This window comes from Vigna angularis, chromosome 1, assembly GCF_016808095.1.
Source record: "Vigna angularis cultivar LongXiaoDou No.4 chromosome 1, ASM1680809v1, whole genome shotgun sequence".
Classification (NCBI taxonomy): domain Eukaryota; kingdom Viridiplantae; phylum Streptophyta; class Magnoliopsida; order Fabales; family Fabaceae; genus Vigna; species Vigna angularis.
The window spans coordinates 58,252,571-58,324,501 of NC_068970.1; the positions used below are offsets into that span (position 1 = coordinate 58,252,571).

Sequence of the window (71,931 nt, forward strand, 5' to 3'; positions counted from 1 at the left end):
ACGTCAGCAATTTGGACCTCCAAACCAACCTGAAGTTAGTATTCTTGATTACCAGTCTCAACAGCACAAGCTTATGCCAATGCTTGCTTCTACATATGCTTTTCATTTTGCAACAACAACTTTGGTGGAGAAATACTCTCAAATGAAAAAAACTCATGATGAAGAATTAGTTGCAGATGTCCATGCTCTATCAGCTGGTCTAAAGGCTTATATAACATCCTATACTGCAAAGTCACTCAGCATCTGTAGGGAAGCCTGTGGAGGTCATGGTTATGCTGCTGTAAACCGGTTTGGTATTTTGAGGAACGATCATGATATTTTTCAGACATTTGAAGGAGACAACACGGTTCTACTACAACAGGTTTTTGGCCAAAACTATATTGCTTTTAATGTTTAATACCCTCTTACCTTTATAATCAGGTCTATTGGTATGTTTAATCAGATAACCAATATAAAATAGGAAAAAATGGCCTTAGAATTCATTGATTTAAATCTGGGACTGCGTTTGTTGCTTCCCATATAGAAAGATACTTGCACTCTTATGCACTTCGGTGCTGTAGGGAATTGTGAACAAAGCTGCATTGAAGTTTTGCTTAAATACCAGATAATTAATAGCCAGCCTACACAGGGGCGAAGTCAGGAATTATTTTAGGGTAATCAACTTAAAATATCATAGCTTTCATGATATATGAAAAAAAGTTATATATTTTCTAGTGTTCACACGAAATATATAATAATATTGAGTATATGAAATAGTAACTAACAAGTGTGTGTAGTACGTAAGTGCAACAACCACTTGCAAATGGAAAAGAAATAGAAGAAAGTAGAAGTCTTTCAATGTCAATAAGAAGAACCCATATTAATTTTTATACATGTATAGTAATTGAATTTCAAAACGTAGGGGTGGTCGTGGTTCTCTTGGGCCATCCCACTTGCTCCGCCCGAGTCTACATTTATAACTAGCCTGTTGGTATTTTCATTAGATATCCAAGATAATATAGGAAAGAAGGACCTTAGAACTCAGTCATTTAAATCAGTGTTGGTGTTTGCTGCCCTCCCTTATAACAAATATATTTACTGTCTTCTACTATAGGAGTTAGATTTAGCAAATTGAGAGTGCAGTTTCATCTGCAGTTTTCTTTTGATCAGATCATGTAACACTTTTGCAACAGAACTGAATTCGGTTATAATACAGTGAATTTTCAGTACTGTTCTAATTAATTTTTTGTTATCTATCAAATTAGTTGAGAAGTACCCAAAGCATTTGAACCACCCTAAAAAATTAGCTATTAAAGGTAAGGGAGGAGAACTGGATACTTAAATACTACGATGAGCATCCCATCCTACTCAATGTGAGACTCAAGCAACCTAAAATATCCAATCTCCTATCAATGAACAAAGCATCTTTGAAGTTTGGCTAAAATAAAAGACCAATAATGGGAAGTTGCTGCTGGTTGGGAATTATTTGCAACTGGCTTGCCCTTACTTTGCTTCGAATACCACTTTAACCTTGTTCTGTCATCTGCATTCTTCTGATGCTAACTGTTGGTAAAAAATTTCCGGGTCTTGCTTTTGTTAGTCTCCAAATGAAAATGCCAAAGTAATCTAATAAAACAATCTATTGAATTATTTGATTGCTGGTGGAAATATATTTTTGCATCATCACTTTCATTAAATCTGTTCTAAAAGCTAAGATAGATAAAAATGTACCTTACCTGTGTATTAGATATTGGGGAAATCTCATGCTTCCTGAGATCTTGATTGACAGTTTGATCCTTAACTATCAGCGATAGATTTGTCGTGGGCAGCAAACTAGAATGGTTCATTGTAGATATCCGACCTTCGTAACAGTTGCTAATTGCAAAGGATTCTAAGGTATTGGCTCTAGATAGGATCAATAGCATATCCCAAGTATAGTGCATAACTTTCGAGCCTCAAGTACGCAAAGCCCGAGAAGGCTACAATTGATGGATGGCATCCTGGGGAGGGTACAAGTTCATACTTAAAACCACGAAGCTTAACCTTTATTTGATGGCTACTCTAGCTTTACATATTTAAGGCCATGCACTATGCATTTTGTTTGGTTTTGCTGTTCTTGTATTGGACCCAGGTTAACTAATAAGTTTTGGATTTTTCCTTTACAAATAAAGGTTGCAGCTGATCTTTTGAAACAATACAAGGGAAAGTTCAAAGGAGGAACTTTTGCAGTGACATGGAACTACTTGAGAGAATCCATGAATACATATCTGTCACAGCCAAATCCGGTAACTGCTAGGTGGGAAGGCGAAGATCATTTACGGGATCCTAATTTTCAATTGGATGCCTTCAGAGTGAGTTTTACCTTCATTCCTTGACTAATGATTAAATATTGTTTATGATGACACAAATAATTAAACAACTTATATTGATTTTCACCGTGCAGTATCGAACGTCTAGATTACTTCAGAGTGTTGCTGTGCGACTCCGAAAGCATTCTAAATCCCTTGGGGACTTTGGTGCATGGAATAGATGCTTAAATCACCTTTTGACACTTGCAGAGTCGCATATTGAATCAGTCATCCTTGCTAAATTCATTGAATCCGTGCAGAGGTGCTTTCCTAGTTCTTTGCACTTGTGTATTATCTCCTTTATATACTTATTTTTTACGTTTCATTCAATTTTAACTCGACCTGTATATGCTCCAGCTGTCCCGATCCAAGCTCGCAAGCTGCTCTGAAGCTCGTCTGTGATCTTTATGCTCTGGATCGAATATGGAATGACATTGGAACCTACCGAAATGTTGACTATGTGGCTCCTAACAAAGCTAAGGTATAGAAAAATTCTCCTTGAAATAAAACTGGTGTAATATTTTCGATAAAGAAATTAATGCTCAAGTCAAAACAAAAATTATTGATCTGTTTCTAGTTTTCCTAGCAGCTCAGAAACCCTTAATATGAATTGGGTAATAGCCACTACGGGGGACCGTTCTAAAAAGCCAAGAATAACTAGTAAAAACCTACATGACACAGTACTAGTACTGCGAGGGACAAATATGAATGATTTTCATGAAAATTTGGATAACCTTGGTTAGACACCTTGAATGACATTTTTATCCAATGGACAATGTCGCTCATTGTTTAACTACGTATGCACTTCTTTTTTAACATTTATTTCTTACCCATGAGAAATTTCAAGATTAAGGAAAATAAGATGAGATATGAAGATTTCATATTGATACACTGGTTATCCCTCTCAACAAAACATAAATCAATAATGAGCGTGAGTTGGCTTTGTTGAAAGTATTGTTTATTGCAATCACTTTTAAACCTTGAGAAGATAACAGTAGTGCATATGTATGAGGATGGGAATGCAAGGACCTTGCCTTTTGTTTACGCTGTAATCTTATTATTGGATATTGAAGTTTTTTCATTTCACAGGCAATCCACAAACTCACGGAGTATCTTAGTTTCCAAGTGAGGAATGTTGCAAGGGAACTTGTTGATGCATTTGATCTTCCGGATCATGTTACACGGGCTCCTATTGCTATGCGGTCAGGAGCTTACTCGCAGTACACACAACATGTGGGATTTTAATAACAAAGGGCTCAAAGAAGATTCGTGTTTTTTGGGGAATTGACCCGATAATTCTTTTGGTCCAGGGTTAAAATTGTGGCACCTGACCAAGATCGCCACACTATGGAGCCATAAATGAAGTTTCAGTTGAAGATTAGATTATCCACGGAAAATAAAGAATCGTCTGTATATAGATATTTAAAAAGATATTGATCGTGTGGCAAAATTCTATGATACATTTTAAAAAATGTTAATTTATAATAATAAAGCAGACGTCGAGACCAAATGAGAATATAATCGATTACGCTTTTCTGCTGTGTCATGCCAATGGATGCAGTTTCAGTGATCCACAAGCATATAGAAAAAAAAAATAAAGATGGAGATCTGTGTCGTGAACACATCCCCAGCTAAGTACCATATGATTCTCCCAAGAAAACAAGACTTTGCTACCCATCAGTTACAGAAACTTACTCTCCGTTTTTCATCTCAAACTTCTTTTTTCAACAGGCTCATGATCATGTGTTTATGTTTTTGGGCGTTTTTCATATATAATAAATTAATGTCAAGCAAGCACAGTAGAAAATTTTGTTCATATACTTGAAAATTAAGCTTTTTCAGTCCTGATAGTTCTGCAATTATGATATGCGTTTCGAGCTGCTTCACTTTTTTGCCTGATATCTTCATACATTTTCAATGATGCCTCAGAAAATTTCGTAAGTCGATCAAGAACCTTGGTTAACCTTGCATGAATACAGCTCAAATTTGCAGACTCATCTTCATTATCTTCATTAGTTTTGCTCTCCTCGGTTTCTGCAGTTCTTGCATTTCCAGAATTCTGTTTCTTGAAAAGTTGGTCATTCTGCTGCTCGGTCCGCAGGTGAAGATCAGACAAAAAGTCTATGATTGCCTGACTTAGTTCCTCAGAAGGTAAAGCCTTGATCCCAGCAGACCAGTCCCGACAAAGAACAAATATAGGTGGTGCCAGAAGTCTGCGAGGGGAGAACGGTCTTCTGCTCTTGGAACGCTCCCTTGGTAGCAGTATACAGTTTTGCAGCCATGCATTGAGTGCTTCCACATATGAAGTGAGGCTGTTAATCCAGTTTGCAAAACTCAGACCAAAGAACTCAACTTCTTCTAGAAGCCGGGTCATTATCTCCCTGCGCACTTCTCCTCGCAACAAGGTTTCTGTTGAGTTTCTTGAATGATATGCTAAGGAGATGGTGATGTACTGTGCATGATGACATTCCAGCATGGCCTTCCACATTCTGATCAATCTGCATAACCCGTAGTTTCTCAGGTCATTAGTGGTTATAGGTTCATAGCTTTAACACTCAGCTGGCAAGGAATAGTTGTTTATCAATAGCAAACAGTTAACTTCAACAATGATAACAAATGTAAAATCCAGAACCTCTCACTTACCCTTCTGTAAATTCCAAAAGTTGTGGGAGCAATTCTTCATCCCTCATTCTCTCAATTCGTTTAGATATTGAATCAACAGAATATATAGCCACTCTTAACCGCGAATGCAGATCCTTCACAACAGACCGGGTCTTGTCAATCACATGAGAGCCTTGATCTTTTGCAAATTGATGCCTAAGCTGGTGACATTTTCGATCATACTCCTTCATGATGGATTCACTAGCCTACAGACAGCCAATAAGTGGTCAAATGTATCAGGGATTGAAAACACAAATTTTCGAGGTGCAGTACTAAAGGCATATTTTGGCTAGTATTTTCGACTTCCAAAGTCTTTCTTAAAGGCATATTTTGGTTAGTATTTTCGATTTCCAAAGTCTTTCTTTCCCTTAAGTATCAGTGATTTATGTGTCAAACGGTTTAAGTAATTTACTGGCATCACTTGTTTGATTATTGTTGACAAATTGCATGAACCCAACAAATTGCATGAACCCATTCGAGAGTTTGAGTTGAAGTAGTGAGGTACTATTGACAATAGAGAATGCAGTAAATTTTTTCAACCATAGTTTAACAACGCTTTTTTGTTTTCATTTTCTACACCAGATTCCCAAAGGATAATGAATGAAAAGAAAATCTTGACACAACTTGTCTAGTATCAAGAGTTCCCTACAACACCATATAAGATATATACAAAATTAGCCCTGAAATCAGAATAAGCACAACAAATTAACATGATGTTGGTTATGCATTTTCGAAGACGATAAGTAGGATAGGCATGGAATCATAATTTTTCATGTCTTACACCCTTTCATTTTATAACCAGCATCTCAAGATAACCACATGTTATGATTTCAATGTGGAAACTTCTATAGGCATAAATGTTCAAGGAACTCAGATGTAATCGACTCACTCACTGGATATTTTGAAGATATTAGATACCAATTGCTTAATATGTAAATTAGCATACTCATACATCAGCCAGCGTCAGTTTTATCCATTTATGTCACACTTTAATTTTCATACTTTAATTGTTTTCACCATAGTCTCTTTACTCTTCATTTCTATGCTACTTGTAATACCTTTACTTCATCATAGAGCTTTCGCTCCCATGCATATAGTCTGTCAAGGGTGGATGAATGGCTTCCAGCAATCATGCAGACTTCTTCAACAAAGTCACTTCCACTATCATCAACATCTTCCTTTGTTTTTGCAGCCAAAGCATTCTTAGATGAGGATGACCGAGAAGATGCTGTCCTTTTCCAACTTATAATTTTTTGGGCAGGTTCTGCAGAAGAAAAAGAAAAAAAAAGAGATAAATTATTCAATCCTAAGAATTCATCTTTCAATAATCAAACTTTGACATACAACAGAAACAGTGACCTCGTAGTTAAAGAGTAAAATCTAGCCAAGAAAAAATTTGAGAAATACTGAACTTACAGATAGATTGCATTGCATTGCATCAAATAGAAAACAATGCCGCATGCCTCTTTATTTCCAAATTCATTACACGGTAAAATCTTATGTCAACATGGCTTACCTTTACAACACTGCTTGCTAACCATTATTAATTTGTTGACAAAATTTATACCTCATGAATTCAAAGGGATTACTGCAGGTTGTTTCATACAAAAATTACCTTAATCCAAGATGTAAGAACTAAGAAACCATATTCATCAACCAATTTAAAACATTCAGAAAGTTGAGAATATAACAGTTTGTGACATGTCCAGAATAGTTTCATTTCATTTGTTACGGGAAATGGAGAATTTAACAAGAGCTAATCAAGCATGTAGAAATCTTCAAGAGAGCAACAAACTTAATTCAAAGAATGATTAACAAAACCTAAATCATGAAGGATGTGATATTTAAGACTAGATTAGTTACTAATCAGTGTCTAATTACAGAATCAAAGCAACTTACCCTGGAAAACAGGTGAAGCCTTTCCCCCGCAACAAACAGGCTGGAAAGCTGACAGCATATCCATGGTAGAGGATTTCACTATCAGAAGAGACAGCAGAAGATTAGTAATAATAAAAAGACTAATCAGTTTGCAGTACTAGATAAAAAGTTCACATAATACCAAGGAATTACCTTTTGCTTCAGAATACCCCACCATGATTTTGTTTGCTTCTAATAACCTCAAGACCTCCCTACCAGATTCAGAAGCTCGAATGAACCGATGCTCTATATCCTTTATGCTGGAGAGAAAATCTTTAGCTCTGTGGGTGATGAACTCTGAAGGATCCTCTCTTTCCGCGGACACATTTTTTCCAGCCATGTTCTTCTCCTTCTTTGAACTGGATCTTCCACCAGCACCCTTGTCTGCAACAGTTCGGCTTACTTCACCTGCCTCACTCGGCAACTCTATCTCTCTCACTTCTCCATGAACCTTTTGTTTGCCCCCTTCCACTCCTCTTGAAACAATTGAATGATCAAGGTAGGGAGCATAAGAATTTCCACCCTCATTTCCCATTGCATCACTGCTGAACTTTCCAAACTTCTCATCAAGGTTACGTTGCATCATGCAATGCCCATCTGAACCGACATGCAACCACTGATCTCTATTTTCTTCATCCCTACACTCTCTGGAGTCACTGCAATGCACTGCAAACCTGAAGCTCTCACTATCCTCCCCAGGATCAAAGAAATCCCAAGACGCACCTGACTCAGGAGGAGGTGGTGGAGGTGGAGGCATTGGAACCACAGTGGATTCATCATCCAAATAATTGATGTTTCCACATGCATTGACTGTAACAGTAACAGCAGCATTACCCCCCGACCTCATGTAACTAAGAGTGGTGGCCACAGGCGGCGAAAGAGGACTCTCATTGTGCAAAGGTGACTCCGAAACTTCAACCTCAGCAACATGTGAAGGTGATGGAGAAGGGTAACTAGTTTGAGAAGGGGTTTTGTCAGATACAGACAGAGATGACTCTGCCACTACCTCAGCCTCAGCATACCTGCGGAGAGAAATGCCAACATTTCGAAGAGATTGAATGTACGAAACATGTGCAGCTGCTAAAGCATATCTTGAATCGATAGCCACCTTGATGAACCGCTTTCTTTCCCTGCACAAACTCAAAGCTTCATTCTTTTCTGCTTTTGAGTTCGTAGCACCCATTTCCCCCTTTAATCGGATTAAATTACATCGATTCACTGAACATTCAAAGAAAAGACTCTATTTTTACAACCCTCACCACAATCCATTACTATTTCTTCATAGCTTCACATTCACAATCTCACACCACATTCGAAAGGGTCCACTTTAATAAAAAATAAATAAACAAAACAAACCCAATGAGGATGAAAAGTAAGATATCATAACCCTTCACCTTGACAGCTGGAAAAGCAAGACCTCCTTGGTCAAAATGTGATCTTTATTATATTTCAGACAGTGATGAACAGAGAAGCAGGGAGCACCCAGGTTGGTTGCATGGTGATGCAGTAAGTGTAGAAAATGAGAGGTCTTAGGGTAGTGGGAAAGGGACAAGACCCTTTGTTAGAGGCAGATAAGGAAAAGAAAGAGAAATGGTGGTGGTAAAGTTATTGAGTTGGTTTCTCAGAGACACAAAGAAGGAAAGGGAAAGCAATGAGGGTAGGTAAAAGTCATCAAAACAAAGGGCATCAAGGGAAACTGAAGCGTATCAGTGTGGTTGTAGTTTATGAGTATGTATGTAATAAGATTGTAGCAGGGATTCTGCAGGGAAGGCCCGGGCAATGAACAAGGAGCATTGTGCAGTGCAAAGATGGAAAAAAGGTGGAAAAGGAGAAACAAACAAAAATGGTGAACCACTGCCAGTAATTCTGCAGCAGTTATTACTCACATCAAGTGGTCACAAGAGCTACTCTGAAACTTCAAATAAATAAATAAATAAATTCAACGGTAACAGTTGTGTATATTTGATTAAAATTTTATTTAAAAAATCATAAAATAAAGTCACAAAATATAACATTTAAAGTAAAATGAAACTTATTGAAAAAACAAATCTCTAAAATAAAGTTACACAATGAAACTCATTTCAAATAAACTGAAATTTCTTATCATACATTAAAAGGATATTATTTATTCACTTATGATATCACATCATTATAAAACAATTTATATTTAATTTATTTTAATAAAAAATTATAAACGTTAAATGTAGATATATATAGTCTAATAAATATGTTAAATTATATGGTTTAATAATGTTTATTTCGTTTTAGTAACCTAAAATCATTAGAAAATATTTTAATATATATATGTTGGTGTAAAAATATATATATTAATAATAAATGTGGTCAAATATAGCTAACAGGATTACATTCTAATATTCCTTAATATTATATATTTATAAAATATTTGATAAATTATATAAAGTTTCGTATTATTATTATTATTATTTTAATTATTATATATATAAAAAAAATAAATCATTATATTTGTTGATATTACTTGATATTATTAGTTTTATCGTATGAGTCACATAATCCATAAATCTTATGAATACGTATAGTATTCTATCATGAAATACGCGTTTATTGGACAATCTAACTTTGGAATGGTACTACATGTTGCCTTCGTACTCGGTGAACTCTTTTGATATGTTAAGTATCATGTTTAGAGATTGGTTGATATGTCAAGACGGGAGAACACCCTATCACTAAGAGAGCAAGGGAGGGCAATAAGCTCATCCGGATAGAATTTGACGGTAGACATAAGCTTAGCTACCCTCGACTCATTCACGAGCTCAGAGGCTTAAAAGGTCACATTTTTCTTGAATCGAAGTATAACTAGAGTCTCTAATGGGAGGGAATTGGTAGTGCCTTTTTGCTGCTGGTGTAGGTGGCTCAACTCGTAATACAAATGGTGTAACCTTTGTACCCTTGGTTACCTGCTTTTTTTTTCTTCTTCTTCTTTCTTGGGAGGCTCCTAAGGTGACCCTGAGGAAATCACTAAAGGAGAAGCGAAACTAAAGATTTCGATAAAGAAACTTTTTTGCCATAAGAGACAGGAAAAGAATTTTCACTCATGCGTTAATCTCCCTCTCCAACAAGGAACGATGACAATCATAGTCAAATCAAAAGAAATGGAAGAAGACATACATACAATAGCGAGCATACTCGATAAGAATACAAACCCAAACAAGAAACAAACAAATGCAAAAGGTGCATAGATGTACAAAAAGGAAGAAAGAAATGAGTGATAAGGGCCAAAAAATATAAGGAATTCGAAAAGACAAAATGCATTACAAAGCGTCATTTCAGGCCAAAAATAATCACAATCCTCGATGTTTCATCTTCTAAACTTAAACCACCCGGATGTGGCTACGTTAGCCACTACTAGATGCATTTAATGCGATAGGACACTTCATAAAGCGATGCAATCATTACAACATTTTAAAAGAAATTCTTTATTAATGTCATGCAGTTACCTATAAAGCTATCACTAGCTTGATAATTTGGTAGCACAGAGTAAAACCTGCCTAAACCAGCAACACAAAACAAAGTTTGTCTAAGTCAACGACATAAAACAAAGTAGGCTTAAGTCGACAGTACAAAACAAAGCTTGCTTAAGTTGACAACATACAACAAAATTTGTCTAAGTCGACAGCACAAAACAAAGTCTGCCTAAGTTAGTAGTATAAAGCAAAGTTTGCCTGAGCCAACAATAGAAATCTTGATAAACGACATAAGATCCTGCCTAGGTCAAGAATTCAAAAGCACACAAGATAGTGTTCATGGTCAAAGACGACCACTTACAGCTCGACCTAACGGCTAGCCCACATGCGAAATCCTACAAGTTTACCACAACTCGACTAGAGAGCTAGTCATAATCACAACAAACACCTCTCACATAATAATCAAACTTCCTAGACTGAAAAGCTTATGTACATACTCGAGTCAACAAATATGCTCAGTCATGTAGCTCATTCAATTTTGCTAACATGTTAGAGAATATTCTAAGACATATTTGTTGATGTAAATATTCATATGTTAATCATATACGTGATCAAATATGAGTGGTCTGATGACATCATAATATTTTTTAATATCATATTATATAATATTTGATAAATAAAATAAAATATCATATTATCATCATTATTTGATCATATATATATATATATATGGTAAGTCATTATATTTATCTGATATTATTTATATTCTCTTGATATCATTAATGTAAGTCCTGGTTCAAAAGTTTTATAAATATGTTTCACTCATAAATACACACTCATTCGTAATATTTCTTTTATTTGAAAAATCCAACGTCTTTTACTTATGAGTATCAAAAAATCATTTAAAGGTGAATCTGATTTTGCATCCCAATACGAAAAGTACACATCATCATTCTTCAATCTATTTATATCTTATAACATATTCAAAACTTCATCCTGATAATCTCGATAAAAACATTAACTAATTTATAATTATATATACTTTTAATTCAAACATAATTATAAACCTGTACAAAATATTACTTTTATTCTTAGACATTTTACTGTATCAACTAAAAAAATTTAGACAATACCACTTGTAAAAACAGCTCAATTTTTGCTTTTTAAAGGAAATCCTGCACCTAAGTGATTGGATATGCTGAAGATTATTTACCACACGGATGAACCTCGTTTGTGTGTTGCCTTCCCTTTTCTACTTTCTCATTTATTACACTGAAAAAAACAAAGTATAAATGATAATATATATTTTAATAAGAATAATAGCAGATAAGAAATTATCAAAACATAAATTTAGATTTCTTTGATTTTAGTGTTCTTTTTTCATTATGTTTTAAAAATATATTAAGAAAATTTAATACAATAAAATTAATGTATTATAAACATAAAGGAGGAAAAAATATTAAAAATAAAAAATTCTGGACTCGTAAAATATGATCTATGAATTCTATGACACTTTCAAATTAAATAGAATAAAATATACTTTAATAGTATATAAGAACTTATACTCGATAAACTAGAAAACAATAAGTTATTTCAAAAGGTATTTTTTTATAGTCTAGTAATATTCAGTAGTAATTTAAAACTGACCTTTTTTTCCTATTTTTTAGAAAATAAATAAATAACCATGTCTTTCTTTTTAATTATGAAAAATGTCATTTTATTTTAAAATAAGTAAGTATTGATCATTTTAAATTTTATTCATTATGGTTTATATATTTATTCCTACACTCTAAACTTAATTATGGAATTTAGTTATTACACTCTTCTTAAGTAATCTAATATCACACATATAATTTATATAATTCAAGGTATGCTATAAACTTAAAAATAGATTTATTGTATTTAAAAATATCTTTTCACTACAGAATTTAATCGTATGAAACATTAATAAATATTTATTCTACGCAATACACGGTTAAAAACATTAATTTTTGTTTTTTGCCGTTTCATAACGTCTACGGTTAGATTACTCCTGCTAATTCTAAAATAGTTTTAGTATAGTGTAATTTAACACAATTAAAATTTTAGTTTAATGGTTATATACCGAAAGTGTAATATAGGTTATATTGTTTATAAAATATAAATTGTTAAAATATATCTTTTAAAGTAGTTAATAATGTATATTATTAATATGTATAAAATTTTTCCTTAAAAATATTCAACCCTTTGCTTTTATAACTTTTAAAACAAAAGTAAATTAAATATATTATTATCTTATATCAATTATTCAGTTAAATTAAGACCAACTTGAAATTATTTTAATTATTAATTAATTTATTATTTTATAATATCATGTATTTTATAAGATTTGACTTGATAAGTTTAATAATATATAAAATGTTATTAACATATGATATTAATATTGTTAGTGTTGAAGGTACTCAGAAGTATATAAAATAGAAAAAGGTAAGTCATATGAAGAACATGAAATGAGTGAAGAGAAATGTATCCAAAGATATAAGATCGAAAAAGGAAGTAAAAAACAAGTGTTATCAAAACATTGAAGCTTGATGGAGAGGTAGAAAAATATTAAGAAACAGAGAACATCGAAAAAAAGTGCAATAAAGATTGAAGTTGATCGATAAAAAAGAAAGCTGCTTCTAATAATTGCTACTACATGGAAAGAATGAGTATACATGGTGTGTGATAAATTAAAATAAAAATATAACAAATTTCATATCTTATATAAAAAGAAAGGTAGTAACTTAATTAGATACCCTATTTAGAATTTGTAGTATAGAAGGTAAGAAATAAAAAGAGGTTTATTAATATGAAAAAGAAAATGATAAAAGTGACAAAGTTGAAAGACCTTCATCACTCTCCAATGGAACTGAAGTACAAAGAGAAACAGTGAAAAATATTATTTGTTTATTTATGTATTTTGTTGTACTTGTTAGTGTTAGTGGAGGTAAAGTTAGGGTTGTCAGAACGCAAAAATGCGCTTAGGTTTTCGTGAAGGCAACGGCTCCTCAAAACGCGCTTCTCTTTTTTTTCTATTTTAAGTTCGGAAAATATATTCATCTCCAAATCAAATGTAAATTATTTTTACACCATTATCTAATTATACCTCTTATATACCTTCATCAATTTACTAATTTTCATAACGAAACAGTTACACGCAACTAGGACAAAATGTTTTTTTATTCATAATAAGATAAAAAGAGTTTAAATTAATTTTAATCATAAGTCAATATATATATATATATATATATTTAAATGCTTACTTCGTCTCATGTTAAAAGGTAAATTTATGATTAGTATTCGGTTTTAAAAATGTATCTATTGAGTCCTAAAGTTGTAAAAACTGTATAAATGAAGTCCTCCTAAATTGGCTTAAACGAAGTTAACTCCGTGTTGACGTGGCTATAAAATCTGACATTTTTTCCTCTCTCTTATCTGTTTTTTCTACAACTTTCAGCTTTATCTCTTTTCATGTCTTTTGGAACAGCTAGCTTCTACCAAAGTTTCTTCTCGAAATTTCCCTTCTCCATGATCCTTCACCATAGTTACCATCCTTCTTCTTCTTCTTCTACAAAAAAAAAAATTCAATTCTTTGTTTCCATTAAACTTTCCATCATCCATAAAAAATAGGTAGAACCTGAGTCAGTTCCCTGAAATATTGTCGCCGACGTCGATGTCGCCGAGATCGCCTTGAACCCGTTTTGGTCAACTCACAACTTCATCGCAAGTTTGTTGGGGCTTTATTGATGATGATGACCATTATAACAATGAAAGATTAGTTTAAATCTAGTCAACGTACTATTATCACAATCTTTGCTCACATTTTAGTTTATAAATTACTATAATTTTATAGAAACTGATTTTATGATGAACTGCTGATAGAAAACTATCCAAATTCCCTTCTAGGAGGTATTGGAATGCTTAAACTGAAATAGGATTTTGAAACGAGAGATTTGCATAGTTTGTGTGAATTATTAGATTCTTTTTAAATCTCATTTCCTCCTTCCAAGTCTTCTTCAGTGGAAAAAATATAATAACCCACTAGAATACGTTTAACGCTAACTTTTTTTATAACTTATATGAGATCTTAGATTAAAACAAACATTAAAGTTATGTATATATAATGTTCAGAACAGAGGAATTTGGCTCAGTAACCATGCTAGTGGAACGTTTTGACAATGAAATTTGCTTAGTGGTAATGTTCACTTTCGAAACCCACTAACTGACTGGTTTTTCCATAGTGAAACGAGTGCGTAAGAGATTGGAGTTTATCACTCACTGCAACATTTATTTTCTTATGCCGCGATTCTAGGGCTGCTAAAAACATTGAATGTATTGAAGACTAGTTTCAAAATCTGGGGCAAGTGCTGGTGTAAATCTAAAATGTTGTGCACATACAAAGAGCTGCTGCAAAAGATGACCTGCAATTATGAGAAACCTTGGTAGAAGCTAGCTGTTCCAAAAGACATGTAAAGAGAAAAAGCTTAAAGTTGCAGAAAAAACAGATGAAAGAGAAGAGATTTTATAGCCACGTCAGCACGGAGTTAACTCCGTTTAAGCCAATTTAACGGAGGGGACTTCATTTATACAGTTTTTACAACTTTGGGACTCAATAGATGCATTTTTAAAACCGGATACTAAACAAAAATTCACCTTTTAACATGGGGACGAAGTAAGCATTTAAATATATATATATATATATATATATATATATATATATGTATGTATATATATATATATATATATATCACATTTATTGACTTTTCCAATGCCAAACTTCATGTTTTTAAGTAGATTCATATCTTTACGGTTAATAATTTAGAATTAAAATGATAAATGTATTATATATGTACGAGTATATGTATCGATGGAATTTTTTAAGTTGAATTTTCATATGGGAAGGAAACCAATCGGTATTCATCACATTCAACTAATTATCTAGTTAAATTAAACAAGTTAGTAATTATATTTAACAAAATTCGACTAACTTTAATCAAAAGTTCATGAAAAAACCTATAAATACATGTCAAAAGTAAGATTTTTGAAACTTTTGTAACGTATTTATTATAGGCTTAATAGCTTATTTTGTCCAAAATTTTGCTCAAATGAGTCAATTAGGTCCAACATTTGAAAAGAGTGTTAAATGCGTCCTCACTTCATAAATTTTGAGTCAAGGAAGTCCCTTCTGTTAAATAGAAACAAACATAGTTAATTATGCGCTGCCATGGCAAAAAAGTCAACTTTTTTCTCTCTCATATGCTCCTCTGTGTCCATATGTTTCTCTCTCTTCTCTACACCCATCTTCAGTTAATTGAAGTTTAAATTATTTGAATTTTTATTTTCTTCTGAATTAAGTTCTTAATAAAAAGTTTATTTAATTAGTGGTTAAGCAATTTTTGATTTTAACCTTACTTCAATAACTCCAAGAATTTTTTGTAAAGTATACAAATGGGCAACCGTAAACAGGGCTTGCAATTAGGGTTTGGAAACGAAATAGATTGAAACTGGTGTCTGCAACTAAAAAAATTGCTCATAGTTTCCCCTTGATTTGTCACCAGCTCGTGGCCAGATAAGCCTCTGGCGACATTCTCTTCTCACATTGCCTTCTTCGCAACGAGGCTTCTTCTTCCTCATCAAGCACATGTGCCCCCTTTCTCCTTCTCCCAATATGTGAGTCATACCCTTCACTTGAAGCACTACTGGTTGAATCGCCTCCGACAACCGCACCAACTTCCATCGGTTGCGTCCATTGTTGCACTGAGCCCGTTGTCGGCGACAACATTCCATTTTTCCCTTCTACAGCACTACCACCATTTCGGCGGTGATTGGAGGTGGCCATGGCCATTGACACTTTTATGTTTGCCTTTTGTGTGATTTTAATCTCTGATCATATTAACATGTCTTTTGGTGTTCTTTTTTCATAATAGGTTGATTTTTGTCGAGAAAAAATTGATATTTTTCAAATGGGCATGGATGAAAGCGACAACATGGCATCGGGTTTATCTCCTATGCAAGAAAGTTGAAGCGTGGTTCGAGGTTCAGAGCAAACGAAGGAGGTTGGGGAAGATGTTAGGGGTTTGAGAAGTGATGAGGGGTGCGGTGGGGTTGTTGTGAATGGGGATGGGTTTTCTTGCATTGAAAACCAATGCTTGGGTGATGAAGGGGCTGTTAACGTTGTCAATATATTAGAGGCCAAGGTTTCGGTTGTGAGTGGAAATGAATGTCAAGTTTTGGATGATTCTAAGGTGAATGGGATGTCCTCTTAGTTGGGAATGCAAGAAAATGATATGAGCATTGTGTTCTCTAGTGATGGAACTGAGAAGCTGGACTATGATTATGCATCTGAGATAGAAAAGACTACTATTTTGAGTTGTAGGGGAGTATATGGGGATGGTGAAGAACATGGAAGTAAAGGAGGCAGGAGTGGTGAGGAAGGAAAATATGAACAGTAAATATGATTAATCATAGTAAAACCATTAATATTGGGTTGGAATTAATGAATGGGAAGAGAAGAAGATTAGAACTCTAGGAGAGTATCTACTTGTGTTTGTGAAAAATCATGATGAAAAAGACAACGATGATTGATGCCCATGGAAAATAAAAGAGGAGAAATGGAAAATGGAATATGAAGTTGTGATGATGAAAATGAAGATTGGTTCTGTATGATTTTGGAGGGGAGTTGGAACGATGATGGTGAAGAGGAATTTTTGGAAAGAAAAAATGGAGATGGAAATCTAATAGAATCTTTCCAATTTTGCCAGATTTTTTTGTTGTAATTCTTATAAGAGATGAAATAATTATTTTCTTTTTTTAGTCTCTGGTGAATGAGAGAGAAGAGAGAGAAACATAAGGGGCAAATGATTTCTGGTGAATAAGAGAGAAAAGAGAGAAACATATGAGGGAAAAAGAGAGAAAGAGAAAAAAGTTGTTGACTTTTTTTGCCATGTCAGTGCATAATTAACTCCGTTTGTTTCTATTTAACGGAAGAGACTTTGTTGATGCAAAATTTACGAAGTAAGGACGCATTTGACACTCTTTTCAAAGGTTGGACCTAATTGACCCATTTAAGCAAAACTGGGGACAAAATAAGCTATTAAGCCTTTATTATAACATTAATTGATGAATTAATCGAATACCAAACTAACTTAAGCATTAAAGTATCTTTAACAGGTACATCTGATCGGTCGGAGTATCTGAACAACTAGGAAGGAAGCTCTGGAGTGAGGAAGACAACTTGAAGTGAACACTCAATCTCATGCACTAGAAATATTGTAGTACGCACTATGGAGCAAAGCATAATCTTTTAAGCTTACATAGTGACCACAAAGAAAAGATGGCGAGTGGTCAAGCTCCAGCCCTTGCTCCCCCAAGAGCAACTTTCGAGCATGTTCCCAGAGGAAAACACCAGAGCTGATCAGCTATCTTTGTCGGCCAAAGGAAAGGACAATGGGCAACTAAAGAGCATAATAAGGCAAGTGCCCACCAAACTCCCAATTGGAGAATGTATGAGCACATTTGTAGCTGATTGAGAGGAATGGAGATCAAAAGTTTGAACTTTGATGAAGCAACAAGAAAAAAGGCTTGTCGATCAAATCAGTGAATTCAAGGCGGATCACATTGTTTGTAACAATTGGAGATGACCTCTATAACAGAGGATTTTCCACGCCCTTCCTCAAATGCCTATATCAAGAAGAGGCGTAGTATTTTATGGACAAGCTTCACAATAGTGTTTATGACACGCACATCAATCGACGAGTTTTAAAGGTGCAAGTTCTACGAGTTGGCTACTTCTGGCTGATAGTAGAAATTGATTGTAAGAGTGCAACAAATGCCAAAAACATGGAATGAAGTTAAGGCACTTTCTTAAGAGCTACACAATATCATTTCCTCTCGGTTGTTCTTGTAGTGGGGAATGGACATCGTCAGCTTGTTTCCGGTCAGCCAGGCCTAAAAGAAGTTCTTCTTGGTGGGAGTAGATTACTTTACCAAGTGGGTAGAAGCTGAAGCTCTAGCAACCATAACCGCTCGACAAGTTCAATCTTTCGTTTGGAAGAATATTATTTGTCAATTTGGTTTGCCCTGAACGATCGTAACAAACAAAATCGTCAATTCATTGGCAAGAAGTTAGGAGAGTTCTATAAGGAGTTTAGCATAAGACATGTCACGAGCTTCATGGAGCACCCTCATACGAACAGTCAGACGAAAGCTATGAATAAGATCACAGTTACCAAGCTCAAGTGAAGATTTAGAGAAGCTAAGGGAGCTTGGGTGGACGAGTTGACGTAGGTGTTATGGGCTTACCAATCACGCCACATGGATCCACGAGTGAACCCTTTTCATCTTGACGTACGGGACAAATGCAATGTTATTGATTGAAGCGGGAAAGTCATCTCCAAGGAGGCAAATTCAAGACTTGGATGTCAATGTTGGACATCTTAGAGTCAAACTCAACATTGCAACTAGGTAGAGGGAGAATACAACTGTCCAGAATGAAGCTTGTAAGAGGATCGTCATGCAAAGGTTCAACACTTAAGTAAAGCCGATGAGTTTCATCAAGGGAGACTTCGTATGAAGAAACACAAATAACATAAGGAAAAAGTCTTCACATCGAAAGCTCGTGTCAAATTGGGAGGGACCGTTCAAGATAGTAGGAGACATGAAGAACGACGCCTATCGACTTCAATACCTAAGTGGCAAGGCCATTCCAAATACCTGGAAGGTCACACACCTCAAATTTTATTTTAGTTGATTTAAGTGTAACTATTGGGCAACATGTTAATTAATAAAAACAAGTAATTTCAAGTCATGATTATGTCTCTTTCTTCTTGCTTGATGAAGATTCTACTAATCAGTTTGGGAAGACTTCAACCAACAAACTCCTACTGAACCAACTACATAGTCAGTTAAAGAATAGTTCACCCCGTTGAACCCTATCGCACCTTTTAGCCCATCAATTAAGGAAGAGTTCTATTTGAATCCTTACTGATGGAATACTCATAAACGATTAAAGAAATGTTTTAATCACACCTCTACCATGTAATTAGTTAAGGAAGAGTTTTGAAAAGAATCCTCCGACCATTATTAAAAATTATTTAAGTTCGTCTAATCAACTTACAACAAAACGTATGATAATAATTAATCATCAAATAGATTATAGTCAATAATTGTATTAAATTATATATTATATATTTTATTTAATAATATAATAATAAGTATGATATAAAAGTATTGATTTAAATATATTAAAATTACAATACTTGCTAATAAAATATATAACTTTATACGTATATATCAATAATATTGTTTCTAAAACTTGATTAAAGTTTTGTATTAGATTCAAATTTAATTTAATCCTAAACTTAATTTACTTAAGAGAGAATTTTGAATGTTAATTTTTTTTTTCTCTTCACTTGAAAGTGTCTCCTATAAATGGATTTTTTAAAAAATAACTAAAACTAATTCATAGACATGAAGTTGAGAACTCTAATATTAGCATAGCAACGTCTAATTTTAATGTGAGATAAAATGGTTGTGTAATAGATGTTTGGTTAAAAAGTTTTAAACTAGCAGTAGATGGTTGATGGTTGATGATTTTCTACTAGAGTATGGTTAGAAAGTTGTAAAGGAAGAGTGTCTTAAGGTGTGAAGGAAAAATATAAAACTGTAAGTAGATGATAGTCCTTAATAATTAATGTTTCTTTAAGTTGGAGGGACAAAAATTGTAGGAATAGCGTCTAGAAAAACTAGTCAAAAGAACATACTAGATAAGATTTTTTTTTTTAACTTTTGATGTTTGTCTTTTCTTTTTTGACTTTTGATGTTTGTCCTTTCTCCCTTGCCAGTTATGTTTTTCAAAGTCATAGTTATTGCCTTAAGTGGTAACAATAGGTTGTTTGATTACATAATCTATCACGCAAAGTTCAAAATGAAAGCCTGACAAAAAAATATTCTAGACAGTAACTATTGATCAAATAGTGACATATAAATTATTATCAAAGTTAAAAAAAAATTGTTAACCTATTATATTCAATATCATATTGCATACATATCAGTCGTCCACTGTACCCAGCTCAAGCTATATTCATCATCATCACTATTTCATGGTCACCACTAGGGCTGGGCATGATTAACTAAATTATACTAAACTATGGATTATCTATACTATTTTGTACTATAAAAACTAAACTACTTTTTATAAAAACTGAACTATACTTATTTGTAGTTCAGTTCAAAAAATCTGAACTTCTTTTATTAACAGTTTAGTTAACTACTTCAAACTATGTACTTTATTTTACTTTTGCTTGTTTAATTGTTTTGCTCTTCTTTTATTTCCAACAACACAAACATAAGAAATAAAGGCACGGATATATATATATATATATATATATATATATATATATATATATATATATATAGATAAATAAATAAATAAATGTTCTTTTTCAAGTCTCTTAAAAAGTTAACTATTATTATAATAATTATTAAAATAAAATGATATTATTAAATTTATACTAAAATAATTATATATTTTAAAATTTTTTTTTATTATATTGTAATTATATTTCAAAAACTGGTAATTATTTTTATAACTTAATAAAATTAACTATAATTGTAAAAATAAAAAGATAAAAGTGCTTATGTAAATAATTATAAAATATAATATTATATATATATATATATATGAGAATTCAGAAAAAGGTGAGAAGAGAAGAAAGATGAGGTTTTTATATTAAACTAGATAATTGTCAAAATAAAAATATTTCGAATAATACAAAAGAGAGAGATAAACAAAAATATTTTTTAGAGATTAAGTTTTTAATCTATGTAAAATAATATATAAACAAATTTATATTATTAAATTAAACTATATTTAATATGAGAATCAAATTTTAGACATTTTATATTTTTAAATTAATAATAAATAGTAATGATAAATAATTATAGTTATTAATTTAATTTTAATAATATGATAAAATAGTACCAATAATATTTCATTAATTTTTTTAAATTTTTTATTATAATTATTTACTAATTCTAATTATATAGATTTATAATTTAATTTTTTTAAATGCTGTGATGTTATTGAATATTAATTTATTTGTTTGTAATTATTAAAAAAAAATCAAATTGAACTAATTCTTTTAACTCTATGGATGATTAGCCATTGACAGTTGTACTAGTACAAAACTACATTTATTTATTAGAAAAATGTGCATTGTAGTTAACTAAACTAAAAAATAGTTTAGTTCAGTTTTTTTGAACTATTTTCTAGTGCAGTTCAGTTTTTTTAAACTATTTTATAGTTAATTGTAATAGATTTATAGTGCAGTGCAAATAATGCAGTTTGCCTACTCTGGTCACCACCGCCATCAACGTTCAAATTTTCCATGCAGTTTTGCATATGCTCATGTTGTCACTTACATACATTAAATACAAAAAATTGCATCAATATTATCCACCAAAATAGCCTCCTATTCTATGCCCAACACGCGGCACTTACAGTTCCAATTCCCCAGGTAATTCACCACACTACAACACTTACTACCTTTCAAACTGCTTTTCCTGTCCTAATCTCTTAATGCATTTCGTTTTAATTTCTAAGCTTAATTTTCAGACTGGATCCTATCTTTCTACCACCGCCATTCTAGTATCTCCACTCGTGTATATAATTAAGTACACATGTTTTTTCAACATCCATGCATATCTTGTATCCTTAATATATAAAAGTGTATTTCAAGTGCTAAAGAAAACAACTTTTTCTCATATCACCAATTTGAAGAAGCAAGTGTGAATTCGCAGGAACCATGGTGGAGATTCACGAACAAATAAACCCTTTTGATGAAGAAAATGAAGAAAAAGAAGAAGAGATCAACTAAATGTTCAGCTTAAGAAGAGAATGTGGAAGGACGGAATCCTGTTGCAGAAGCTAAAGGAGAAACGCCCCAAAGAAGAGCCAGACCAAGAAGCAAAACAAGAAGCTTCTAGGTGGAAGAAGTTGTCAAGAGCACAAGATTCAATCCTTAAATACGTGGTGAAGATCATGGAAGTTTGCAATGCTCAAGGTTTTGTCTATGGGATTATCTCTGAGAAGGGTGGGCCAGTGACAGGGTCTTCTGACAGCTTACGTGAGTGGTGGAAAGAAAGGTAAAATTTGACGAAAATGCTCCAATTGCCATTACAAAATACATGCCACTCCTTCAAAAAGATGAGTTGGATGCAACTTTCTACATACATCTTCTTAATGACTTGCAAGACACTACTTTGAGTTCAGAGCAAGATACACCACAAATACTATTAATTATTTATACTAATTAATTATTTAAATATTATGTAGTAAGACATCGTCTCCTTATGTAACAAAAGACAGCCTTTAGCTTTGCACAGATACTATTAGCTTTTCTTGTTAATTTTATGTTTGGCAGTCAATGAATAGTTAAACTCTATTTACATTGATCTCTATATGTCATAACAAGGATTGCAGTCACTTGTATTTACTGTTATAATGTTAGGACTCTAATAACTAGCTATGGTCGGCTTGGTGAGTGCGGGAAGAAAACATAAAGGAAATAAAAAGAGGTGAGAAACAATTCCTCTGTAGACCCTAAAGAAAATATACAAGCTTTGATTTGATGCACAAATTAATAATCGTAGAAACTATGCCTTTGAGGTATGAAGTCTTCGTATTCCGGTCTTGGGCTTGTGTAGGAGTAACCCTTCCTAAACCTGTTGTTTCTGCTTCTTACTTCCACATCCACAGAAAACACAGCACAAACAGGTCTGTGGTCAGAAAACCTTGACTCTCCTCGAATATATGATAATTGATCAATGCCATTGCCACGCCATAATATTCTGTCACACCTGACATATATGCAATTCAACACACCATTGTCAAGATTTTGGTTTATCTCTATTCAGTAACATGTTATAAGAACAAAGAGAGATGCAGCAATACCATGCAGGTGTTCGACGTTTTTTCTTTGATTTGACAGTTTCACCAGCGTAAGAGTCTGAATTTTGTGAGTACTTGTAAGTGGGAGCAAAAACAATCCTCCCCTCTTTGAAACCGCTAAAAACCCTTCCTGCGTCTCTTTCCATGTTTAACTACACACAATGAAATTCAAGTCAGTTTTTTCTCAGTATATGAATGTCATTGAACTATTGACTGTGTTGATAGACTATGAATGGATGGACACACCTGATCTTTCTCTAACAAAGTGTCCCAGTCGTTATCCTCCAATAGAACCCTTGTTTCTTCGTAACTCAAAGCCACCCGATAATTCAAATCTCCAAGCCATATTATTCGACTGCAAAACAGGGTGGAAGTGATTAGAATTTACAATGACATGTGCAAATTATGTGTTGTATAAAGAAGATTATATCTATATCAACTCATAAGTGAAATATCCGTGATAGTAACTCACTCATGGTCAACAATTCTGTCTGGCGCACGACGACACGGATTCTTGCAAATCCTAGGAAATTGGGTGCTTTTGAGGATCTCGGCTACATCAGAATTTCTCTTCAACTCGTCGCCGTCTTTCTCCCCAGAAGCCAAGTGACTACAGACGAAACAAAAACTTGTTTGATGTAATGACATGCTCATTGATATACACCCCTGCAATCAATTATTGATTCCATGTGCACCATTAGTCTTCATAGCAGTACATGACCAAAATAACATGAATATTCATCAGTGGCTATGTAACATGTTTTATATGTTTACCTTGTTACCTAAGCAACCCATGATCCCTCTCCCAACAGAATCCACTCTAAGATGTCCAATGTGAGGCACTAATTCCTTCTTAGTCCATATGGTGAGAAAAATCCCAACCATTTGCTTACTTGATATAAGGGAGTATCTGCATGTGCTAGGAGAAGAGGGTAGTTCTGTGATTGAAAGCAACTCTTCCACGGTTTCATCACCATGAAGCTCAGAGTCTAACTTATTCATAGGGTCACTGTACTTTCTCGCCCTTCGTCTCTCCCTGGATGGAGAATCCACGGGACAATTGCAAGCCTTAAGGAGGCTGCTACCCTCTGCCCTGAAGTTTTTACTGATAACTTTAAGAGAAGGCTTCTGAAAGAAATTCAAACTTGCCGGGGACTTTGAATCCTTCGAACTACTATTGCTTTTGGACCCAGTTCCCGAGTCTGAAGAATCACTGTATTCATTTCTTGGTCTGTTTAGTGCTTGACTTATCAATGCCAACCACCTTGCTGCAGGTTCGTTGTCTTCTATTACTAAAACATTCCCAGCACTCAGAGGAACAATTTCCTGGAAACTGAACATATAAAGTATTTCATGTAACATCAATTTGTATTAATTTTGAAAACAAAACAGCAGAAAGAAGCAAAAAAATTGAAACAGACTTTATTTCTTAGTACAATAACATATTTGCATCACTTGTTGGTCTGGTTTGGTCTGGATTTACTTCTAAATATCTTCTTAACAATAACTAATATCTTCTTTTTTCTTCAGATCAGTATCCAGCTCCATAGTAATTTGTTTCCATGAATTATTCTTATTGTTAACTTTGTTAATGTCCTTATTACAAACACTAGAAAAGCAAAAGTTCACAATAAACCATGGAAGCGAATCACTACTACTAATACAATTAGTGTTGCTGAGAAACGACAGTACAACTATTAGAATTTAGTTCATAAATAACCATATATTTACACTACTGAGCAAAAGTGAAAATGTTACTTCTTGCATTTTCGTACCCCAAGACATATATATCCGCGGAGCCTTCTACTAAGAAGAAATCTTGAAGGTTGAGATCAAAATTTGGTGACTTTCCTCCCACATTCCACGTTGCAACGAAGATTCTGGAAATCACGTAACCAAAATGGCATAACATGAAAATGAAGATTGCATGTGAGTTTGACTATTTCAGGCAACAAAACAAATTGTGAATGAAGCCTTGAATCGAAAATGAATTCCCACATACCTGAAACTCTGCAATTCAGTTTCTGGAGCCATCACAGGGCGTTCAAAAGTGGACAAATTTAGGCCTTCGATTCCTGGGCTAGTCTCCCTTTCTGTGAGTTGATAAGAAATTAAAACAATGGTCTATTTTTTTTCATGTCATCATTCTCTGACAAATCTATAATTGCATGACGTTTACATTGCAAGAGTGAAGAGTTTATGGTGCAGTTCAAACAAGAAAAATTCCCCAGATTAGAAAACATGTTACCAATAACCAAAATTTCATTGCTGTTAGGTAAGCTACCAAAATAATACAAGATTACACGAAGAAGATTTCTTACTGTTTGATAGGTACTTTGATTTTTGCAAGTTGGATTCAGAATCTAGAGTTGACCTATAATTTTTTCAATTCATACTAAAGCCCCAATTTTGAGTATATTTAGATTTATTCAATATTTTAAATTATTCTTCGACATATTTATTAAAGATTGTTTGTTCCCCAAAATAAGACACAAGAATAATTCTGAAATAACTTTACAAGTTGAAATTGATTTCTAAAGCTCATGTTTTTGTAATTAAAGAAAAAAAGAAATTATGTTGATTTTTGCGAATGTAAAAATTGTGTTTGTTGGGGCAATGCATAAACTAGTACCTGAGAAACTTTTTCTCATGATGGGAGCAGCTTCCAAAAATGCTTTTTTTCTTGTCTCAATCTTCTCCAAATCTTTCCATGCAAAACATATGTAAATAAAATTAATCAAAGTGAAACCATAAAACATGGAAATTTAGATTTTCTATGGAAAGAAAGAAAAGAAAGCATGCAATGAATACCAAGAGTAGTAGCTCCATCATCTTCTTCCGTGCCTGGTTTGATTGCTTCTTCGTCTGAGCTTCTCCCATTTCGCTTTGATCCGAAAATCTTCGGAAGGATAGACTTCATCCAAACAAGAAAAAGGGTCAAGAAAAAATGCACCATACCCTTATACTGAAAAACAAGAAAAACGTAATGCATGGAAAGAATGAATTATAACATAAAAAGAAACACCTTTTTCTTCTTCTCATTCTTGGCACTGGTATCTGGCAAATTTGATGCAGTGGTTGTGTTGACAGGGCTGGTGGCAGCAGCTTCATTAGCTTTGGTCATTTCAAAGTTAGCATTTGATTTAGAACGTGCACCCGTAGACGAAGACATTCATTCATTCGTATTTGCAACATGCCCTTAATATGATCTTTAGTTCATCACATTCAGAAGTGTAGAAACATTGAGAAAGCAATAAGAACGTGTGCATGAACAAACTTTGTTTTTGTCTCTTCCTTTTGAAATCTTGGTTTCATTAAGTGCGATTATTGAATATGTTTTGTATGTTGTACATTTTTTTTTGTTGTCAAAAGGATGAGATTTTGGCGGCGGATCTTTCGGAGCACTTAAGGTTGAGGGAGATAGAGGAGCAAAAAGAGGCATGAAACGGTTGAGTAACAGTTAACAAAATAAGCCAAAAATTACACACTTTGGATTTATTAGCTGGGTGCCTTACCATACCGTCATCCCTATGTTGTAGATATCTGTTGGCAATAGTCAAGGGAAAAACACAAAGTGAATAATATTTCTATATATATATATAGTATTTTTTTATAAACAAGTTTTGCTGAAATTTAGTAATTTTTAAAAATTATGTAATTATAAACTATAACGTATACAGAAGAGTGAAGTTGGAATAGATAACATTGTAGAAAATGACTTTCATTTTCATGGAAATTCAACACACTCACTCTTCTTTTTGTAAGAAAAAGAAAAAAACAGTTGGGAATTAATATTCTAGGAGATAAAAAATTCCTCATAAGTTTCTTTCGAAAAAACTTGTACTAAATACGAGAGCATGATATTCCCAAAAAATTATTATTTTTTTCATCAAGATACCATGATACCTTAAAATAAACCCTACCATTTTTAATTTACTGTTTTCTAAAAAAATAAAACGTTATGCTATTTTTTAATTCAAGTGTTTCACCAAATACCATGTAACGATGAATTATCTTCTTTGTTATAATAGATTATAATATATGATATAATATGATGGTTTAAAGAATTATTTACCTACATTATATAAGAAAACTACTACATAACAACTACTTTAAGATAACAATTAATCAGTAGTTATATTGACTAAATTAAATACTATTTTATAAACTAAAAATTATTAGTATTTAAAATAGTCTTAATTATTAAAAAAAATTTTTTTTACTGATTTTAAAATATAGCGGTTTCAAATTAGAACAGTTTTTTTCATGAGTTTTTTTTTTCTAAATATTTTTGGTCCTTCCATACTACTATAACTTGGCCATGTCATCTTATAAAACAACAGCATATGAAGAATCGTTTTGAAAAATATTTGAATTCATTTATATTGTTCTCATTCCTTCGCCGCTAATTCATTTCCTATATATGTTAGAAATCATGGCAGCTATACCTATAAGTTCGCTCCCATTCAGACTAATCCTGTTTTCATTTTTTCTCTCTCTAACCAAAATTGTGCAGGGGCTACTCGCATTGCTACAATACGGATGATTTCAGGGCATGTTTTGCCATGCAGTTCACAGATTTGAAACTGTCACCGATTGGTCAATTCTTTCCAATAACTTTCAGTGTAGAGAGTATGCAGAGAGAATTTTGTATCTATTGAAAGGCCAAACCCCGAAAGCCATCCACCAAAATGATTATCAACAATTATACCTGCAGATATTTACATCAGTATACTCAGTGATCAACGTTCAATTTATCAATCAAGCTTATAAGGGGATTCAATATATAGACCAATTGTGCATATAAAAATATAAATTGCCATCGACTATCGCGGCATACCATTTTGATCTTTCACAAAAGCATGATCAAGGAGACATTTCATCTAACTGTTGTCTGTAGACAGCTAAACTCTGTACATACAAATGACAACATACAACATGGTTAATATCAGATAGGTTGACGAAAAAAAATATCTCAAGTAGTTAAAGACACAGACAGTAAACAGAAGCAGCAAAATTTAAGCCAAACTGTAAAACATGACATTGCCTACAGCATCTTACAAAATTTGGGATATGCAATTAAGACATCACATAAGGCATTAGACTAATCTAGGTCGAGCTGAGTGTGATCGCCACGAACAATAAAACTCTTCACCCATGATTTAATTCAGCTGCATTCTAAGGAACTCGAACTCAGTTAACACTCCTCTACTTGAGCTAGACCCATCCACTAGCTAATCTAGGTGATCGGTGGTGTAATGGTAAAGATTATTCTTTTCCATGTGTGAGAATTCAATTAGTTAATTATAATTTCACATTGTAAAGATGCAAAGTTTCAAGCTTCCTTTCAAAAATCACAAATGAAAAAACTTGTCAAGGATGGATGGAATGAGAAGTGAAAGGTCGTTTTTTCAATTATATATGTAAACTTGTTTTTTATTTTTGTATATTAAGAAGAAATATTCAGTCGTAACCCATTAATGTAAATATACAATTATGCATGCCAAGTTTGTTACTTTTGTCCCTCCACAGATGTTTTCTAGATCCATCCCTGTTTGTTGTGTTGTGGCGTTGATTTTTCACTTGAACTCGTGCGTGGAGATCATTTCCACTTCTCAAACAAAAAGCAACCATAAAATGGAGTGACTCGACACTTGTGATGAGTCTTGATAAGGTTCTATATAAACAAACAATCAAAACGCAAAACCTAGGTAGAAAAGGGAGATGGGAGGCCTTGTGGAGGATCGAACCTCTGATTTCATCATATAACATCCAAATCTTAAAGGTTTGGTCATTGGCAAAACTATGCGCCCATTGGCAGATGTTTTGCATTAGCACATAACTTGGTTCCAATAACTACAGGGGGAAATAGAGCACTAGAAAAACTACAAAATTTTATCTATTACAAGTGTCTGTTAGCCAACAGGAAAAAGAAAAATATCCAAAAGCTGCAACACAATCATATGTCACGGATTGAAGCAGATGGTGATTTCACGTTTCCTAAACACTACCAACCCTCACATAGCAATGATCCCTCGTTAATTTGAGTAGCATTCATTGTTAATTTCATCGCACCAATAACACCAGGTAAATAAATACCAGCAAAAGAATCACACACCTGAGTGTATGCATAAACACCAGCTTCTGTGGGCCCCACAGGACTTCCTCTACTCATATACTTCCCCTCTTTATATATGTAAAGCAACGGTACGCCAGTTGATAATTCTAAAGTAGTGACCTGTTTGTCCACAGACAAGTAAAGTTCAATCACATTTCTGTTTTATTAGATACCAAAGAAAATTTTACGTAAATGAGATGGACGCATTCATAAGAACTGCAGGATACTACCTCTTGGGAGGTTAATCTGTCAAGATACATCATAATGGACCTCAATGAGTTTCCATGAGCAGCAACCATAACGTGCTTTCCTGATTTTAATTGGGGTTCAATCTACACCACATTGTTTTCAGAATCATCTCTCGGAGCAATTTAAAATGTTTCAATCCCCAGCAAGTTATCAATGTCGTACAAATCTAACATTAATATTTGACATTAAAGAATAAGGAAATCAACACCCTTACAAAATCTTTAAAATATGAAACAGCTCTCTTTGAACACATTTCCAGGCTCTCGCCCTTCGGAGGAGGAATGTCAAAACTCCTACGCCATTCATGCACTTTCTCCTTCCCATATCTTTCTGCAGTCTCCTGTTTATTAAGACCTTGTAACTCCCCATACCTGAAGAAATAGAATAAAGAAGAATGATCTCTCCTTCTAAAATTCATTGAACATATTCTATGAACAGGAAACAAAGGCAGGGATTCATAGCTGCACACATTCTTTCATTCAACTCCCAAGCAGTAATAACTGGAATAGATTGCTTGGTGGTTTTTTCGCTGTAAACTCGAGTCCAAGTTGTTGCCTCTTCATTCTCATTATGGATGATAATAGGAATCTATACAGCAAAGATGGGGTTAAAAAATCCTGATTCTAAAAATATTTTACAGGCATACAAAATACCAATATCTACTGGCATAAGTGGCGTCACTACCTTCTTTTGGAGGTGCTGCGTCATTGCAAGCATAGCCGTCATCTGCGCTCGAATCAGTGCAGACGTGAAAATCATATCAACCGGTATAAAGCTAATCCTCTTTCCAGCTTCAATGGCTTCCTCTACACCTCTCTGGGTCAACGGCACATCGCAACATCCGGTGAACAAGTTCTTCTCATTCCACAAAGACTCCCCATGACGAATCAATATCAAAGAACTCTCAGCTATAAAACAATCAATGTCATAACACCCACCACTAAGAAAATATAGCACGGCACCACGACCTTCGGTCTTATTCAGTAATAAAAAAAAACACAGTTTACATTTTTCATATCAAGAATCACATATATGTGGTAATATCAAAGTTCGTTGGGTAGAAATATATAAAGTAACCAAGAAAAACAACTTCTTACTTGATGAGTCGTGGGAAATGGAGAGTGGTGTATGAACGTGACGCAATGTATTGCAGCGAGTGTTGCACGCGAATCGCATTGAGTAAAACCTTCCGAAGTTTCCAGAAGAGCGAGGCGCCGCCGCATCAATGCCAGAACCGTGAAGTCCTGTAGGTTGGCATTTGAAAGTAGCAGCCATCATTCTGAAAGAAGAGAACACCTATTGATATTTCCACACCGTGAAGAACGAAAGGAAGGAATATTAACAATAATAACGAGGAAACCAAATGCAGAATAAAAAGATACTGACAACTTGACAATGGTGGAGTGAACAAAATTTTAGAAGTGCGGTTTGCAGAAAGAAGAAGACAAGAAATTGATAGTGTGACAGTGAGATTTGAGAATGACCCCAAAACAGAATACAAGAAGAAGACCGAGCGAGGGTTGCGGGGAAAAGACTACGACGCCGTTCCGTGTTGACAATGGGACCAATCCCGCACTTTTTCCTTTTTAACCAACTATTTTATTGATAAATTAGAATATATTTAGTGAAAAAAAAATATATAAAAAATCTACCGGAAGCATCTTCTAATAATTTATTTAGAAAATTTAATGGCATAATTTTAGCAATATTTTTTATGTATGGTTTATTAATAGTTAAAATGTGTGAATATCAAATTTTATTTATTGAGTTATTTCTATAACTTTTAACTGATAGTAAAAACAATAAGAAATATATGTAAATAATATATTTTTAATTTTTTAGAAATTAAATAATTAAAAGATTTAGAAAAAAAATGGTTAGAAACTGTCACTAAAATCTTCTCTCACTTTTTTCATGGATGTAAAGGTGGAATGTAGTCTGCATAGACTATATTTGAAGGCAGTTGCTCTCTCCACCACCACCGAATAATTCCTGCACCACCCTTTACCAATTTTGCCCTTCTCTAAAACGAATGTCAACATCCGTTTCACCTTCAACGGATGTTAACATCCGTCCGTTCACATATTTTATATATTAATTTATTATTTTTATTAAAAAAAAAAATATTCAACGGATGTGGCGACATCCATTAACGGATTGTCACATCCGTTTTAATAAAACTTTTAAAACTATTATGATTATTATTTAAATAATAATATATAAATTAAATTAATAATAATTATTTTATTAAATAAAATAAAATTAATTCATAAATAATTAATTAATAATTTTAAATTAATTAAATAATATTTATATATTAATTTAAAATATAATAAATTAAAAACTAAAAATTTAAAAAGAAAAAACTCCATAGATCCGTTTTAATAAATTTTTAAAAACTATTTTATTATTTAAATAATAATACATAAATTAAATTAATAATAATTATTTTATTAAATAATTTATAATTAATTTATAATTAATTAAACAATAATTTTAAAAAAATTAAATAATATTTACATATTAATTTAAAATATAATAAAATAAAAAACTAAAAACTTTAAAAAGAAAAAAACTTTACCGATATCACCACATCCGTATCTGTTTTAATAAATTTTTAAAAAGTATTTTAATTATTATTTAAAATAATAATACATAAATTAAATTAATTATAATTATTTTATTAAATAAAGTAAAATTAATTTATAAATAATTAAGTAATAATTTTAAAAAAAATTAAATAATATTTATATATTAATTTAAAAACTTAAAAAAACTAAAAACTTAAAAAAAAAAAAAAAAAAAAAAAACTAAACGGATGTGGCACATCCGTTGAAGAATTTTTTCTTCAACGGATGTCGACATCCGTTCAAGAGAAAAGGAGGAGGTGTAGGATATTTTAAAATATAAAGGATAGTTTTGGAATTTAAAAAAATTGTGGTGGTACAGGAAGCAATATGTGGTGGTGTAGGGAGTAACCCTCATATTTGAATTATGAGTTAATCAAAAATGGTTTTTGGGCTGATGGCCCGGTAGCATATAGTAGAAGTTTGGGGCTTTTTTTTCTCAGCACTCTACGTTTTTCTATTTACACCGCCAAAGTAATTACTATTTATCCTATGGATTATATATATAATTTATTAAATTAATTAGATAAGTAATAATTAATGTTTATCCATCCGTATTTATTACGCACTATGTTTTATTAATTAAATTTCACAAGCATTTTCACGCACTTCATTTCTTCTTCACGGATTTTTTCTTCTTCAATGACATTTTTCTTCTTCAACGGACTTTGTTTCCAAACCGACGTTTCATCTTCATTTGTCTGGTTGAAGCATATATTCTCCTGTCCTGGGTACAAGTATGTATTTCGTTTACACTGCTGTTTTGCGAGTTTTCCAACGAGAATAAGCCAAATATTTGTAATTGTTTTTCATTTTTTTTTCAAAATTCGACGATCAAATAGATGCCAATTAGTATTATATTTTGAAATCTTAGGATAAATACCAAATTTTAAACTTCGATTTATGAAAATTCTCAATTTCAAAATTTAGTTTATAAGTGTACTAGAATTTGAAATCCAGTTTAGGAGTTGGATTTTCATATATATCAAAAGTATTATGATTGAGGAAATCTTTTATGCTAACACTAATTATATGAAACTTATCAAATATATAGATAATGAATGGAAAATATATGTTAAAAATAGAAAAAGCATACTAGGTTATGCATTGATGTGAAAATCTAACAATACACGGACACTCCGATATTTTTCTTAAATTGAGTCTTATTATTCAATTGATAATTGAAGATTTTAAATAGGCGTGATACTTACCATATTACAGAAATAAAAATAAAATCTGAAAATAAAATATCAACTATTTTAAAAATAAAATATATTTAATCTATCATAAAATAATATTGTACCTAGATAAACCGAAAATCATAACTACGTATCCTTATTTTATCTCTATCAAATCAAACTAAATATTACTCAACCCAAAACTAATAAAATAAGATTTAAACAAAATTATTAATAAAACCCTAAAATTTATGTTTATCCCAACAAACTCTCCCCATAAACTTAAAATCTTCCTTCGTTCGGCTTTCCATGTGCATCATCCCACACCGGGTTGGCTTCTTTCAGTCAAATTTAAGTTCTTCTTTTTCCTTATTGTCCTCCTGTCTTTTGACTTGGTTGACCTCTTTAATGCTTTGACTGACTTTGTTATGTCCGACTTCTCAACAACCTTGACTAACTCGTTTCTAACCTTAGGCGATTTCTCAACCTTGGCCGACATCTTCATCGGGTTCTTCTCAACATCTTCATCTTCCTCTTCGTTTGGTTCAAGAACATTATATGCTTTCTCTTCTTTTTCAAGAGCCTCCTTCTTCAGCTCCTCAATCTCAACCCTTTGTTTATTCATAATTTCATTAGCTTCATCTAGAAGCCTTCCTATCCGCTGAATCTCTTCATCTTTTTGTTTAAGTTCTTTCTCTAGGTTTTCCTTCTTCACAATTGTTGCATCATTTACCAAGATCACTTCATCCACTGTTGGGATTGGGCTCTTCATGTCCACCATATCCGAGCTCTTTGCCATCAACAAAATTCCACACTCTTCTTCCGCATCTTCAGTAATAAGATTCGTCTCCCCGTTTGTCTCGGTCTTGCAATACTTTGCAATATGGCCAACCTTGCCACAATTGTAACATTTTTTCGATCTACACTCGTTTGCATAATGGCCATACTTGCCACACTTAAAACACTCAACTCCTGACCGATCTCCTCGGCCTTTTCCTTGTCCTCGGTCATGCCAATTTTGCTGATCGGTTTGCTCTTCATTATCGTTCTCAAAATTACCTCGGCCATGTCCACCTCGTCCTCGACCTCCTCGTCATCCGCCGCCAAGATCTCAGCTCTGAGTAATCCGAGATTTATTCGAGTCAAAGTCAAACTGTACCTGTAGTGTTTGATCTTCAAATTCCCTCTTTTTCTTTTTCTTCCTCAATTCGTGGGCTTTTAATGACCCAGCTAACTCCTCCACAATGAGAGTTGAAAAATCCTTTGTCTCTTCAATAGTGACAACATACTTTCAAAATCATCTGTCAGATTTCTCAGGATCTTTTCCGCAACCTGGTTAGGAGGAACCTCTTCCCATTCATTCTGAGTTGGTTGGCCATCTTCTGCACTCGAGTTATAAACTCGGTAACTCCCTCATTTTTATTCATCTCCATTTGTTCAAACTCTCTTCTAAGAGCTTGTACTCGGACCTGCTTCACGCGGGTATCTCCTTTATATGCCACCTTCAAAATTTCCCATGCTTCTTTTGCTGACTTTGCATTAATTATTTTCTCGAATCCATATTCATCCACTGCATTATACAGAAAGTACAAAGCCGGTCTATCTTTCACTCGTGCCTTTTTCAATGCAGCAATCTGGTCCACTGTCTGATGCTTATCATCTTCGGGTTCATTGTACTCGTCCTCCACGATGTTCCATACATCTTGGGATCCAAGAAGAACCTTCATCTACAAAGACCAATTGTCATAATTGGTATTTTCCGACAATTGTGGCACACACGTCCCATTGACTACCTTTGTCATCTCTCTCGCAACAAAAAAATCAAGCACTCACTTTTTCTCCCACGGTGTTTAACTCTCTCTCCTCTCTCTCTTTTTCTCTCTCGACACTCAGAGCTTATCTCACAATACACGCACTCTGATATTTTCCTGAAGTTGAGTTTTATTATTCATTGATAATTGAAGGCTTTAAATAGCCATGATACTTACAATATTACGAAAATAAAAATAAAATATGAAAATAAAATATCAACTATCTTAAAAATAAAATCTGTTTAATCTATCATAAAATAATATTGTACCTAGATAAACCGAAAATCATAACTACGTATCCCTATTTTATCTCTATCAAATCAAACTAAATATTAGACCCAAAACTAATAAAATAAGATTTAAACAAAATTATTAATAAAACCTTAAAATTTAAGTTTATCCCAACATGCATTTCATCTAGGAACAAGAGTATTATCGTGGTCTTCAAAGAAACAATTTGTTACTTTTTCAACAATCAAAGCAAAAACATGGCAACAACTAGTTGTGCAACTCAAACCGTATAGTTAAGAAGAATTCTTGAAATGATGCATTAGAAACAAGATACTCACAACAATTGTAGTATGTAAAAAATCAACATTCCATGAATTATCAAAACACATATATATTCAGTTTCATAAATTCCGAAAACTAGTAATTGAGAAAGAAATGAAGATCGAATATTATCTCACTAAAGTAGAAGTTGTTGATATAATTATAAAGTCATTGAAAGTTAGTTATTTTATAATATGAAAAAAAATGCTTAAAATGGTAAAAATTTGATTTAAGAGAGACAATGTTAAAATTAAATCAAGAGCATGGAGTCCATAATTGTTTTAAAGGTGAACAAAAATTGTTTTCACTTGAATTTTTCAACACTTACCAAAAGTGTGACCCGTGAGTGCATTATCAAAAATTTGTATTATTTTGATTTGTTTTTTTATTCATTTTGTTTTCATAAACAAACTACCAAAGATAATGCATAATGTAAGGAACTTTTTGAAAAAAAAAATAAAATTTGTATTTAAGAGAAAAAAAAAATGAGTTCTTTTGAATTTCTTATATATATATCCTCTTGGTATCACTAATAATATTTAGTGTCTCAACTTAACAGATAAATTAAAGAGTTTTTAAGGAAGAAACAAAACTCTCTAATGATTGTTGGGTTTATGGAGAAGGAGGTTCCTGTAGGTTACACAAACACTAATAAGTCTTTTATCTTTATTATATCCTATTGTACTTTCTCATTTCTATTCAATGTGGAACTTAGACTTACACTTGGATTCCCAACAATCTCCCTCTCAAGGGTGAGTCCCTTCCATAAAGGTATACTTCCCCCTTTCTAAGAGTGGAACTTAGACTTACACTTGGATTCCCAACAATCTCCCCCTCAAGGGTGAGTCCCTTCCATATAGGTATACTTCCCCCTTTCTAAGAGTCGTATCTTAACGAAAGACTTTCGGTATAAGGATCATTATACTCGTCTGAGCTGGTCACCAAGACAAACCATCGGCTCTGATACTACTGTTGGGTCTATCGAGGAGGAGGTTCCTGTGGGTTACACAAACACTAATAACATCTGAGCCAACTATATAAGGGATCGACATCACTCTCTATCCAAAACCTTAAGACAATGGGTTAATGGATCTTTCATCTTTATATACTGTTGTACTTTCTCATTTCTATCTAATGTGGAACTTAGACTCACACTTTGATTTCCGACATCTATGTGTTAGTCTATCAACACCAAAAAATCCTTGTAACTGAAGAAAAGGTTGTGAGAGAAGAAAAGATCAGTGACAATTTTTTCTTTTTAAGTATCTCAAGAGACTTTGTTGCCTTGAAATAAAACTAAATGAGATCGACTTAACTACCGAGAAACAGGAAAAAATATCAAGACATATTTTAATTAACTATAAAAGCCGACCACCATTTTCTTAAAAGTTGGTGCATCTCTATATAAAAGATTGTTGTCATGATGTTGTAAATAGATGTTTGGTTCAATTGGATTTTGACTAGTTCAGTGCAATGAATCCAAAAGTCTAACAAAACTTAAAGGCAGATATTTTGTGGTAGCACCATTGTGTGAACGTGGAATCTTTATAAGGAAAATCTAACTCATGAAATATCACATTCGTGAACACAACTTCTTTGATGGACCACAATTAGACAACATATCCTTTCATGATAGTCTTGTACCTCAAAAGCACACCTTTTTTTTTTACATATAAAATAGAATTTTATGTATGCAACAAGAGTGAATATATAGATTAAACCTACAAAAACTTACTTCCTTCAAAATTGAAAGTGAACCATTTAACATTTCATATGGAATATTTCCATCAATAACATTCTGAATCAATTATAAGACACAGCATAATTTCAACGAGTCTTGAGTAAATAAGATTACAATTTCATCGTACTTGCATTTAAACTTCAAGTTTGTCATTCATTAGGATATATATCAAGTAGAATTGCAAATCTTATTTTTAATTGAAATTTATGAAAATAAAGCCTTATAATCTTCTTCATTAAAAGCAGGAACACTTTATTGTTTCACTTGACCTTAATAGAATACACATAATATTTTTTACTTTCAACATCATCACCAATTACACAAAACATGTTTCCAATAACATGTGCCCATTGTATGGGCCGATTTGCCATACAAAGAGTAGATCCTACTATTTTACAAAACTTTTTTCTTTTCTATAAATTTTTTTTCCATTTAACAAACTAATCATCATTTAATTTTCTTTCATGTTTGGTTCTAAATTACTGTGACTTTCAAAGTTACAAATATCAGAGTAAGTAGAATTCAATAAATGAAAAATATTCACCACTAATTGAAAATGATAATAAGAAAAGAGAATATAAATTCAATTTTTCCATTAATAATTAATATTTGTTGATAAAAAAATCAACACTTATACTTGTGACTTTTCATATCCAAACTCATTAAGTCAAAACAACTTAATGAAACCCTCATCGCTTAAATTTTTCCGAAATTGTTTGTAATTTCTCGCTGTCTGGTTTATATGCTTCTAATTCTTCCTAAATGCCTTTAAATTGTACTGTATTATGACATTGAAAGAGATCATTGATTCAGTTGTTTTATTCTTGTTGCAGTTCTATAATAATAATTCAACCAACGTGTGCAAATTTATTCTTTTAATTTCTAACGTACACCACAGGCATTTTACATAAACGTCGCATTCTCCACCAAGAAAAGAGAATCAGGATTAATGATAAAAAAAAAATCATGTTATTACATCTTTCTCATACATCATGTCAAAATAAAAAATTATTTATTATTCCTACAACATCTATTAATTTACATAGTTTAAGACTCGAGATATAAAACAATTTAAATAACTTTTTTTCTACCCTTCAAAATACTTTTTAAAGATAAAATCATAATCAACAAGTTTTCAAAATAATACGATGATGTCACTGGACGCATACGTACTTGTTAATATTGATCGATAATTTTAAAAAATTAAAATAATATATTCAAAATATATATATTTAATTGTTATTACTAATAAAACAAAAATTTATATAAGAGATTTTCTGTAGTTTTTCGGATATTAAGAAAAAAAATTCTCTAATTGAAAATTTTGACAATACTTGAAAAAGTTAATATATGTTGTTTCCATGTTTACGAGCAACTTTCCTTTTATTAATTTTAAAAAATGAATTTATTCTTTTATATTTTATCAATATACTTTAAAAAAACAAAGTTTAAGACTAAAACATAATGAAAAATTGAAAAACGTAATTATTGAAACAAAATTTTCAATAATTAAATTACAATTAAAATTCGATTATAAAAAACACATAAATAACTTTTTTTATATTCATAAAAAATATTGTATAAAAGAGATAAAGAGATACTATAAAACTAATATTTCATTATAAAATGAAACAAGATATTTATATCTTTTATCCTTTAAGAATTAAATAAAATATATATAAGAAATAAAAGCATAAATAATGAGTTTGTATTTAATTTTTTTTCCAGATTAACAAAGAACTTTGAAAATGAAAACTTTGATGCTATAATAATATAATAACAAAAATAAAGATAATAAAAAATATTTCTTAAATGAATAGAATTGTACTAATAATCTGAAAATACAAAGAAAAAAAAAGTTGAACTGTGTACTTACTAACTAATTCAACTTCGTTGATAACTTTCTAACAAAGTGCTAACTTTTTATCAAATATAATTTATTACAACTATTATTTATTGAACATTGTATTAATAAAGACATCAAATTAAATAAAATAAATAGTATAATTAGTTTAGTTGATAAAAATTAAGGAACTCACAATTAATATTTGTTGATAAAAGAAATGAGCTTATTTAGTTTTCATGCAAAAATATAAAGAAAAACGAAAAAAAAGTACAGTATGCTGTACGATTTTTTATTTTGTAATTATGTTTTTCTAGTTACAATAACTAATATAAGTTATAAGATTATAGAAATAAATAAAAAATCATAATAAGTTTCAAAATTGATTATATTTTTATTTTATTTTTCTTTAACTAAATAATATATGTATACATGTTTCTTTTGTAAATAATTTTATTTTAAAATTGATTATTTAAGAAATAAATAAATTGTCTATCCATATGTTTGAAATACTTATTTTAAGTTTAAATAAATAAATAAAAACTCGTAGCAAGTTTGTTCTTAAAAAATTGAATTATATTATCTCTTAATTTACATAATTCATCGATCATGCTATTTTTTATGTTTTTTACCCTTTTAATATAGTAATATGTACTATTATATAAAAGAAAATTGTGTACATTTACTCTTTAAGTAACAATTCTTTTAAATTAAAATACTTATTTTGTCAAATTTATACAACTTTTTTAAATTTAACAATTTTTATTGAATTAAATTTTAAAATTTAACTATTTATAATAAAAATTATTTATAAAGTAAATAAAATCATCTACAATAAAGTTATGAAAATTATTTATATTTATTTTTATAATTATAATTTTATTACTTTTTTATAATAAAAAATTCATGATTTTGACTAAAAATAATAAATAGAATGATAACAGTAATAAATAAAATTAAAAAATAAATTAAACAATTTGGAAAACTAAAGTTTCCATTATCTTTCTCTAATTTTAAATAACCAATAAGCTTCATTCTCTAATTATTTTACACATATATTCTTATTATTTTTTCTCTGTCCTTTTGTCATTATTACCTAAATACAACAGAGATTCACACGTAGACATGGTGCCAAAATCAGTTTTTGTCTTTTTCTGATAATTTGTTTGGGGTGGTTGATGGTGTGGTGGACTTTGGGAAGTTAAGTCAGGTTTAGAAGTTCGGTGTAATGTGACCTGGGATACACCGACAAATAAAATATATATATCTATATATATATATATATATATATATATATATATATTATCCTAATTTTTTAAAATTATTTATTTTAAAATTTAAATAATTATCTATAATAAAAAATTATCTTTTTTTCATTATTTTATTAACTTTTTTTAATTCCAATAATTGTTATTTATTAAAAAATAAAAATATTATTTACACTTTTATTATTTTTCAAAATTACATAATTATTCATAATAAAAAAAAATTATATTGTATAATTGTATATAAAAGGATACACATTCTTTCATGTTCTTTTTTACTTTTTCAATTTTATTATCTTAATTCCTAATTTTAAAATTTAAATAATTAATTATAACAAAAAAAACTTATTTCTCAGTTTCTTCACTTTAACTATGTTTTTTTATTCAAATAATTACTATTTATAAAAAGTAAAAAAATTAATTACACTTTTATCATTTAAATAACTACTTTTTCAAGTTTAAATAATTATTCATAATCTATAACAAAATATAAATATATAAAGAAAATACATCTTTTTCATTTTTTTTCTAATTTTTCCATCTTAATTACCAAGTTTAAAATTACAAATTTTTAAATTTAAATAGCTATTTATAATTAAAAAATATTTTTCAGTTTCATAATTTAGAAACTACTTTTTTGAATTAAAATAATTACTATTTATAGAACACTTACCCCATGTGCTAGGTCAGGTCTAGTGCAGACCATACCATACATGATGCTCCCAATCCCACTTGAAAATGGAATAGATTTCATTTTCCTCCTTTCAGCCTCGGTCTTCGGGCATTGCTCTTTGGTGAATTTCAAGTGTTGACCGATCGGTGTGTCAGCTGGTTTGGATTCAACCATCCGATACCTTGAAATCACCTTCTGTAAGTAACTCTTTTGAGATAAAAACAAATTTCCCTTCAAATTATCTCTCTTAATGTTAATGCCCAAAATCCTCCTTGCTTCTTCGAGCTCCTTCATTTCGAAAGCACCACCTAATTTTGCTTTCATCTCATGAATCATGCTCATGTCACTGCTGGCAATCAGAATATCATCCACGTATAGAAGAAGATACATAACTTCATTGTCACGATGCAAAATATACACGCAGTCATCATAATTGCACCGCTTGAAGTTCAGCTTCATCAGAAAATCATCAAATTTTCTATACTACTGTCTTGGACTTTGCTTTAAACCATAAAGAGACTTCTGTAACAGGCACACTCTTTCATCCACAGCAAATCCCTCCAGCTGCTTCATATAAATTGTTTCCTCCAAGTCTCCATGCAAAAACGCAGTTCTCACGTCCAACTGTTCTAGATACAAATTTCGGTGAGTAACTATCGCCATTAAGATTCTGACCGAACAGTGCTTCACGACAGGAGCAAAAATCTCATGATAATCTACACCCTCAATCTGAGTAAAGCCTTTGGCAACAAGTCTTGCTTTGTACCTAGCTTTCTCGCCCCCTGGTATAGCTTCCTTTTTCTTGAAGATCCATTTTGAACCTAACACCTTCTTGCCCTTTGGCAGATCTACCAATTTCCAGGTGTTATTCTTCCTCAACGCCTCTAGCTCTTCCTCCATTGCACCCTGCCAAAGATGTCGATCGTTACTGTGAAGAGCCTCCTTGTAACTTCTCGGTTCACCCGAGCTTTCAAGATCTTCAGCAGCATTCAAGGCATAGCAAATTAAATCTGCCTCTCCAAACCGTTTGGTTGGCTTAGAGATTCTCCTTTCTCTATCACGAACAAGCTGATAATTCCTCAATTCATCATCAGCTCCTCTTGGGTAACTCACATCACCAGATATACCATCTGTTTCATCACCAAGATTTGTTCGCATTTCACCCGTTCGATTTTCCTCTAATGACCGAACGCTTTCGTCTTGCCCTTCACCCGTTTGGTCTTCCTCAGTTACTGACCGAACGTCCCCATCAGTAGTATGCTCCACCTCAACGAGTGTTTTCTTCTCGCATCCAGGATTTTCAGCATGCATTGTCATTCTCGTTTCGTCGAAAATGACATCCCTACTAATGATCAACCTGGACGATTTAGAATCTAGCATCCACAACCTGTATCCCTTAACTCCTCAAGCATATCCAAGAAATACACCTTTTACTGCTCGAGCGTCTAGCTTATCTCCTTTGGCATGAGCGAATGCCAAGGAACCGAACACCCTCAAGTGTGAGTAGTCAGTCGGTCGCCCACTCCAAACTTTCATTGTTGTTTTATAGTTAAGGGCCGAAGACGGACTCCTGTTGACGATTTAGAATCTAACCTCCACAACCTGTATCCCTTAACTCCTTCAGCATATCCAAGAAATACACTTTTTACTGCTCGAGCGTCCAGCTTATCTCCTTTGGCATGAGCGAACGCCAAGGAACCGAACACCCTTAAGTGTGAGTAGTTAGCCGGTCGCCCACGTTTCCATGCTCTTTTTGATTCAGACTCTCAAAGAACTCCTTCACCGGACACATGTGATAGCTGCAACCAGAATCCTTGACCCAGTTCCTTTGAGAATCTTCAGACGAAGCTATCAGAACACCAGTAGATTCATATCCTTCAGAAGCCTCTGCCACATCAGCAGTTTTCTGTGGCCGATCGGTTTTGCCCTTCTCAGGACAATACTTCTTGATATGTCCCATCTTCTGGCACTTGAAACATCTCACCTGTTTCACACCATCTGACTTCGTCTTCTTCCCATTTCCAGCCTGCTTCTTCCATTTCCCTTTCACCGAAAACAGCCTAGATGCCACCTCCTCGGTTGCCTTCGAATCTTGGAGCTTTTGAAACTCCTTGGTTCGAATTGATGTCATAACCTCCTCTAATGTGATTACCTGATCTTTACCGTAGAGCAAGGCATCCCTGAAATGCTCGAAGGTTCTTGGAAGTGCATTCAGAAGAATTACTGCTTTGTCTTCATCTTCCAATTGCACGTCAATATTCTCCAGATCATCAACGATCTTACTAAATTCTGCAAGCTGCTCCTCTATGGTTCTTGAGTCTGTCATCTTGAACGAATAGAGTTGTTGCTTCAAACACAACTTATGAGCCAACGATCTCGTCATGTACAGAGATTCCAACTTTGCCCAGATTCCAGCTGCAGTCTTCTCCTTCGCAACCTCTCTCAGTGCCTTATCACCCAAACTCAATATGATTGTGTTTCTTGCTTTATCAACCATTCTTTTCTTCTCTTCTTGCGACATCCCAGCACCCATGTTCGACTCACCCTTCAACGCTTCATCGCATCCCTGTTGTATCAAGATAGCCTCCATCTTGATCTTCCACAGCCCGAAATCATTTGAACCATTGAACTTCTCAATATCGAACTTGGTTGCCATCGCTTCTTTCTTTTCTTGATTCACTGCCCCACGGTGGGCGCCAATTGTTGGATTCGAATGTGAAACAGAGAACCAGAAAAAAATGAGAGAAAGAAGAGAGAAAAACACAGAGAGGAATTATATGAATATTACTTCACTGAAAAATTACGAAAAACAAGACAAGCTACAAAATATATAGTCCATCCAAGAAAAGAACAGAAAGGACGAACGCTAAAGAATGAACACTAAAAAGGCCGATCGAAACTGAACAGTCAAAAAAAAAAAAAACACCCGGACGATTAACAACAAGAAATAGAACGTTCAAGTAAAAGTTGAATCTAACTAACATATTGGTTAGGTCAATAGGTCAATAAACAATACGATAATCAATTTAATTCAATTCTACAATGATGTATGTCATTATATATATATATATATATATATATATATATATATATATATATATATATATATATATATATATATATATATATATATATATATATATATATATATATATATATATATATATATATTGGCTTAATTACCTACTTAGTCCCCATGTTCGAAGGTAATTTGTTGTTTAGTACCCGGTTTTAAAAATGTAGGCATTTGATACCTATTGTCAATACCCAATTTCGTCCGGGTAAATATAATTCATCACAAAAATAAAAAAAAAACATAAAAAAAAAAAACAAAATGAAAAATACTATTTATTTTACTTTTTGCACCCCCAAATTTTCTTTTAAACACTTAATCCAATGGCCCAAAATAATCTCACTTTTTTTACTTCCTCACCACCCATCTCTTCTTATCACACCCCATTCTCCACATCACCATCCACCTCACCCTCCACATCATCTACCTTTTTCATTTACTTTTTCCACATCATTTCCATATTAATTTTATATATCAACTTTTCTAATTATTCCACTTACATTTTTTAATTATATCTTCTCCATTAACATTTTTTATTATCCATTTTTCTCCACCTTATTTTTCCACCCACTTTTTATATTATTTCTTTCACTTATTTTCCACATTAACTTTTACTATTCACTATATTTTATTTCACCTAATTTCTCCACCAACTTTTTATATTATTTCTTCCACTTAATTTTCATACCTAATTTCTCCACCAAATTTTTATATTATTTCTTTCACTTATTTTCCACATTAACTTTTACTATTCACTATATTTTATTTTACCTACTTTCTCCACCAACTTTTTATATTATTTCTTTCACTTAATTTCCATACCTAATTTCTCCACCACCTTTTTATATTATTTCTTTCACTTAATTTCCACACCTAATTTCTCCACCAACTTTTTATATTATTTCTTTCACTTATTTTCCACATTAACTTTTACTATTCACTATATTTTATTTCACCTAATTTTTCCACAAAATTTTTATATTATTTCTTTCACTTATTTTCCACATTAACTTTTTCTATTCATCTTTTTTTTATTATATTTTATTTCATCTAAATTTTCCACCAACTTATTATATTATTTTTATTCATCAACTTTCTTCATCCTTAACTCTATAAATACCTACATTCTCTTCACTTCACACACACAAACACAATTACATAATATCCATCTCTTTTCTCTAAAAATCTCTTCATTCCATCCCAAAACTCTACTTCATTTTTCTCTCACATTTTACTATCTCTATATACATAATAAATCCCATACCACATTTCTACTACAAATTCATCTTCTTCACCATCAATCTACCTCTTCTCACAACTTATTACAAGCAAAGTCTTACTTCATCTTTCAAATCTTTAACAAGGTACACATTTTCTTTTCATTCTACTTATATTCATTTTGATCATTTTTTAGTTTATAAATTTATCCTATTTTCTACCACAATTTTATCCTATGCTTTTTGATATTTTTACGTCATAGATATTTCAACTCACCTCTCTTTCTTAATAAAAAAATATAAAACTTTAAAAAACATGTAATAATAAATATCGGTATGAGTACTCGTGCGATCGTACGCATCAGCCTAGTACTCGTTACCCAAAATATAAAAAAAACAAAAAAAGCCGTATGAGTGCTCGTGCGATCGTACGCATCAGCCTAGTACTCATTACGCAAAACAATAAAAAATAATAAAAAAGCCGTGTGAGTGCTCGTGCGATCGTACGCATCAGCCTAGTACTCATTACGCAAAACAATAAAAAACAAAGAAAAAGCCGTGTGAGTGCTCGTGCGATCGTACGCATCAGCCTAGTGCTCATTACGCAAAAAAAAATCTAAATATTACATCAAAAAATACCAAAAAATATAAAAATCTTCAAAAACTAAAAACATCCACATTTTCAAACAACAATCAATATTGCTAGCCAGAACTACGTGATCCTTGATTCTCCATCAAAAGTGGAGATACGTAGGAGCAAGGCCAGACCTTGTCAGGCTCACTCTCCCAAAAATCCAAATTTATCCATAATCAATTAAACAAATTTTCAAACAATTTCGAAACAAATCTCTCAAACAATTTTCTCAAGCAGTTTTTAAAAGAACTACATAACCCTGATTTCTCATTTTTTATGAGAATATGTAGGAGCAAGGTCAATCCTTGTCGGGCACAAAAAACTAAAAAATATATTTTGTTTCTTTAGAGTTTTATTTTAGGGGATAGTTAAACATTTTGAAAACCACATCATATTCGCGTATTTAATTAAAGGTACTGCCTTATGGCAGGCGTTGTAGGGTGCTAATACCTTCCCTACACGTAACCGACTCCCGAACATAGAATCTCATTTTCGCAGACCATGCTTTATCATTTTATGGTTTTTCCGTAGTTTTCCAGAATAAACTATGGTGGCGACTCCAAATCTCTTTTTTCAAAAACATTTTATTTCTTTTTCTTTTTCGGATCGCCGTCCCGTCGCGATTTTTTCCGGTTGCGACAGATGGCGACTCCACTGGGGACGTCAGAGAGTCAGGCCATTTAATTAAATAAGTGAATTCAATGTGGTTTTTCTTTGTGTTTTTATTCCCTTTGTCTTTATTTATTTTTAATATTTGGAATAATTGCATGTGAGTTTCTTTTACTTTTTATTTATGTTTGAAATAATTGTTTCTACTTATCTGTGTTTATTTTTGCAATTGTTGTTTTTTATTATAATCTCCCTCCACACAATATGCATATCATGAGTGAGGCCCTATACCCGGGTCTGAGCGCAACTTAGAAATAGAGGGGTTGTGTAGCGGTGTCACTCTGGGATGTACTTCCTGCCTGGCTATCGTGAGAACTCTAGCTAGAGTCTGTTCTCTTCATTTGTGTCTCCACATCTAGTTGATTACTCTGACTGTTGTGGAGAAACAGTGAAAAGAGCCATAGCTCTAGTGGCCTTGATTTAAGGATTAGGAAGCTATCCTTGTGAGTGCATATATTTGGCCTTAGAACTCTAGTTATTCAACTTTTGATAAGGCACGAATGGGAGATGTGTGTCGTCTTATAACCGATTTTTTTTAAAAAAAATTAAACGCGTTGTATATATCACTTTATCATCATGTGTTTTTCTCATGCATTTTTTATGGTCTTGTTTTTGTGGGTCATATGTAGGAAGTTATAAATTTGTGACTAAGCCGTCGAGATAAAATGGAAATTAACATGAGATTTGAAGTTGACCGACCTTCAAGTTCAAACATTTTAAAGGAAAGGATAGCCATTGAAGCAGAGGAAGGAAATATGAATGGTCTGAGAAAACTGGTAAAGAAAATGAAGACATCCCAAAAGGATGCATTCAAGAAGGAGTATGGAAATTTGTTGAGCCTGTTAGAGTTGGAGGTCCAAACATCAGCAATTACCACTTTAGCCCAATATTATGATCCACCATTGAGATGTTTCACTTTTCGGGATTTCCAATTGGTGCCAACAGTGGAAGAATTCGAGCAAATCTTAAATATACCTCTCGAGGGAAAAACTCCATACAACTACCTTGGGCAATATATCCCTGTCTTGCAGCTATCAAGGATCATGAAAGTACACCCTATGAAGCTGGAGAGCAAGTTCACAATCAAGGGCAAAGTGAGGGGCCTTCCTCAAGGATACCTAAAGGGATACTTGCATCGTCTGGCTGAAGAGGAAAACTGGGAAACATTTATGGATGTATTGGCTCTTCTCCTCTATGGTGTCATGCTTTTTCCTAATGTCAAGAATTTCGTCGACTATGCCGCCATGAATGCATTTGTGGGGTACAAAGAGCGCTGTGAGAATCCAGTCACTGCCGTCCTGGCTGAAGTTTATGGGACCCTTAATCGTTGTTATGAACTGAAGGGAGGAAAGATGTTATGCTGTCTACCAGTGTTGTATATGTGGTTCATTTCCCGTGTGACTGGAGATGCCTTAAATTCCCTGTGCCCCATGGATGAGCTATTGCAGTGTAAATCAAATGTGAAAGGGGCAAATGAATGGGCACAACTTTGTGCAAGTTTAAACGAGGATCAAATTAAATGGTGTGTCCCTTGGCAGCGTAGATCACAAATTATATATCACTGCGGGAGGTACCCTAATGTACCCCTCATGGGTATTAGGTGTTGTATTAATTACAATCCTGTGTTAGCACAAAGGCAATTTGGGCATCCTATGAGAGGATCACCTACACCTGCGTCTCTTGCCATATTGCAGATCTACTATGAGGAAGGAACCTTTGTTGAAGTGCTTCATCAAGTTAGAAATGCTTGGGGCAACATTATTCGTGCAGAAATGGACCCCAGACCATGGACTATTGATGAAGGAATTCCTTACAGCTATTGGATTGCAGAAAGGGTTAGGACAGTGAAGTTGCCTTTCGAGTTAACTTCTCCTAACCTTGATTATGGAAAACAGTTTCGTAAGGCTGAAAGTGAGGAAGTAAAATTGTTGAAGGCAGAATTCGAGCAAATGAAACTAGAAAATATCAAGTTGACCAATAATCTTCAGAGCCTGCAACATGATTATGAGAATCTTAAGCAAGAAGGTGTGGAAAACAGCGAAGCATACGAGGAGTTGTTAATAAGACAAAAGCAAGAGCTACTAGCGGCCAACATTGAGCTAACTTTGAAAGACCGGGAATATGATATAATTGAGATATCAGAGCGTGTTACGAAGCAATTGTGTGACCAATCCCAGAGGGACAAGCAAAAAGTACTAGAGGAACTGCATAAAATGCATATTAGAATGGACGACGCCGAACAACAGGCGAATGCAGCAGTGACAAAACTGAAGAAGGAACGTTGGCATCGGGCTGAATCAGAGAAGAAACATCAAGAGTTGATGAATCAGATGAAGGAGTATATCGTTGAACAAGAGCTAGTTACAGAACACTGGAGGAGAAGTTTCTCACAACTAGTTTCCCTTGCCAATGAAGCCATTAAGGATGTCCCTAAGCTATTAGCTGATGCTGAGTCTGCATTACCGATCTTTAACCCACCTGAGAAGGTTGAAACTTTCCTCAATTACTGCAAGAAACTGATAAGAGAAATGAAGAGTGTAGTGGCTGAGGCTCATGATAGTTGATCATGATTTTGCACACCTCACATGTGTTGAACTTAAATGTTGTGAATGGACTGTCCTATTGACTTTGTTTCATGTTAATTTCCAGATTATACATTTGGCAATGTTTTCGCATCTTTATAATTTCTTACTATAGTAATTGTGTTGCTTTGTCTTTTCTCTTTTTCTTTTCGTTTTTATTTTCTTTTTCTTAATTTATTTCAACTAATAAAATTCAGTTTAAAAATAATAATACGGCTAAAGTCTCCAAAACATCCTAAATAACACGAACCAGTGGCAAAATCATGGAGAACCAAGGAGAAGTTCAAGAGGGGATGAAAGTCGATATCCAACAGCTGAAGGAACAAATAAGTCAAATCCTAGAGGCCATGAATGCCTTACAAAGCCCCAAAGATTCGTGCGCACAACAACCACAACAAAGAGTTCCAGAAGTACAAACTTTCCCTTCCTATGGTCTTCCCCCAAATTATACTCCACCATCAGGAGTGGACTTGGGGCATCTTGATACTCAAAAGGCCGAAGGTAATGCAGTTGAAGTAGAAGGCGAGCTTGGGGCAACCACTTTCACAATTCCTGGGAAGACAATCCAACCAGGTATTGAGAACATGATAATGAAAAAACAACCTGAGACGAAGTCTTCATCTTATGTCGTTACACCAGCAGATTTTAAGGACGACAAGAGTAAATTAGAAGTCTTTGAGAAGAGGTTAAGAGCCATAGAAGGCGAAGGAAGTTTTGAATTTGGAGATGCTAGAAAACTATGTTTAGTTCCTGATGTGGTGATACCTCCAAAGTTCAGGTTGCCAGAATTTGAGAAATATCGGGGAAATACTTGCCCATGGAGCCATATAACTATGTACTGCAGAAAAATGGCAGCTTATGCCCATGATGAAAAACTTTTTATTCACATCTTCCAAGAAAGTTTAATTGGCGTAGCTTTGACTTGGTACATGCGCTTAGAAACTACTCACATCTATTCATGGAAAGATCTGGTTGATGCATTCCTAAGGCAGTATGAATATAATAAAGATCTAACACCTGACAGAATACAACTGCAAAACATGGTGAAGAAAGAGTCTGAATCATTTAGAGAATATGCCCAAAGGTGGAGAGAAATTGCTGCTCAAGTAGAACCGCCTCTGAGCGACAAGGAGATGACTACCATATTTTTGAATACTCTACAACCACCATTTTATGAACACATGATAAGCAGTGTCTCCTCAAGTTTTGCTGACATAGTAGTAATTGGAGAGAGGGTCGAGGGTGGCATAAGAAATGGAAAAATTGCACTAGGCTCACAACTAGTAGCAAGTTTAAATGAGTATGGTCCTAGACATGAGAAAGATAAAAAACGAATAGTTAACTCACATTTTATTGCCTATCCTCAAATGTCACATGGGTCCAATCGACCCATTGAGCGAAGAAATTACAATCGTAATGAGAAGGTCGTCAGCTTCACTCCTATCCCCATGACCTATACAGAGTTACTGCCAGATCTTCTCCGCAGAAACCTCATAAAGGTTTGTCCAACTAGACCTATACGACCTCCGTACCCAAAGAGCTATGACACAAACGCCAAGTGTGATTATCATGAAGGAGCGTGTGGACACTCAACAGAGGCATGCAAGGCTTTAAAGCATAAAGTGCAATCTTTGATCGATTCAGGATGTTTAAAGTTTGAAGAAAGTCAATCCAGCACTCTGGCAAGGCGCGAGTTCGGCCCTACAAATGCCATGGACAAATGAAGAACTATATGGGAAAGCATAGGTTGTTGTAAAAGGCGAAACTGATGTTGTTTTGTCTTGCTACGAGGGTTATGCTCATGGATATTATGCTTTTATCCGTGACTTTTAATGTGAACTTTCATTATTTGGTATCTCCAAGGTTTACTGGAAATCATGTCCTAATAGGGTGTCGTGGAGAAAAATGAAAGCCGCGAATAACAAAATTGAAAAAAAAACAACAAATAAATGAAGGCAATATTGAGTCGCTTGTCTTTCTTGCAAATTATCAAACTCTTGTTTTTTCGAAAATAGCAAAAAATATATAAATAGAAAAAAAAGAAAATAAAAGAATTGATAACAAAAAGAAAACAAAAGTTGTTGTGTCAGATTTTTCCGAGGTCAAATGTTGAATCAAAAATAACAATTTGATGTTTTCTCTTGAGATGTTTGTGCACATGGTGTTTGAAAAATCTCACCCTTCACTTTCCAAAATAAAGGATCTTCCCTAGTAAACATTGTCACTGCCCTCAGTAACAAAAACCTTTACACTGGGGCAGATTGGCTTGACCAACATTATCCTCGTTTGCGCTAGTTGAGTGATCCTGAATCCATTGAGGCAAACAAAAGAACAAAAGAATTTTCAAAAAAAAAAAAAAAGAATAAGTCCCCTATATTGAAAAACCCGAAAGGGCGGTCTAGAAAAGAAAGGAAGAAAAAACGACTCATGTTGAGGTCATCTAATCGTAGAATTAATCTTTTGAAAATAAAGCAATCAGAGTTCAAAATGATGTGTGGCCTTCTTTCTTTATCCAAAAAGCAAAAAACTATAACCATTGTTACCCCGTTTGAGCCAAAAATAAATTCTTTTTCAAAACTATTCCCAAGCAAGGGTTATCATCAGTATGAGTCAACTTGGAATGCAGATGAAGAGTACTCAACGATCAAATGAAGCGAATCCTTCAAAAAGGGTAAACAAAAAAAAACAACAATAAAAAAGAATTAACCAGAGATGAAGGAAAAACGAAGTTCAAGACAAAAGCAAAGTGCTCTAAAGAATCAAATAGTTGATGCAATGCGTAGATGATAACCCTTGTTTTAAAAAAAAATGTGTATCCGACAAACATTTCATTTGGGCCTTTATACCCTTTTCTTTCAATACCTTTTAGCCCCTAGCCATGTTACAAGCCTAACAAAGTCCACGCAGATCGAATGATGATTGCTCATATTTTCATAGAGCTTAATTTTGCGATAAGACAGAATAACTTTCAATGTGTCAAAAAAAAAAAGATTTGAAAATGAATAATGTCTCAAGAATAGGGGACCTCTCTACCAACCAGCCAAAAGCATACAAAAGAAAATCGAAGCAATTTGAGTCATCCTTTTAGCTGACCCTTTCCTACCCACTACTTCTTCCAAACAGAACCCCATTCCAAAAAAAAAAAAAAAACAAACAACAAAACTGGGGCAGCTTGGTAAACCTCACCGCGCGTCTTTTCCTTGAAATTCGTCAAACCATAATCTCAAGAATGGGGCAGCTTTGCAGATCTTACTTGAATTTTTCACCAGAATTATCATGGATTCACCATCATACTCATTACACCAAATCGGGGCAACTTTTTAGGTACCTCGTGTTTCGCTTTGACACTCATCTCCTATAAGGAGCGTATGAGGTGACAAGCCCGCATGGCTATCCCATTATCTTCCAAACCATTCTAAACAATTCCCATTTCTTCACTTCCGAGTGAATTCAAGCATATGTACGTTAATGTCTCGGGAGAAAAAGTCAAAATGTAATAATCTCAAAGTTAGATCTCGGATGTATGACATTCCTCACTTTTCTAAGCATTGGAAATAATGGCCAGTCTGATGATTGCAAGTAAGACCATGGACTCGAAAAAATAAAAAAAAAAAAACAAAAACAAAGCAAACGTTTTCATATACATGAATGGTTATCGATTTCCTTCTTCAAAAAAAAAAAAAACCAAAGAAAACACAAAAAGAATAACATTCAGATTTTCTCTCTCAAGCCATATTGTTTCATGTCGATAAGCTTTCGAATTTGTGTCAAAATTAAATAACATGTGAAGTTTCAGGAATTTCAAAATTCGAAAGCCCAGTTTCTACACTGGCCCACAAAATGAAAGGTTTCAACACCCCTACGCTTTTTCAAAAATCAAATTTCTATCAAAATTACAAGACATTTCACAAATTACAAATTTCAAGAATTTCAAAATTTGAAAGCCCAGTTTCCATACTGGCCCACAAAGCCCAATTATCACATTGGCCCCAAGCCCAGTTTCCACACTGGCCCCTAAGCCCAGTTTCCACACTGGCCAACATTTCACAAATTACAAATTTCACGAATTTCAAAATCAGAAAGCCCAGTTTCCATACTGGCCCCTAAGCCCAGTTTCCACACTGGCCAACATTTCTCAAATTACAAGTTTCAAGAATTTCAAAATTTTAAAGCCCAGTTTCCATACTGGCCCACAAAGCCCAATTATCACATTGGCCCCAAGCCCAGTTTCCACACTGCCCCTAAGCCCAGTTTTCACACTCGCCAACATTTCTCAAATTACAAGTTTCAAGAATTTCAAAATTTGAAAGCCTAGTTTCCATACTGGCCCACAAAGCCCAATTATCATATTGGCCCCCAAGCCCAGTTTCCACACTGGCCCCAAGCCCAGTTTTCATACTGGCCCACAAAGCCCAATTATCATATTGGCCCCCAAGCCCAGTTTCCACACTGGCCCCAAGCCCAGTTTTCACACTGGCCCCCAAAAGCCCAGTTTTCACACTGGCCCCCAAGCCCAGTTTCCACACTGGCCCCCAAGCCCAGTTTCCACACTGGCCCCAAAAGCCCAGTTTTCACACTGGCCCCCAAGCCCAGTTTCCACACTGGCCCCCAAAAGCCCAGTTTTCACACTGGCCCCCAAGCCCAGTTTCCACACTGGCCCCAAGCCCAGTTTCCACACTGGCCCCAAGCCCAGTTTTCATACTGGCCCACAAAGCCCAATTATCATATTGGCCCCCAAGCCCAGTTTCCACACTGGCCCCCAAGCCCAGTTTTCACGCTGGCCCCAAGCCCAGTTTTCACACTGGCCCCCAAGCCCAGTTTCCACACTGGCCCCAAAAGCCCAGTTTTCACACTAGCCCCCAAGCCCAGTTTCCACACTGGCCCCCAAGCCCAGTTTCCACACTGGCCCCAAAAGCCCGGTTTTCACACTGGCCCCCAAGCCCAGTTTCCATACTGGCCCCCAAGCCCAGTTTCCACACTGGCCCCCAAGCCCAGTTTCCACACTGGCCCCCCAAGCCCAGTTTTCACACTGGCCCCCAAAGCCCAGTTTCCACACTGGCCCCCAAAGCCCAGTTTCCACACTGGCCCCAAGCCCAGTTTCCACACTGGCCCCAAAAGCCCAGTTTTCACACTGGCCCCCAAGCCCAGTTTCCACACTGGCCCCAAAAGCCCAGTTTTCACACTGGCCCCCAAGCCCAATTATCACACTGGCCCCCAAGCCCAGTTTTCACACTGGCCCCCAAAGCCCAGTTTTCACACTGGCCCCCAAGCCCAGTTTTCACACTGGCTCTTAAGTTCAATTTTTGCCTGGCCGTTAAGTTCAATTTTTGTATGGCACCTTTAGTTTCTCTTTGGGATATCGATCCTCTGCTAGGCAATGGTCGAACCCTTTTTATTGCATCGTGATTCTCTTCATCTTATGTACTTGAATCGATTGTTATTCTCCTCTTTTCTCTTTGAAACCCAAACGAAATTAGTATTTTTATCTTTACTTATCTTTTACTCTAATAATATAAAAACGTTGTTTGTCATATTATCTAGTAAAATCTAAGTAAAGAGGGGCAGCTGTCAATACCCAATTTCGTCCGGGTAAATATAATTCATCACAAAAATAAATAAAAAAACATAAAAAAAAAACCAAAATGAAAAATACTATTTATTTTACTTTTTGCACCCCCAAATTTTCTTTTAAACACTTAATCCAATGGCCCAAAATAATCTCACTTTTTTTACTTCCTCACCACCCATCTCTTCTTATCACACCCCATTCTCCACATCACCATCCACCTCACCCTCCACATCATCTACCTTTTTCATTTACTTTTTCCACATCATTTCCATATTAATTTTATATATCAACTTTTCTAATTATTCCACTTACATTTTTTAATTATATCTTCTCCATTAACATTTTTTATTATCCATTTTTCTCCACCTTATTTTTCCACCCACTTTTTATATTATTTCTTTCACTTATTTTCCACATTAACTTTTACTATTCACTATATTTTATTTCACCTAATTTCTCCACCAACTTTTTATATTATTTCTTCCACTTAATTTTCATACCTAATTTCTCCACCAAATTTTTATATTATTTCTTTCACTTATTTTCCACATTAACTTTTACTATTCACTATATTTTATTTTACCTACTTTCTCCACCAACTTTTTATATTATTTCTTTCACTTAATTTCCATACCTAATTTCTCCACCACCTTTTTATATTATTTCTTTCACTTAATTTCCACACCTAATTTCTCCACCAACTTTTTATATTATTTCTTTCACTTATTTTCCACATTAACTTTTACTATTCACTATATTTTATTTCACCTAATTTTTCCACAAACTTTTTATATTATTTCTTTCACTTATTTTCCACATTAACTTTTTCTATTCATCTTTTTTTTATTATATTTTATTTCATCTAAATTTTCCACCAACTTATTATATTATTTTTATTCATCAACTTTCTTCATCCTTAACTCTATAAATACCTACATTCTCTTCACTTCACACACACAAACACAATTACATAATATCCATCTCTTTTCTCTAAAAATCTCTTCATTCCATCCCAAAACTCTACTTCATTTTTCTCTCACATTTTACTATCTCTATATACATAATAAATCCCATACCACATTTCTACTACAAATTCATCTTCTTCACCATCAATCTACCTCTTCTCACAACTTATTACAAGCAAAGTCTTACTTCATCTTTCAAATCTTTAACAAGGTACACATTTTCTTTTCATTCTACTTATATTCATTTTGATCATTTTTTAGTTTATAAATTTATCCTATTTTCTACCACAATTTTATCCTATGCTTTTTGATATTTTTACGTCATAGATATTTCAACTCACCTCTCTTTCTTAATAAAAAAATATAAAACTTTAAAAAACATGTAATAATAAATATCGGTATGAGTACTCGTGCGATCGTACGCATCAGCCTAGTACTCGTTACCCAAAATATAAAAAAAACAAAAAAAGCCGTATGAGTGCTCGTGCGATCGTACGCATCAGCCTAGTACTCATTACGCAAAACAATAAAAAATAATAAAAAAGCCGTGTGAGTGCTCGTGCGATCGTACGCATCAGCCTAGTACTCATTACGCAAAACAATAAAAAACAAAGAAAAAGCCGTGTGAGTGCTCGTGCGATCGTACGCATCAGCCTAGTGCTCATTACGCAAAAAAAAATCTAAATATTACATCAAAAAATACCAAAAAATATAAAAATCTTCAAAAACTAAAAACATCCACATTTTCAAACAACAATCAATATTGCTAGCCAGAACTACGTGATCCTTGATTCTCCATCAAAAGTGGAGATACGTAGGAGCAAGGCCAGACCTTGTCAGGCTCACTCTCCCAAAAATCCAAATTTATCCATAATCAATTAAACAAATTTTCAAACAATTTCGAAACAAATCTCTCAAACAATTTTCTCAAGCAGTTTTTAAAAGAACTACATAACCCTGATTTCTCATTTTTTATGAGAATATGTAGGAGCAAGGTCAATCCTTGTCGGGCACAAAAAACTAAAAAATATATTTTGTTTCTTTAGAGTTTTATTTTAGGGGATAGTTAAACATTTTGAAAACCACATCATATTCGCGTATTTAATTAAAGGTACTGCCTTATGGCAGGCGTTGTAGGGTGCTAATACCTTCCCTACACGTAACCGACTCCCGAACATAGAATCTCATTTTCGCAGACCATGCTTTATCATTTTATGGTTTTTCCGTAGTTTTCCAGAATAAACTATGGTGGCGACTCCAAATCTCTTTTTTCAAAAACATTTTATTTCTTTTTCTTTTTCGGATCGCCGTCCCGTCGCGATTTTTTCCGGTTGCGACACCTATGTTTTGAAATTTGTATCAATTGAATCCTACCCACTTAACACCGTTATAATTGATAACGTTTTTCTGACTGTGTATGTGATTTGTGCAATCAATTGCGTCGTGGCAATGACATGGCAGGCTGAATTGAGAATTTGAAATGGGGTTACATTTTTTTAAATTGGGGATACCTTTCCGCACGGCCAAATCACCATTATTGGTTCCTCCAAGTTCAACTCATTTGCATCAACATTTCATCTTCTCCTCTGAACGGGAGACTCCTGAGACACCTACCTACGCCACCCACGTCCCAGCCGCCGCGAGAGGATCCTCTACCTCATCCGAAGTTTCGCCGGCGACGCTAAGCACCACCAGGACCACTGCCGGCGATGCTGTTCACGCCCGTCGGAGCAGTTCTGGCCGCCGCCTCCTCCAAGCAGACTGCCGCAAGTTGCTTCTGGTCTCTCTCCTTCTCTTTTCACCGTCGACCCAGCCACCCGTGCCACCACCTCTTGCGTCGCCGGCAAACCCCAAATACCACCGGATCCGTTCCCAACCGCGATGCCGTCAGCCTTGGAAGCCGCCGTCGATTGACTCTCCCCTTCTCCTTTATCTATTTTCTGTTTTTGTGTTTGGGTAGTTAGGAATGGTGGGTTTCTGTTGTGTGCGTGTGTTTCCTGTTCAAAGATTCAACTCCTTTGGTGGTGATTAGAGATGAAAGGAAGCTTGATGGCTTAGTCCCAGTATCTGGTTTGGTTTTCTGGAATTCTGGGTGGTTGGCGGAGGGATAATGATTGTTGCTGGAGGGAAGTTTGGTTAATGGGTAAAGTTGAACTGGATGCTGGTTGATGATTGTGATGTTGGCTGTGAGACGGTGGAAGGGAAATCACGGGTGTTGGAGGTGATTGAAGAAGATGAAGACGTTAGGCGCAAGCCGTGAGTTGTTGGAGACGAACGCTCGTGAGGAAGACGAACGCTCGTGAGGAAGCCTGCCACGTCAAGTCACTTAAGCCACCTCATTGCCACGATTGCACAAATCACATACACAGTCAGAAAAACGTTATCAATTATAACGGCGTTAAGTGGGTAGGATTCAATTGATACAAATTTCAAAACATAGGTATCAAATGCCTACATTTTTAAAACCGGGTACTAAACAGCAAATTACCTCCGAACATAGGGACTAAGTAGGTAATTAAGCCTATATATATATATATATATATATATATATATATATATATATATATATATATGAGGACAACAATAATTTATGCCATGTTTACATATATTCTTCTTCAATTGTAATAATGAAGGTGATGTTTACATATTGTTTCATTATTTACAAATTTATTTTATTGGTTGGAGTTTTAAAATAATAAATGATAAATCACAACTTTCAAAATTGATCAGTGAGAATTATTTTCTCAAAGGACGAGTAGGTAATATGCATGTTCTAATTTTTTTTTTCATTATACCAAACAAAGTTTGTATAATTATATTTATTTCTTCCTATTATTACGACACAACAAAATTCAAAATTTGTAACATCCCAAAAATACAGTATAAACTATATATAATAGAATAATTACATTTAATCATAAATCAGATCAGTCTTACACTAAGAAGAGCGTACGGTTACGGCCGAACGATGTTACTAAGCATTACAATAAAACAAAGTTGTACATGGGTACACTTCTGACCGATCGGTTCACAAAAGAAGATACCGAACGATCGTATTAAAACAAAAAGGGAAGGTGATCAAACGACCACCTTACAATAACTAGACTACTGGTCGAACGTCCTACTCTTCGGTCTTGACTTCAACCTCGACCAGGTTATCTTCCTCCAGCGTCTCTTCCAGAAGTACGTGTCCTTCTGCACACATCCACAACGGATGATCATTGCAATGACAAAGACGGACGTACAAAACAAGACATGACAAGAAACACAGGGTAAGCTTATGTAATTTAATTCATGTATAAACATACATTTCATACGATCAACCAAACAATATAATTCATCATACGTTTCATACAAAACCTAATACTAGACTAACTGTCCGGACTGTATGAAATCTGTGTAGCTACAGGCGTTCGTGCACCCGGGTGATGTAGTAACTGGGATGCCCTCAACAGCTGCCACCCGAGGTTAGTCCTATATGTCCAAAGTACCCCTAAGGACTATGACCTCCTGTCGTTCCCACACATGACCTACCCTCCTCTACGTGAGGACGAGTACTCACGGAACATCAGGATGAACCGCCAGCTTAGCATGCCCACAGTCATACTTTACCAATTCAATAATCATCCATGAGTCGTTCCGTCCTGGAACGCTCGTTCAAATCCACAACATTCCATTCATCTCATATTTTCTTCATCTTTCAGTATCAATCTTCTCAAATTCATCTTTCATTACCAATCATCTGGATTTCTTCTTTGTTCAAAGGTTATTAAGGACACCAAATACCGAATGTTAAATGCTGACTCAGAACTAGAATTAACACTTGGAGCGAGACCGAGAGGTCTCCAGTTCCATAATAGATTAAGACCGAGAGGATTACTATCGGTTTGAGAAAGAAGCCAAGTTCAATCATATAAACATGAACGACTAGAACGAACGATCGTTACTTAAAAGGTGAGCCAATTAAATGAACTGACTCTTGTGAGTTCTAACCGAACATCGAAAAGACCATATCAAGTACTAAGGCTCTAGGCCGGAACCAATAATTCAGACACGTCAAGATATTTAAAGAACCATACTTAGAAGAATTCACATAAAGAAACCTGTCGTCAGTCAATGACCGAACACGTTAGAGAGAAATTCTATTGAAGTTGGACGAACATTATTTTCACCAAGATACATTATAAAAGGAAATGAGACGATCGCTTGGTGTAAGACCAAGCACCATTCAGACGATCGCTTGGTGAAAGACCAAGTACTACTCAAAAGTTCGCTTGGTGTAAGACCAAGCACCATTCAGACGATCGCTTGGTGAAAGACCAAGCACAACTAAGACGATCGCTTGGTGAAAGACCAAGCACAACTCAGACGATCGCTTGGTGAAAGACCAAGCACTACTTAGAAGTTTGCTTGGTGTAAGACCAAGCACCATTCAGACGATCGCTTGGTGAAAGACCAAGCACAACTTAGACGATCGTTTGGTGAAAGACCAAGCACAACTCAGACGATCGCTTGGTGAAAGACCAAGCACTACTCAGAAGTTCGCTTGGTGTAAGACCAAGCACCATTCACACGATCACTTGGTGAAAGACCAAGCACTACTCAGAAGTTCGCTTGGTGTAAGACCAAGCACCATTCAGACGATCGCTTGGTGAAAGACCAAGCACTACTCAGAACGATCGTTCATGCACAGTATTTCGAAACAAAGACGATCGTTCTCAACTAAGATTCTTCCCAAATGAAAGAATCCAAGTCTAACCAAATTCACTATGAAATACCAAACGGTCGATGACCATTTGGTGACAAAGTACTCTTTCATATAGAAGTTCATATCAGAATCATTTATCTCAATTAAATTTCTAAACATATATCTTCATACTTCATATATTAATATCATAGTCCATTTTCATACTTCATACAATCTATATCATAGAAATTCCATATATTTCATACATCAGAACATAGCACAATCATATTTCATTTCCAATCATTAGATAACCGAACGTTCATACAATCCAAACATATCAACCATCATGCATCATATTCATTCAGTCAACTAACGATCGTTCATACAGCACGGTAAACATACATATTAAATTAAATAAGTTTCCCTTACCTTATAAAGTGAACGATCGTCCTAGAAACAGAATATGGTTTGCCTGACTACAATTTCTTCTACCTTCAACGCTCAACAATTCTTCGAACTAAACCAAACAACAGAAAACCAACAATGGCTCAGACAAGATGACAACATGCAACCAGAACTTGATTTGCATGTATCAGAGAACAAACGGCTTAAAACAAGGGAACTTACCAGTTCAGAACTCGAATTTGTTCGGTTCAAACTGAAGCTCTGGACGCCGGAAGTGCTCCTACGGTGCCTGAACGGTGATCGGAGAAAAGAAAGAGTGAGTTTTGGTAGAGAGAAGGGAGAGCTTTTAGAGAGAAGGAGGAGAATTTGAGAAAATCAGAGTTTGGAGAAGAAGATGCATGCAGAGAGTGTGACGAAATTTTCCACAAACTCAGTTTTGCTTAAAACGGACGTCCGCTCCTCTGCTGACACCTGCATTCTACTATCTTATTTCTGGCTCCCTTCAGCTTTAGTTTTTTAAAGCTGAACAAATAATGACTTTTACGTGAAAAGAATTAAGAATATTCCTTGAAAAAGTAAATAATGACTTCTATTTGTTACTTCTATATAAACTCAATTACTACGTAATATTTTTTTCCCATATATATTAAACACGTCTTCAATGATCAATTTTCATTTGCTCTCTCAATTAAAAAAAGTTTAAGGATGTAAATTGATTATGCTTTGAGTTAGTAATTTCTTTTTTACATCATAAAGTTATATTTCACGGAGGAATATAAATTTACTATATGTATCGACTTAATCAATTTATAAATATTAATAACTTATATTATTATATAAATATTTAAAAAATGCACACATCCAGATGCGCAAGTAATAATAAATATTTTTAAATTAAAACATAAAATAATTAAATAAAACAATTTAAGGAGCAAATATTTATTCAGTCTTTTATACTATGCAAGGTTATAATTATTTATTTAGTCTTTTATACTATATTTTATATTATTAATGTGTTATATGTACATCACATTACTTTTTATTTTCAATTCTTTAAAATTGAAAAAATTATGGATAATGTGTTTTATACAAAATTGAAAAAAAAAAACTCATTTTGTCCTTTTAACAAAATTAATGTATTTCTTCTTTTAAAAATATATGTATAAAATTAATATTGCACTTTGGATATAATAAATATAAATTTGCTTATATATTAACTTAATTAAATTACAATATGATTAGCTATCAATATAATATTGTATTATAGATATTTATAAAATGTAAGTACAGATCCGATAAGGTAAGTGTTTTTACTAGTCTATAACTATATACAAAAATATACACCTCTTTACTGTTTTTTTTTTTAATTTACCTTTCTAATCACTACTTTTTAAATTTAAATAATAATTCATAATATAAAAAAAAACTATTTTTCAGTCTTATTATTTGAATAACTACTTTTTTAATTCAAATATTTATTCATTATCAAAGAATTATATACTCTTTTATTATTGTAATAACCATTTTTTTCAAATTTAAATAATTACTTATAATGAAAAATTACACAATATTGCTTATATTGCCTTTTATTTTAATAAAAAAAAATTATTTTATCTATAATGATATATCAACAATTATATAATATATTTTTTTAATTTTATCATTTTAATTCTATTTTTAAAATTAAAATAATGATAACGTGAAATTCAGTAATAATATGCATTTTTTTTAATTTTCTTTCTTTCTTTTACTATAACCTATCTTTAAATTAGGATCACAAAATAATCACTCCGCCTAATTTTGATTCGGCTTCAAAGATGAGCTCGTATTAACATCTTAATTTTTTTATTTTTTATTTTTGTTTTAGAATAATTATTCAACACATTCCATCGAGTGGATTTTGTATGTCCCACCAATATCTTCTTAGTAGTCCCACCATGTTCACCTTCTAAGGAGTGACTATTCACCAATCTGAAGTTCATTAAAAGGATTTAAATTTTTTAAAATAAGTATGCTGCCTTATCCCAATTTAATTCGACTTTTACATTTATAGAATTATAACTCTTTTTCTAACTATTTTATATTAATAACATTTTTGTTTAATAAATAATATCTTACATAACATGATATTGTATTTATAATAAATTTATTAACTTTAAATTTTTATATTTAGAAAATATAGCTTAAATTAATTTTTTTATTTACGTTTTCTTTATAAAGTTATCTGGAGGAAGAAATGATATTCATAAAATATCTGTTCAATAAGAACCATGGTTTGAATTGATATTTTAAACAAAAGGTTAGTTATTTGTGAATGTACAGACCCGTGATTCATTTTATTTATCTTAGTTAAATCAAAATTATCAAAATTCATAATGGTGATGTGTGAATTGTATAATATATGAAATAATAAAGTAACGTAAATTTTTTAAAAAAGTAGATGAAATTTTAAGTCAACCTAACATGATTACATCTAAAAATTTAGAAAATAACATTTAAGAAACGATAATAATTTCTTACCAAAGTAAACCTAAAAGGATAGGAGCTAGTTGGCATATGTCCTATCTTTTTACCAAAATAATAAAAAGTGAATACAAATTTGATTATTTGAACAAGTTTCTTTTCTTCTAATCACAAAAATTTGCATTGAATTTGATACAATGTTGAGTGGTAGCAAGCTAACACTGAGCTCTAGTTCGTTGTGCATGTCTAAGAGCATTTTGTTCTAGACCACTAGTATTGTTGAGCACAGTAAAATGAGAACACTTATGAGCTTAATGGTAGCAGGTCACGACTAAGTGTCATCTTTCCATACAATACTATAACATTTTGTTCCATGACGCTAATGGTAGGAAGGTGTCGTTGAGTGTGACTTTTTGCAAGAAGAATGACATTGAGCGTTAAGACTGTCATTGAATGTCACCTTCTATGAATAACCTAGTATTGGGCGCTGCTTCTGAGCACCAATATACATTTTTGAAATTCTTATTCAATGATTGTTTTATATATAATTTGCAATGTATTTTACGTATGCCTATGAGTTTATGGTGGGTATTCATGTATGATATTATGATAGTAATGAGTTTGTTATTGGTTATGAGCATAATATGTGTTTGACATAATTCCATGAGAGATTTTATGGTGATATTTTATTAGTGTACGCATTGATGTAGGAGTCCAGACGTTGGACGTTATCTTATCGCTCTAATAACCATTCAAACTGGGATAAAGTAGAATGAGATATGTGGTGAGAGATGCAGTTAAAATGGTAAAAGATGTTAATGGACCAACCTTATGTCTGGTAAGTTAAAACCCATCAACAATGGTTATGTAGAGTTGTAGAAGCCACTATAAATGCACAACCCCCTGTTATTTCACATAAATTCTTTATCCGAATAATTAAGTCTAGAATGAGTCACTATATGTGATAGGTTGTTTTATGAATGAGTGATATATGATGATTATTTTTATGTTTGTTTATGAAAACTTTTTTACACATTAACTTACTCTTTCTTTTGTGTTGTTTTGTTTATATTGTTTTCTTTCTTTTATAATGATTACCTTTACTAGTGTGAGCAAATGATGAAACAAAAATTGACCTATATCAAGAAGAATATATATTACTATTATCTCGTTGTTATAATGTTTTTCTTTCTTTCTTAAAATTTTAAAAAAGATTCATATGTATCTCATGTTACTTGTAATAACTATAATAACAATTCTTAGATTATGAATTTTCTATTTAAGATATTATTAATAAGTATCTTATTTTTTTAGTTTTATGTTATAGATTGAAATGAAATGTTACACCATATATATTTTTATGTGATAATACATGTTAAATATCTAATATTGTCTGTGACATTTTACTTCTACATTTCTCTTATAGTTGACCATGAAATTCTTTCTAATAAACACATTTTTTTTAAAAGTATACCAATTGAGTTTAAAAACAAATAAGCATACCAATTCATCCCAAAGTTTCAATCAATCTCAAATAAAGTTATGAAAATTGACTTTTATGTCGAACACAGATGGTTCAATATATTCCAAATTTAGATGGTCAGCATGTTCATTTTATATTAGATTATTGGAGGGTGTCATATTTTTATACTATTAAAAGTATTTAATGATTGATAAAATTTCGCTGAAAACGTGAATGACCACTTCATTTTATTTTTCTGCCCACAACTTCAAATCTAAAACTGTATTTAAGAAGACGGAGTTGAATGACGGTAGAATCAACTATTTGTTTTTAAAAGATCTAAGTTGTATGGGTGAAACTCTATCGTTTTGTTTAATTTTATACTCCAACTTTAATTTGTTCTATGCTGACAAATATAGGGTTGTAATTAGGTATTTATAATTAAGAGTTTATCACTCTTGATCTTCTTTTTCTTTTCTTGATTTTTTATTAATACATATTTTCACTAGGATGATTTTATAATTTTAATAAGATATTATTTTTATAACTTAGATATTGATCTAAATTAAGGTATAAATTAATATTTATTATGAGACTTCTTATCCTTAATTATAGTATTAAGATATTATTAACTTTATATATTTATCAAACATGGATTGGTTAGTAGTATCGATAAATAATCTATTAACAATCAATTTTCAGGTTTTAGTGTAAGTGTAAAATTTAATAATTTAAACATATCGATACGATGATAGTATATCAAGCATACTCCTTCAAATTCAAGCTTAAACGTTAACTCTAAAAGGTTAAACATATTATTTTAGTGATGGTTTATTGTATCATAATAAAAAAAACAATATTGAAATTAAAAGAGAAACTCTTCATGCCTGTGTGTGTTCATGTGTATGTGTTTATTATCATCAAGTCAATTTTGAATAAGTGAGTTTAATTAATATCATATCATCCAAGTACTTTTTTAATAGGTGAGTTTAGTTTTAAAACATTCAAGTCTATTTTTTAATAAGTGAGATTAGTTAATATTCTATCATCTAAGAAATTTGTAAAAAGATGAATTTAGTTAACATCATATCATCCAGATTAATTTTTGGATAGTGGGCTTAGTTAAGACACTATCATTTTATACAACATTATTTGTAGGTGAATTTACTTTGCAAGAACCAAACTGAAGCCTAAAACCTAAATTTATCATGTTAATAATGAAAAGTAAAAGTGAAAGTATACCTAAATCATGATGATAAAAGAACAAAGTGATTTAAAATCTAAGATCAGCATGTAATCTTTTGAGATAATCATTAAGTTATCCTTATATATATTGTGATAATAGAATGCCTGAATAGAAAATAACATAATGCGATAGAAAATAACATAATATCATTTGATATTTCTATTTACTCGTTACATAATAGAATTGGTCTTTTATGACTAAGAAAAAGTCTCTAAATTTCAATAAAATAATACAAAATATTATCAATAGAATAATCCTAAAATAATTACAAATACAGTAATGGTGAAATAAATATTATAATATAAAATACTAAAATATTATAGGTTACTATCTATCTTTCTCAATATCATATATATATATATATATATATATATATATATATAAGATGAAATAATAAAATCTTTTCAAATATAAAAATATAGATATAATACAAATCATCTTTATCTTAAAGGAAAATGATAAGAGAAGTCTGTCCGGTATAAAAAAGGATAAAAAGGTTTAATAATTATTTGTAAGTCATAAAGATAAAATATAAGAAGCTAGAAATTAATGTTTTAAAACATCACAACCTATTTATATAAATAGTTAAATTGTTTAATACAAATAAAGTAATAATAATTATAAAGTGGTGATATAAAATTACATAAATCGTCCTTCTAGAATTAGGTAATTGTGTAAATTTGAAACCTCGAAGAAGCATCATCCATCACGAAAAACATAACAGTTTTAGGAAAGGACACGAAAGAAAATACCAGAAAAAGAAAAAATATGGTAGAAAATGATTTCATTTTATTTTTGGAAAGAATTCAGAAAATAATTGTTGAATGAATTAAAAAGTATTATTGAGTGATGAGAAAAGTGTTATTATAAAAAAAGAAAGAAAGGAAAAGTGAATATAGTCGTGGCAGTCGAATGGAGTGGCCAAGTGTATGCGATGTGGGGCCCAGGCATGAAAGGAAGATGCTAGAATGGACGAAAAAAGAGTGAGGTGACGTGACTCTTGAGTGGAATCAGGAACGTACTAACATAACATGTTTTCTGGAGTGGTCTGATCCACGCTCCGATTGAGTTGGCGTGTGAGCACGCTCCAAAATTGTTGGTCGGAGAAGCATGGTTTGACAAGTGTCCTACGGGCACGTGGTTCAAAGTTAATAGGAGGGAGAGTGGGACTGAGCGAAAGGAACATGGAAGGTGACAGCTTTGGAAATTTGGCAGGTGGGGCCCTCCATTTTCCGTCACCTTTAAACTGTTTCTTGTATTCTTTCGTGCTTCACTTTCCGAGAAACATCCTTTCCTTCACCCTTCCATGTAGGACCACTTTTACTCTTTCTCCACACACTCCATACTAATTACTATAATACTTATTTTTTTAAATACAATATTATTATAAAAAATTAATTTAATTTATAATTAAAATAATTAACTATGTATTTAACTTTTAGTAATTCTCACATTAATTAGTGTTAATAAATACTTCAAGTTATGTAAGAGAGATGGAGGCAAAAGTGTTTTTTTTTCCATAAAAATCTAATGAGGATATAGCTTATTATCTTATGAGTTTTACAACTTGCTAAGTACAACTTCTCAGTACGTGGGACTTTTCCATGCATTTAATTCCCTTCTCTTTAAATAGTGCGATTATATCTATTTTCTCCAACATAAAAAGATATTATAAAAATGGAAAATATACTTTTTTTACCTAATATGAATGCATACTGTTTATAGCAATTGCACTAGTACACTAAACTTTTTTCTTTACCTTAGTTTTTGTCTGGAGTTAATATAGATTATTTTCATATTGTTAATAATTATAATTGTTACTATTATAATACGTTTAAATTAATAAATTTATTTATTATTCAATATGATATGTAAATGTCATTGAAGACATTTGATGTGGGCGCATTGTAGATGTAATATATATTTTTTCTATAATAGCATTCAATTATTGTTGCAAGTCTTCACCCAAAAAGAGTATTATTTGTAAGATATGACAGCTTAATAGACATATATATTATTAGTGAAAAAAGCTTTTGTGCTTTGAACAATAATTATTATTGTATAATTTAGAGCAGATATTATGAAAACAAATAATGAATGAATGATCGTTTATAATTGAATTAAAATAATTTTACAATGCTTGTATGTACTAAGAAAGGAAGCCGTTGTCATGTCGATTTCTGTGTTTTTTCTATTCCCTGGATTTGGACTTGCGGCTTATGTAGTTAGGCAGTTTTTTTAACATCGAAACTAACTTGAGGGGTTGAAAAAAATAATAATGAGATGGTTTACTAAACATGTTAAAGGTAAAGAAAGGTAAACAAATCTATGAAATTTATATTAAATGGTGATGTATTCCTTTATTGTCATAGATTGTAAATATAAAATATAGATTATACACAAAGTATAATTAATTAATTTTATAATAATATATTGACCTGTCATTTAATTAGATGGAATATAAAAAAGAATATGGCATAAAATATTTTATAGTCGTCTGGCCAGTTAGGGACCAGACGACGACTTAGGACCAATATGTTATAACAATCGTTCAGTTATACTTTAAAACCTTAAAAACCTTAAGTAATATCCTTAATCAAGTTTATAGGCAAAGCGTGTTTATCAGGTATTGGGCAATGATTAATTACAAACTCATCTCGAAACTTATAAATATGAGTTTGAAGTAATGACATTTATTGTGAATTTAAGACTTTACTGTGACAACCAATCGATCATAAAACTGATTTGAGCGACATAATGCCTTTGACAAGTACCCCTGTGCGATTTGGAGTTTGGAATTCTAAGGACTTAGGAAGACTTTGTAACAGAGACAAAAGGCGATGTTGGGAGACTTGGAATAAAAGTGTTAAGGAGTATTTTTCTTGTGATCTTCAATCCCACACCCGAAACAATAATTATTCAATATCTAGCTTTTAAACAAGTATTATTATATATCAAAATATTTCAAAATACATTTAAAAATTATTACTATGTCAAGAAGAAAATCCAAGTAGTTATTTTTATGATGTTTAAGTGCTATGAGAGGTGTTTGTTTAGATAAATCAACATCAGTTTTAGTATGTGTTTTAGTATATATGTAAAGTCAAGAAAAAACTCTTTCGATTAATCATAATCAGATAATAATTATTAGTCTTAATCTAAGCATGTTCTTAATCAAATTCACAAGATAAATGTAAAACTTAACAATTTTAATCAATTAAGTTACTTACATAACTATTAATCCAGTAAGTTTTAAAAAATGTGACTAAAGCATACTAATCGATTAAGTCACTAATATAATCGATTAATCTTGACAATTACTTAGTTTTTCTTTAAATCTTGCATGTTCTTTCATTTCATTCCAACACTTTGAAATATTAACAAAATGTGTGCGTGAGAATTTTGAGTATTCGATCTTTGTAGAAAACATTTTTATTTAAAAAGATTAAAAGATTGAGGAAGTTTTCTCTTTATTGTAGTTTTGACTGTAATATCTTCATATATGTGATATTTTTATTGTGTCGTTGTTATGCAATTATATTATTTTTGTTTTTAATTAACCTTTGAATAGAAGGTTGTGGTGATTGTGTAAAGTATCGTCTATTCTTTATAAGGTCGTGATGATTATGTTAAGCATCACTTAATCTTTTATTTTTTGAAGAAAGATTTTGCTTATATCTTAGTTTTAGAATTATATAGATGCACTCGTAATATGAAACTTTTTATTTTTACTGAAATTTCTAGTTAAAGTTACTAGCAAATTAGACGTAGATTAGTTAGAATCGAACTAGTATAAACATCTTTGTGTCTTTCTTATCTTTCTCTGTGATTATTTTAATCTTAATAATATATCTCATACTAATATTGTTAATTGATTAAAAGAAAATTTTCAAAATTTTCTTTAAAACATAAAAAAAAATCAGTTTTTGAAAATGAACCAATAACCATATATTTATTTAGAATATTAGTTGTACCTATTTTAATAAAAAAACATATATTTAATTAAAAATAATTATATATATATATATATATATATATATATATATATATATATATATATATATATATATATATATATATATATATATATATATATATATCTTGACCTAATTCTCGTGAATCTAAAATTCATGTTTAATCATGTACATAGTGCATTTATAATAGGTCTTCACACGGTGACAAATAAAAAATGGGCAAGTTATTTGAATTTAATATATTACATATAAATTTATATGAATAAAAGAATATTCATGAAGAATATTTATTGACGCTTTATAGAAGATATGTATTAAGCTTAATATTTGTATCATTTAAACATCTAAAATAAGTTCTATAAATCCAAGATTTAAGGGATGCTAATCTTCAGTTTCTCATATTTAAGATTTTATAAAAACCCTCAGTGAAAACATTAAATGATTCTATACAATTTTCACTATTTAATACACAAATTTAATCAATGATTCAATTATCATTTTAAATCTGTGACATAAAATTTCATATATTTCATATATATCGTTTAATTCTTAATTATTTTATTATTAAATAATATATTAAAAAATTAACAATTTGCCCCGTTCGTCATACTATAATAATATTCAAGAATTATAAGTTGTTCAAATACAACAATTTATTCAAAAATATAAACAACTTTTTAATGTAAAAACCTATTAAAACATGTTATTTAACGTTTAGAAACAATGTTTTTTCTAAGTTATTAGTTGTGTTTATCGAGCAAATTTAAGGTAATTAAACACGTATGAATTTGTTGAGTCACTAATCTTGCTAGCTCAACAAATAACACTCTTAAGTTTTCATTAAAATGAGTTTTTCTCATCAACCAATTATCTCGAATTTTTAAACAAACTGTATTTGCTAAAAAGGTAAAATGGTCCTCCGACATCTATTATGCAATTTTTTTTCAAAACTTATAATTTTAATGAGTTTCCAATGATTAATTTCATTCATACTATTTCAATCACAAAAACCTTATAAAACATTATTACAATTCAAAGCAAAACATCAATTTCTTAAAATAACCTATACACTACAAGAATAATTGATATTACCGACAGTCGTAGTTCATCAGTAATGTATCAAATCCGTCGGTAATTGTCATTTACCGACGGCTTACCGACGGTCAAAATATCGTCGGTAACCTTTACCGACGGATATTGCAGCCGTCGGTAATTATCTAAGGCTTTTGTCCTTCGATAAAGCCGTTGGTAATTACCGAAGGCTTATGGCCTTCAATAAATCCGTCGGTAATTACCGCGATCTGGTTCGTCTTCTTCTTCTTCCTTCCTTCCTCTGTGTCATTTTTTTTCGTTTTCATGAACTCCGCCACCAAAAAAGCATCACGCCAGTAACAAATTAATTTCCAAAGAATCAAACAACCAATTTATTTTCAATAGTTAAAATCATAGGGAATCATGGAGAGTTTCTCTGCAATTCTCAGATTTGTAAGAGAAAACTTCCTAATCGCAAAAATGTGGTGGAGAACAGCGATGATGGAGAGTAGTGGTGGTGGAGAGCAGCGGTGGAGAGTAGCGATGGTGGAGAGCAGCGATGGTGGAGAGCAGCGGTG

General features: G+C 32.7%; 7 protein-coding genes across 12 annotated transcripts in view; 3 read left to right on the forward strand and 4 right to left on the reverse strand.

Annotated features, from left to right (window-relative positions):
• Positions 1-3,837, forward strand: part of LOC108344114 (acyl-coenzyme A oxidase 2, peroxisomal) — a 5,785-nt gene extending 1,948 nt beyond the window's left edge. The window contains exons 3-7 of the mRNA XM_017582583.2: positions 1-361; positions 2,151-2,330; positions 2,423-2,589; positions 2,685-2,808; positions 3,417-3,837. The exon at positions 1-361 is cut by the window's left edge and continues 520 nt beyond it. Coding sequence (XP_017438072.1) covers positions 1-361; positions 2,151-2,330; positions 2,423-2,589; positions 2,685-2,808; positions 3,417-3,572 — 988 coding nt within the window. The 3' untranslated portion in view covers positions 3,573-3,837. The remainder of the gene's footprint in view (positions 362-2,150; positions 2,331-2,422; positions 2,590-2,684; positions 2,809-3,416) is intronic.
• On the reverse strand, positions 3,827-8,819 carry LOC108344108 (protein ALTERED PHOSPHATE STARVATION RESPONSE 1). The gene is made up of 5 exons (XM_017582578.2): positions 7,059-8,819; positions 6,888-6,965; positions 6,047-6,252; positions 4,971-5,194; positions 3,827-4,825 (listed from the first exon to the last, which is right to left on the reverse strand). The coding sequence occupies exons 1-5, from the start codon at positions 8,086-8,088 to the stop codon at positions 4,156-4,158; spliced, it is 2,208 nt and encodes a 735-aa protein (XP_017438067.1). The 5' UTR covers positions 8,089-8,819; the 3' UTR covers positions 3,827-4,155.
• A 13,211-nt stretch (positions 8,820-22,030) lies between these two features.
• LOC128195506 (ETHYLENE INSENSITIVE 3-like 1 protein) lies at positions 22,031-26,828 on the forward strand. 5 transcript variants are annotated; one of them, XR_008247133.1, is made up of 3 exons: positions 22,031-22,513; positions 22,879-22,945; positions 23,783-23,867. XR_008247133.1 is itself a non-coding variant. In XM_052873387.1 (2 exons), exons 1-2 carry the CDS (start codon positions 22,266-22,268, stop codon positions 22,928-22,930), a joined length of 300 nt encoding a protein of 99 aa, XP_052729347.1. In that variant the 5' UTR covers positions 22,047-22,265; the 3' UTR covers positions 22,931-23,001. The 5 variants fall into 5 exon arrangements, 4 of the variants coding, with proteins under 4 accessions (XP_052729347.1, XP_052729348.1, XP_052729349.1 ...); XM_052873387.1 differs by lacking the exon at positions 23,783-23,867 and having other exon boundaries at positions 22,047-22,513; positions 22,879-23,001; XM_052873388.1 differs by lacking the exons at positions 22,879-22,945; positions 23,783-23,867 and adding an exon at positions 25,340-25,397 and having other exon boundaries at positions 22,048-22,513.
• On the reverse strand, positions 23,001-26,682 carry LOC108340495 (type I inositol polyphosphate 5-phosphatase 5). The gene is made up of 10 exons (XM_017577924.2): positions 26,344-26,682; positions 26,130-26,232; positions 25,951-26,022; positions 25,321-25,411; positions 25,094-25,198; positions 24,093-24,651; positions 23,791-23,984; positions 23,565-23,673; positions 23,322-23,470; positions 23,001-23,227 (listed from the first exon to the last, which is right to left on the reverse strand). Exons 1-10 carry the CDS (start codon positions 26,488-26,490, stop codon positions 23,008-23,010), a joined length of 1,749 nt encoding a protein of 582 aa, XP_017433413.1. The 5' UTR covers positions 26,491-26,682; the 3' UTR covers positions 23,001-23,007.
• An 865-nt stretch (positions 26,829-27,693) lies between the features above and the next one.
• On the reverse strand, positions 27,694-31,214 carry LOC108339940 (2,3-bisphosphoglycerate-dependent phosphoglycerate mutase 1). Of its 2 annotated transcripts, XM_017577168.2 has the most exons (9): positions 31,072-31,214; positions 30,783-30,964; positions 30,370-30,593; positions 30,155-30,273; positions 29,900-30,056; positions 29,667-29,768; positions 29,437-29,556; positions 28,159-28,229; positions 27,694-28,029 (listed from the first exon to the last, which is right to left on the reverse strand). In XM_017577168.2, the coding sequence occupies exons 2-8, from the start codon at positions 30,961-30,963 to the stop codon at positions 28,185-28,187; spliced, it is 948 nt and encodes a 315-aa protein (XP_017432657.1). In that variant the 5' UTR covers position 30,964; positions 31,072-31,214; the 3' UTR covers positions 27,694-28,029; positions 28,159-28,184. The 2 variants fall into 2 exon arrangements, with proteins under 2 accessions (XP_017432657.1, XP_017432666.1); XM_017577177.2 differs by lacking the exon at positions 31,072-31,214 and having other exon boundaries at positions 30,783-31,043.
• A 2,592-nt stretch (positions 31,215-33,806) lies between these two features.
• LOC128195410 (uncharacterized) lies at positions 33,807-41,834 on the reverse strand. Its single transcript, XM_052872807.1, has 4 exons — positions 41,376-41,834; positions 34,838-35,217; positions 34,550-34,607; positions 33,807-34,382 (listed from the first exon to the last, which is right to left on the reverse strand). Exons 1-4 carry the CDS (start codon positions 41,832-41,834, stop codon positions 33,807-33,809), a joined length of 1,473 nt encoding a protein of 490 aa, XP_052728767.1.
• Positions 41,835-49,813: 7,979 nt separating this feature from the next.
• LOC128195412 (uncharacterized) lies at positions 49,814-51,274 on the forward strand. The gene has a single exon (XM_052872810.1). It carries the CDS (start codon positions 49,814-49,816, stop codon positions 51,272-51,274), a length of 1,461 nt encoding a protein of 486 aa, XP_052728770.1.
• Positions 51,275-71,931: the final 20,657 nt, after the last annotated feature.

What these genes read in the sequence shown, in the direction of transcription:
- LOC108344108 (XM_017582578.2), bottom strand. Translation starts at nt 8,088, where the DNA reads ATGGGTGCTACGAACTCAAAAGCAGAAAAGAATGAAGCTTTGAGTTTG. An exon ending in GGCTTCACCTGTTTTCCAGG is followed by an intron (nt 6,253 to 6,887) that starts GTAAGTTGCTTT and finishes TTTCTTCTGCAG; the next exon opens with AACCTGCCCAAAAAATTATA. An exon ending in CTTTTGGAATTTACAGAAGG is followed by an intron (nt 4,826 to 4,970) that starts GTAAGTGAGAGG and finishes CGGGTTATGCAG; the next exon opens with ATTGATCAGAATGTGGAAGG.
- LOC128195506 (XM_052873387.1), top strand. Translation starts at nt 22,266, where the DNA reads ATGTGGAAGGACGGAATCCTGTTGCAGAAGCTAAAGGAGAAACGCCCC. An exon ending in CGTGAGTGGTGGAAAGAAAG is followed by an intron (nt 22,514 to 22,878) that starts GTAAAATTTGAC and finishes TTATAATGTTAG; the next exon opens with GACTCTAATAACTAGCTATG.
- LOC108340495 (XM_017577924.2), bottom strand. Translation starts at nt 26,490, where the DNA reads ATGTCTTCGTCTACGGGTGCACGTTCTAAATCAAATGCTAACTTTGAA. An exon ending in GCGGATATATATGTCTTGGG is followed by an intron (nt 24,652 to 25,093) that starts GTACGAAAATGC and finishes TTATATGTTCAG; the next exon opens with TTTCCAGGAAATTGTTCCTC. An exon ending in TGGGTTGCTTAGGTAACAAG is followed by an intron (nt 23,985 to 24,092) that starts GTAAACATATAA and finishes AATTGATTGCAG; the next exon opens with GGGTGTATATCAATGAGCAT.
- LOC108339940 (XM_017577168.2), bottom strand. Translation starts at nt 30,963, where the DNA reads ATGATGGCTGCTACTTTCAAATGCCAACCTACAGGACTTCACGGTTCT. An exon ending in CATTTCCCACGACTCATCAA is followed by an intron (nt 30,594 to 30,782) that starts GTAAGAAGTTGT and finishes ATTGTTTTATAG; the next exon opens with CTGAGAGTTCTTTGATATTG. An exon ending in TTTCATATTTTAAAGATTTT is followed by an intron (nt 29,769 to 29,899) that starts GTAAGGGTGTTG and finishes AATGTGGTGTAG; the next exon opens with ATTGAACCCCAATTAAAATC.
- LOC128195410 (XM_052872807.1), bottom strand. Translation starts at nt 41,834, where the DNA reads ATGAAGCTGAACTTCAAGCGGTGCAATTATGATGACTGCGTGTATATT. An exon ending in CTCAGAATGAATGGGAAGAG is followed by an intron (nt 34,608 to 34,837) that starts GTTCCTCCTAAC and finishes CGGATTACTCAG; the next exon opens with AGCTGAGATCTTGGCGGCGG. An exon ending in ACGAGGTGGACATGGCCGAG is followed by an intron (nt 34,383 to 34,549) that starts GTAATTTTGAGA and finishes AATTGTGGCAAG; the next exon opens with GTTGGCCATATTGCAAAGTA.
- LOC128195412 (XM_052872810.1), top strand. Translation starts at nt 49,814, where the DNA reads ATGGAGAACCAAGGAGAAGTTCAAGAGGGGATGAAAGTCGATATCCAA.